Below are 72,089 nucleotides of genomic sequence, written 5' to 3' on the forward strand. Positions count from 1 at the left end.
CCTGCCTCTGGAGTCCCCCAGTCCTCTCAGCCCTGCAGCCACCCAGGGCCAGCCCAGGGTGCAAACAAGCCTCAGATGGCAGCTTCCCAGCCACATGAGCCACCCAAGGTTCAGGTAACTAGAGCCTGGTGAGGCTTGCACTGCCATTAGTGCCAGCAGCAGAGGAGTGATGAGGTGCTGCCTTCCCCTGATCGCCAGGTCATCTCCTGCCCCTGAGGACTCCAGGACTGTGAGAAGGGGCAGGCTGGGCTGAGGGACTCTCCCTCCAGTACATGAATTTTCATGCACCGGCCCTCTAGTTTACCTATAAGAATGTGTGTGTATGTGTGTTTTTGGTAGATTAAATATAGGGTGACATTCATCCACCACATAAGCATTTTCTGTTATTTGGAAAATCAGAAGAAGTAATCAATTTATTAGTGTCGTAATATAAAAGAGTATCTAAAAGTTTAATTTAAAGGTATCTTGTCACATATTCATCATCCTTTATGGGTTATCTAAACAAGGTATAATCTCTTTATAATATTCCTTCCATATAAAATATTATTTCCTAGAGGAACACCTTTGTATAACTTATATTGCATTTTGAGTTAACTGTGTTACTTGTTTACTAGCATATTACTGTAAAAATTGCAAGGCTGTTATCAAAATTACTAACTTAAAATGATTTCTAGTGCTTTTGTGTAGTGTTTAATACAAAAGTGACATTCCTGGATATTAAATGAATTAAATGTATATGCATAAGGTGTGAAATTTTCTAAGATTTTGTTTTCAAGACTAGAGATCACTGTAAATTCATAACAAATGGCCGTTCATTTGAAAATTTGGTAGGAAAATAAATGGGTTTTGTGTGTGCGTGTGTTACTATATATTTTCCTACATATATAACAGTTGACTGACTTTAATATCTGTACAAATCAAATACCCACCTGTTACAACATTTTAGATATAAAGTTCACTTTAAACTGATAATTTCAGTTTTATGTGGAACTTCATCCTTACAGGCAGGTGAAATAAATGCATCAAATGGTGTATAAAACCTTAAATTGGGTAGCAGAATTCTTTTGGCAGTTAGAGTAATGACCCCACATATTGCTACAGTTCAAAAACTTGAATAGTTTATCTCTTCCTGAGGACATATATAATGCAAATGCTTGGAAAATCACAATGATGTGCTCCTGCTCAAGCTTAATAAATGAAAATAGTCAGATTTTAATTGGTATATAAATTTCCCAAATGGAAAAATCTATATTTGCAGCTCAGTTTTCTCAGAGGAAGGCTGTCATCTCCTTATAGAAACTATTTTGTCTTGGAAGAGAAATATGTAATCATATGTATCATAAATTTTATTTTTAAATTTTATTTTTAAATTTATTTTCACAGAACATATACTTTAACAAGTGGGGAAAGGTGTGAAATTCCAGGTATATTGTCTTAAAATAGTGCTAGCAGGATTTCCTGAAGTATGTATATAGTGTGTAAGAAACACAGAGAAAATTGGAGGACATGGGGAAGTCTTCTGGTGGAAAAGCTCAAATTTAGAGAAGTTCAAATTTAAACATGTTGATTGGACATTTATAGATAGATTGTGTATTTCACTATATACAAAGCCGAAGTGCCATAATGATCCCCATAGAGATTTGCATGGAGGATATTTTAGGCACAAGAGAGAGTAATCACTAAAATAATTGGATGTGGACTGCTGTGTGTATATAGTAACCACATATGCAAATTTCCAGTAATCAAGTTTGGGATAGAGTAGTGAAAATCTCAGGAAGATGATATACGAAATTCTGAAGGCCATATAGAGGGAGCTGAGGTTTTCAAATCATCAGGTACAAGGGGCCAGTCAGAGGTTTGCTCAGTAAGCAAACATTACCACAGAGAAAGTGGACAAGACAGAGAGAGCCAACAGGTAAATGTATACCTTAATGAGTATAAAACAAAACAAAACAAAACAAAACAAAACAAAACAAAACACAAACAAACAAATAAAACAATATCCCTCAAACTCTTCTGGACTCATATGTAGCTAACTAGAGGACCAGTTCACAAAATTAGTGCACTGGAGGGTTATCCCTCAGCTCAGCCTTCATCCTCTCCAATCTGGGACCCCTTGGGGGATGTCTGACTGCCAGTTAAACCAGCAGTCATACATTCCTTACACAATCTGGTACTACTAGCCCCTAACCACTCGCCTGCCTGCCAGCCTGCCTGATTTCCCCTAACTATTTCTGCCTGCCAGCTTGATTACCCCCTAACCACTCCCCTGCTGGCCTGATTAACATTTAACTACTCCCCTGCTGTCACAATCACACTCAACTGCCTTCCTCTGCTAGCTTGATTGCCCCCAACTGCCCTCCCTTGCAGGCCTGATCACCCCCAACTGCTCTCCCCTGCAGGCCTGATGGCCCCCACTGCCTTTCTCTGCTGGCCAGTTAGCCCCCAATTGCTCTCCCCTGCTGGTATGATTGCCCCCAACTGACCTCCTCTGCTGGCCTGATCACCCACAACCACCCTTCCCTGCTGGCCATCTTATGGCAACCATCTTGTGGTGGCCATCTTGTGATGACGTGGGGCAAGAGGGCCACCTAGGCTTTTATTAGTATAGAATCTTTCACATGTAGAATAAACACTTATTAACTTAGTTTTCTTCACTGTTAGTTGATAACTGGTCTGGGAATCTGTAACCATTTAAATAAGGTTAGCTTTAGGGTCAAACAAAGTTCTCAGATGAAAGAGGATCTATTGTTGAATTTCATTTCCATTTCCTGATTGTTTGCCTTTCTTAGTGACACAGGCTCAGAATGAATTGTAATGTCACAGAGATCCTGCATATCTCTAGTGTTTCCTTTCATAATGCTGCTAATTATTTTCTCATTTAAACAACAAATACGTGGCAGGACAATTTTATTTATCATAACAGGAAATAATACCTTTGATCAGATGCTGGAAAAAGTGCTGAAGGAATGCAGGTGGATATTTGAGGGGCTTCTATGATTTATTCCAAATGAGAAACCAGTTCTTTGCTTCTTCTAAAATCCTGCTGCTTTGAATAACCTGTGTAAAAAGATAGCAAATAAAAGGATTTGGTTTCATATTAGAAATGCCATCTCCTGAAAACCTTCAAAGAATGTGCAATTATAACATTTCTTTATCAGATAAGAATACAGTCACCCAATGTGAAGCCTCTAAACCCAAGATTACAGTGATTACTCTGAAAATATCACTCCACTTTAAAGACACAATTGAAAGAAATGTGCAATGAAAGTGATTTTAGTACTTCTTAGTTACAGTTAAACAATTTTAAAAATCTCATAGAAAGTTATAGTGCAAATAAGTAGATTGACAATTTTCTCATTCATTAGTAATAATGTAAGTCAGAGCATCTAATTCTTGAGATATTTTCTTTCTTCCTTTTCCTCCCTTCCTCTGTCCCTTCTTTTTTTCTTCCTAAACTATTTGTGAATTGGTAGTCTCTCATATAATTTTTAAAAATTTATTTCAGAGATTAAAGTGGGGAAGAGAGAGAGAGAGAGAGAGAGAGAGAGAGAGAGAGAGAGAGAGAGAGAGAGGAAAGAAGGAGAGAGAAAGGAGAGAAACATCAATGAGAGATAATCATTGATTGGCTGACTCCTACTCCTGTATGCCCACTACTGGGATCAAGCCTCCTCAACTTGGGCATGTGACCTTGAGCGGAATGGAACTCCAGACCCTTCAATCTGTGACTGACTGAGCCAAACCAGCTAGAGCTCATATAATTTTTAAACATGAAAATACAGAGCAAGCCCCTTCAGCACTTCCCAGTGGTGTCTCCTACTTGAATAAGTCAGGCTTTGGCTGGCAATGGCTTCCTAGCTCATCTCCAGCTACTGCACTCTGCTCACTGAACTTAGGCACATTGCTTGTCTCTCTGCTTTGAGAACACTCCAGGTATACCTGTCTTTCATTTCACCACTCATTTTGACACCTTCCTCCTTGCAATCCATCTTTTCAAGATGGGTCGCCTACTTGTCCTTAGGTTTCAGCATAACGGTTATCCCCTGGGAAAGGCCAACTCAAAACATGCTTAATCATGCCTTATGATCCCATTTTGTTTATGGCATAACACTTACTCATCTAAAACTATCCAATTTTTAATTGGTAGTATCTCCTAAACTCCAACAGTATTATCAGCATGTGACAAAAACAATGGCCTACATAGTAGGTGCACAGTAAATATTTCTTGAAAAAAAAAAAAGAAGAAGAGTAGTTTATTAAGCACCACTGTGTGACAAGCACTGATTTTGGTGCCAAGGTGCAGTGGTAAGCAATTAGTAACTATTATGCAGCACACAGAGCAGTTGAATAAAAATCATGGTGGAGGAATTGCAATGAATAAAAAGTATATCACACAGAACAGGCAAATTTGTGTGTGAGTATGTTTTAACTGAAGACTGGCCCTCCTTAAACTAATAGATACTGGCCATCTGTCAGAAAAGAGAGAAAATAAATATTCATAATCATTAAAGAAGATAAAAATGTTTAGGTATCTAACACTATTAACATATATTAAACAATGAGTTTGTTGATTTAAAAATATAGTTATGTACTAAAGGAAAAAACAACCCAGGAATTTGTATTCTTTACTAGTTATCTATATTAAAATATTATTTTAAATAATACATTATTTAAACTCAATGCCTATTAATATATTTATCTTTATTATAGCTGTGTAAATTTATCTAGTAGTTGCCACTGCTTTCTTTATGTGTTCCATTGTGTGTGTGTTTGTGTGTATGTGTGTTAGTTAACAGTAACCTCAATTGGGAAGGAAATAGTTAGCTTCCACAGAATGATTGTTCTGGCATGGAAAATATCTCAAACAAATACTAGGTGTACCAGTTAATAATAGCAGATTTTGTAATAAAAGAAAACATGATTATTTCAAGAGAAACATCAAAAGTGTTTTATTCAAAATAATGTCCATCGCTAGCTACACATTTCTTCATCTTTTAGGTAATTTGTTGATACTGTCCCAATAGAACTTCTCTTGTTTTTTGAGGCAAACCATTCAGAGCTCCAATTTTCCACTTCTTCGTATGTTTTGAAGTGCTGCTCAGAAAATGCATGGTCCATCAATCAGAACAAGTGGTAATCTGAAGGGGCAAGGTCTGGTGAATATGGCAGGTGGATTAATACTTCCCAGACAAGATCTTTTAAGGTGTCATTACCTGGTTTTGAAGTGTGTGATTGTGTGTCATCATGAAGCAAAATTACTTTGCTATGACTTCTGGAACATTCTGGTTGTTTCACGATCAAAGTGTGGTTCAAATTTATTATTTGTTGTTGGTAGCAATCAGTATTTAAAATAAATTCACTTTTCATTGCCAGTCACAATTTGATGCAAAAAAAAACCTTTCTTTTGTGCCATTGTAGCAACATTTTACTGATGACTTTTCATTTTTCCACTTGTCTTTCATTTAGTTGATGTGGCATGAATTTTCCTTCCTTTAAAATCTTTCTCATTGCTTGTATACAATTGGAAATTGTTTTCTGAACAATATTTAATCTTTCTGCAAGTTGTTTTTGAGTTTGACACACATCTTCATCCAATAATGTTTGGTCTTCAAACTTTTTCTGCTGACCTGAGGTTGTCTTTCACATCAAAATCATCACTCAAGGAATGGCAAATAGTGAGTTAATCTTTGATATTTTAAATTACTGATTAATTGTGACCTGGATGATCCTGGAGAGACTTCTCCCTCCTGAATTGAAGTGTGACTTATATGTTTTTGTGTGTTTCTTGGTGTCTTTCCTCATAGTTATGAAGGAAATCAATACTATCTTTATTTGGACTTTGAGTTGAGATTGGCAGACACTGTTGAATTTCTTACTCTAGTCCCTACATGGCAACCAGGTTTGTGGCTGGGTATGTGAACTTTTCCCCTCTATAAACATGGAAGCACACATGTGGGACATCCTTGAATGCCCTCTCAGGATTGGTGTAGGGACTGATGTCATGTCCTTTTTGTAATACCACTGTAGGCTGCCCTGGTTGACAAACTTGAACCACTGTAATATGAAGAAGAATCCATGTGATATATACCAGCAACTATGAGCTTGAAAATATCAACAGCAGATGGCCTGGGTGCCTGTTCCTAATGCCTTGTTAGGTAGAGACTTCAAGTTCTTTGGATTCATGGATATCCTTACATACTTAGATAATTCAAGGGGAAGAAGATATTTCAAGAGGGAGAATCTGACTTTATATTCATAAACAGGGGGATAAATGAATGTTTCTTTGCAAATATTTTTCTGTAGAGCAATTTACAATGTCAGTGGTTATTAGGACATAGTTATATTTCTTCTAATTCATTTCTTAAAGGTATGGTTTCCTCTCTACAGCAGGCACTGTCCTAAATGTTGGGTGCATATAATCAAGAAGAACAAGTTCCATGTTTTCCTGAAGGACATAGAGTCTTACATCTCAGTCAGCCAAACACCAAACCCAAAAACAACACCAAACTAAACACCTAATAGTTAAAATGGAAATATGCAGATGCATTGAGTCTAAATTAGGAAACACCCCTGACCCATTTTCTCCATGCAGCAGGTGTTCTGTCTAATGTCTTCTTTAAACTAGTAAATTGGTATATTAAATACTTTAAAATTATATAGATTATATTTATTCAGCTAGATGGTTGCAGCTTTCTCCACTCAATTAGATAATTCATATCAAAATTTTTTAAATCTGTAAAGATGAAATATACTTAGTAACATTTGTTAAATAAATTGTATAATATAATTGCATTTATAATTATAAGTATGTAAATACATATTTATTGAATTTATTGGGGTATTATATTCATATGTCTATAACTATATATGGGCTCAGGCTTAGACTTATTTCCTAGATTTTTAGGCAGTACCAGTGTTTTATAACTGTAGTGTAGAGCATTGTTCTCATCATCTCAATTGTTAAAATGTATTCAATTCATATGAAGACCAATGCCTGTCAAAAAGTCCTCTTCCAATGTAAAACTTTAGACAATAAAAAAGAAGTCCTCTTTCACAGGGTTATATATTTGGAGACAAGCTGACTCTGTCTGTAACAGTTAGTGCTGGCAAAGCAAACTGCTATGTTGATACAGCATGGGATTGTGTTTTTTGTCATGTGAGTAGAAACCTGTGATTTTTTTATACTTTTACACACACACACACACACACACACAGGATGGGATAAAAATAGGTTTACAGTTATATGGAAAACAGAGTTTATTATTGTTTTAATATTTACTAATTATAGTATTTTCCATATGAACAACTGTAAATCTACTTTTGCCCCATCCTGTACATATAATATTATTTATATTATAACTATATATAACATTTGGCAAGCAAACACTATGATCTCTGTGTTTCTAGGCCAAATGTGTATGATACAGTTTATTACTAACCTCTTTATTCCAGGTGATGTGTTTATTTACATATACAATTATTCTACTGTAGTTTAACCCCCTGAGGAGATTTGAGCTCATTTAATTTTGTATATTACATGCTGCTGATAAAGTGCTTTGCATTTAATACTGACAAAGCAAAATGTAATTGTAATGAATGTACCAAGGATCCACTATAATTGAATTCATTATATGAAATATGATCATCCAATATATTTAAGTCATTTATGATTTCTATGTGTTTATTTATAAGACTTTTCATGCCTGTAGTATTTTATAAAATAATTAAATTTAAATATTTTAATGTCATTTATTCTCCGTTATTCAAAAGAACACATTTTTTTTCCATTTGGAGTATCTGAGGGTGAAGGGGAAGTCAGTCCAGTGATAGATATCATGAAGTCTGTGTATACATAAGGAAGAGATTCTGATTGTTTTCCAGAATTTGACAGAATTTGAGTATCTGAGAGTAAAAGCAGTCTCTTCAGAATCTAGGTCACAGGGTGCTCATGCGCTGAGACTAGTATTTTCTTCATAAAAAAATTCTAGTAAAATTTGACCCATGAGAAAGTTTGTCGAACTGAAAACATTGTTGGTGTTTTTTTTTAAATCACAATGACCCTAGTTAAATAACTGTTTGATTGCACAGTAAAAGAAAATATTTTATTTGTTTAGACATGTGGGAGAATGGAAGTTTTAATGGTTTGCTGGTGTGATTGCTTTTGTAACACCTGAAATAAATCAATGGGCCAGTAAAAGAGGTAGAATTTAATTAGATTGGAAATATTATCACATTCTAATATGAAGTAAAAATCTGAAAACAGGGCCTTAAAGAAATTGCAGAGCATGAAACATTCAGAAAGCCTAATTAGCTATTCCATGGCTGAGTTGCAACAGTGAAGAAATCAGAACAGATATATATGTGAGTGGGGTAAAGATTTTCCCAGTGTCTGTAATAAAAAGCATTATAGGAAGTGAATAACAGTAATAATAGAATTTCATCAGGGCTTTGTTATGCAAAAAGGTCATAAGGAGGTCTGTTATTAAATATAGACCTTATGTAAAGACACTTAAACAAGAGGAATGCAAGTAGAAGCAGGATTTTTATCAACTGGCTAGCAAATGTACAGTTAGTCTGCCAGAAAAGTTGTTTATAAACAGAAATATTATTTGGTTTCATTGATTCTATCCCTACTCCATCCTTAAGGTCATTATAGGCATGCTATGTTTAATTTTGCTGAGGCTGTTTGGAAAATGAACTACAGCTCTGGAAGCCAAAAGTGTTGTTGTGAATTATTGACCTCCTGAGGAAACAAACCAGCGATTCTGTACAGCCATCATTCTAGAAGGCAGACCAAATCAGGAGAGAGGTTACTTTAGTTAATCCTAATTGATATTTCTCAACTTGATAAGAGCAGATCGTTTTAACACTGTTACTGACCCACTTTATGTCATAACATAAATAAATAAAATGCCCCATGCATGCTGTTTGACTCCTTAAAATCTGATCATTATATCTATGGGAGTTTAAATGAAAAGTGAGTTAGGGTAGAGGTAAGAGGGAAAGACAACTCACAGTTCAAATTAAGGTTCTGATCTTAGCTCTTACATGGAAAAAATCTTTTACTCAGACCAATTGATTTATGTATCTTTTATAATGGTATATTACTTAACTGGCTAAGCACAAACCCATGGTCTAACGGCTTCTAGAAACACATTTATTTCTTGCTCATGTTATCAGAGACTTTGAGGCAACTGCTGTTCTGCATGGCTCTGCTGTGCTTGGAACCAAATGTTTTTGTGGAATGTGGAGTAAGTGAAGGAGCTGTCCTGTATTTAGGATATGGCCAAAAAATGTCACACCACCAAGGCCAAAATCAGAGTCGGGCAATGAGCTTTTCTGACAGGACAATGGGATAGATCCAGTGGGTGATGTAAATCCTATATTAAGGAAGGATCAGTCATGGTGATCTTTCTTTTTTTGTCACAAATATTTGCTTGTTCTTCACTCAGTATAAACTGAAATCCACCACCATGATTCCCCAAAAATGTCATGCCAAGATGACGTAACACTTGAATTTCAGGATCCTGTCATCTAATTTATATTGTTATGAGGCTTTAAAAAATATCTGGAATGAGCAAGGAAACTTTTCTTATTGGAGCTTCCCTTAGAGGTGCTCAAAGGGGCCACTGCATTGGATCTTGCTGGTTTGAGGAACATGTTCTAACATCTTTCCTCTAAGGACAGATCCTGTAGGGCTTATAATTGCCTGGAACCTATGCTCTTTCTTCCATTCCAGTTATGGGACCATTGCATTCTTTATAAAATGGCCATAGGCATGCTCTCAGATCACACATGTCCCACCCCTGGTCCATCCTACTTAGATCTGCTGTCCACCAACATGTCCCTCCCTATGCTTAATGGCTGGCCAAATGGCAACTGTGTGTGGGAAGAAGAACAGCATACAGATTGTTGGTTGCAATGACCACATATGTGCACCCAAGAATTTACCTTGTACAGCACAGATCTGGAGTTGGAAAGAAGGAATAAAGAGAGCAAAGGGAACTCTCCTGCATCAGCTCTCTCTCTCTCTCTCTCTCTCTCTCTCTCTCTCTCTCTCTATATATATATATATATATATATATATATATATATATATATATATGTGTGTGTGTGTGTGTGTGTGTGTGTGTGTGTGTGTGTGTGTTTGTATGTATATATATGCATATGTATATATATATATAAAATGATTTCTTTCAAGCTTACATGGGGAACTGATTTTATAAAAAGCAACCTATAGACAATGCCATAACATCCCTGGTATGTTTAAAGTGCTATATGTAAAAAGGACAGTTGCTCATAATGACATTAATGAAACATTAAAAGATATACTGAAAGTTTATGCTAATCTTTCTATCAAACATTATGCATTTAGTATAATCATTTAAATTTATATGCATATAACACATAAAGAACTTTTTGTTCTCTGTCTCTGTCATGCATAGTTTAGGAGCAGACCTGTCTACTAGGCATTGAACATACAGCAGTCAAAGGAATAGGACAACTTAAATAATCCCTTGACATGAGAACTGAAAACTAGGAGGCACATACTAGCCACTGGTCTAGGGCAAATCTGAAATTTCACTGGGAAAGGTGGCAAAGTTTATCTAACATTGATGGTTAATCTTCAGTGTCAACTTGACTGGGTTAAGGGACATCCAGGGAGCTGGTAAAAACATATTGCTGGGTGTGTCTATGAGGAGTCTAAAACAAACCCCATAATTTTAATTGATGATGCTTATTAATACTAAGTAGCATGAAATGAGAGATGTGTGGATAATGTAAAACATTGCATAAGTTATTTAAAGTAAATATAAAATTATTCCAATCAGGAAATGTTAATTATATTGTCTATTCTATTAAAGATACACTGATATTATAAATACTTAAATGAAAGCCATTATGTATATTTAATCTTTGAACTTATTTTCTAAGAGTAAATATAAACAGAATAGAACTTGAAAGAAAGAACCGATCATTAGTAAGAAGAAAACCTACTGAAAATCCAATTTGGCAGGATTTTAATGTCTATTTTCAGAAAGCACAGGTAAACTAGGAAGTGTATGGGAGTGAAAGCAATTTTCATTCTTAGATCTAGAAGTTCAAGGAGCAGTCTCACTATACAGAGAAGAAAACATTGAGCAGAAAATTCTTCTTGAGGATTCTGTTGACTGCAGTTTTTTGAGTTCACATTTATAAATATTTATCCACCTCTTTTAATCCCTGCAGTTTCTGAAATTCTTGACTATTTTCTGTCATGGAAATTCACAGTCCGTGCTGTACCTCTGTGTCTTCGTAGCTTCTGTGCTTTAAATAAAACAAGAGAGCTGACGGTCTCTGGGTGCTCAGGCACAGTCCTGAAGGAAGAAGAAATGGGGCAATGATTCTTTTCTCTCTGTTATACTTCACAACCCCCTAATGGATTATTACTGTTAGGGCGATAGTACCAGCCAGTCACAGTGCTTTCTAAGCCACATTTGTTAATAAATGGTACAAATCGGCCATGGGAAGTTCCATAGTTTTATAAATCAAAGTGATGTGTCAAGAGAAAAGAAATGAGTTTATTTTAAAATTTGTTAGCTTTATTAAACCATATTTTATTCACTCTATTTCTTAATATATTGAATGATACTTGAGTACCCACTTATAGAATTCTCTCCAACTGGACAGTCTTATCAATTTTTTGTCATTTATTTAACAAACATGGTGCATCTGCCAAGGGCCAGTTGCTATGATGGGCAGTGCATCTAAAATTTAGGAGGAAAAGTACAGTTATTAAACTTTTAGCATTTGTGAATTTAGAGTGACTTTATAGAAATAAATCCTAATCAAAATGTAACATTGAACATGATCTCATTTGTAGCACAAGATTCCATATCTATAGGAATTGCTTAATGATCTATAGGTAAAGATAATTTGAAAGTAGTATTTAATTTTTGGAGGAAAATCAGTTTCGTAGGGAGGAAAGAGTTCTTATTCATCTGTGCATTATTTTGTGTATTTGAAATATTTTCTTATCTATGTATTAATAATCCATGAAATAAACTGCTTAATAATGCAAATTAGAACAAAAAAAAATAAGATGCCATGACAGCAGCCATACAGGTTCCTCTTGAGATTTATTTAGTTAGAGAGGTTCCTTAGAGAAAAAGCCAGCTGTGTGGAAGATGACATTTTAAACATGGTTAGCGGGTAGGAAAGAGACAGAATATGATGAATATGTTATAGGAGGCCAGGAAAGAAGGCCAGAAAAGAGAAGGCTGTTCATATAGCCACAAGACCTTGGCCTGGAGGACAGAGGGCAATGAGAGCAGGTGAGGAGACATATCCAATGTGTAATTGTATAATATACCAAATGTACAATATATACCACTACGTGTACATTACAAATAAAGAAACTATAGTCCAATGATCTTCATGAAATTAGATGAAAAAATCTTTAATAGAAGAATATTTTTAAATAAAATTCAGCAATATCTAAAAATATATATCAATAATATACTGTTGTCTGACCATCTGACTGGTTGCTATGATGTGCACTGACCACCAGGGGTCAGATGCTCAATGCAGGAGCTGCCTAGCTGCAGTGACTTGGCAGCAGCAGTTCTCAGGTGACACACCCTGAAACCATAGAGGAGAGAGCCCGATTCCTCACAGGATTGCGTGATTCTACCTTATGCCATGGATTATGTTGTTGCTGGGCACTGTCACCCTGAATCTGGCTTACTGCACACTTGCATTTGCGTTCCACACCCTGTATGATAGCAGCTTTGCAGAGTGCTCTCTTGCACTTTGGGACCTCTCAGGGGATGTTGGAGAGCCAGTTTTGGCCTGATTCCCACAGGCCAGGACAAGAGGGACTACTCCACTCACTCTGCAGATGCCCTTCAAGCCACGGTGCCTTCCCAGGTGCTGCCAACTGGGGAGGGATGGAAGGTTAGCTCCAGAGCACAGTCGGCCCATCTCCCCCAGTCCTGCCCCACCAGCCATCTTCAATGTGAATGAATCCGTGCACCAGGTCACTAGTATAAATATAATCATACATCAGAGTTAATCGGGGTATAACATTAGAATGCAAGGCTGGTTCAATATTTGACAGTAAATCCCTGTAATACACCACATTAATAGGCTGAAGGGGAAAATCACATTATTACATAATTAATGAAGGAGAGACATTTGAAAAATTCAACACATAAATTGGATTAAAACTCTATGAAGGAAGAATACTTTTTCAGTGGAATAAGTTAGTGCCTGCAGACAAGTCTACAGTTAACATTATTCATAATGTGAAAGACTGAATGTGAATAGTGCGTAAAACCCACCTTTTACTTTCTAAACAGTGACTTCTTTTTTTTTTTTTTAATATATTTTATTGATTTTTTACAGAGAGGAAGGGAGAGGGAGAGAGAGTTAGAAACATCGGTGAGAGAGAAACATTGACCAGCTGCCTCTTGCACACCCCCTACCGGGGATGTGCCCGCAACCAAGGTACATGCCCTTGACCGGAATCGAACCCGGGACCTTTCAGTCCGCAGACTGACGCTCTACCGCTGAGCCACACCGGTTTCGGCTAAACAGTGACTTCTTTAAAAAATATTTGACATTTATAAACTACTAGGAAATCATAGCTTCAATTACTTTTGGACCTTTTGAGGAGTAATATAAAATTCATAATAATGATAGCCTTGGTTTGAGAACTGATCAAACATTTAGGAAACAAGGCAATGCTTTCTGAAGGTCCAGTTCCTCTTTCTTATTACACTGTCTGCCCAGTTGGCACACTATCCCCAGGTTCCATATGCATCTTTCAGTACTGTTGATAAATAAGGATAAAGGGAGAAAATTTGTTCTGACAAATGATGAGGTGTACTGTATTACCAATCCATTGTCATAAGAGTAGCATTGGCATGAGTACAGACAAATAGATAGATGTACAGATTGAGTAAAACTCAGAGAGGAAACATAAATATTTGTAAATGTAATATACAATGCATTTAGTACCAAAAATCAGTGGGGGAAAGGCAGAATGTTAGGTGTCAAAGTATGGAAATGATTCCCTGTCTACTCCCAGCTACAGGGGTGGATTCTCCATGTGCTTAAATTCAAAATATAAAAGACAAAATTATATGTTTAATAGAAATAATAAGAAAATATATTTGTGTACTAAATGAAGGAGATAGCATCTTACATAAAACTTTTCAATCACAAAGCACATGGCAAAAAAAGACTTCAACAGTAGTTTCTTTAGCATCCTGCATTCAATATGACTCTCTATTTTTTTCATTTTGCATGTTAAATACATTCTCTGACAGTTATGATTGGATGCATGAGATTATTATAATTTATGAAATGCTCCTTCTTTTTAATTCATGTCGTTACCTTCTGTCCTACATGCTAGGGTTATTTATCTTGGGAGAAAATATAGAAATACTGACGAGACCCAGCACTTAAAGAATAAACACCCCACTCTGCTTGCTGAAGCTTTTATGTCACCACCCTGGAGGAGCATGAAGTGAGACTGCACTGAGGTCACACTTTCTCAGAGATGCAACTTCTAAAACGGGAGTGAGAAAGAGAAAGCAACCTGGTTCTACTTCCTGCTGCATCATCGTGAATGACAGATGGCCATTCATACCATCATGTTCTGTAGCCCTTTCCAGATTTACAGTTCATTGCCAGTTAAATTCTATTTAAATCAACATTTATTTATCTATTCAACATTAATGTATCTACTCAACTGTGGCTTATGACTCCTCTTTGCTCTGCCTTTGCCCTACCTTGGCAGTAGAATTTGATCACCAGCATAATGTGGGAGCTAGCTGTGTGTTAATGCAAATGTTTCTCAACATTTTAGGATTATTTAATAGTAAATTAGTTCTGCCTGTGCTTTGGCACACTGACCATATATTCTGATAGATTTAATTGACTAAAATTTCCTTTCAATATAATGAGTATGTTATTCTCCTGTCTCCAAGGATTGCATTCTTTTCATCAGGACAAAAATTATTACTCTTGGAGAATTATCCTACTATTACCATAAAAACTACTATTTTCTCAGTATAAACAACATCTATAGAAAGTCTGATATGGAATTTATTTATAGATAAATACTATATATATATATATATATATGTATATATATATATATATATATGCCCCCTCTTACCTAAATTTTGAGGGCTGTAAAATTTATTGTTATGTAAATATAAATTTGAAATACAAGTAAAAATATTTTATTAACTTATCTTGAATTTACTTATTTTACAAAAGGCTTACATTTGTTATAAGAAATTAGAACAATAAAAAATATACATAAAATTACAAAATCCAGCTCTCTAGGGGTAAAAACACATTAATAGACACACATATCGTTTTAGTTTTGTAATATATACATTTATTCCTTATATACATGTTTTACTAAAATAAATGCATAATACATATTGTCATATAAATAATTTTTTTAAAATTCAACAATATAACATTTTCAATTTTCCATGCCAGGCATAGAAATTTAACCCATTAAGTAAAATAGGCTTATAATTATTCCATGGTAGACTTCCTTCTCACTTATAAACAATTATAGATATTCTTTACTGAGCCTGGATTCCTCAAAACCTCATAAGTTGAGGCTGATTGTAGACTTTTCTTCAAAAGGTTCTTTTTTGATGAATTGCAACCCAATGACACTGAAGAAGGATGCTTCAGCTGCAGTGGTAGCTGTCTTCTTTAACTCACAGTTGATGAATGGAGCTGATACCCTGGACGTCCCTATGAGAATGGTATAACCTCAAGGAGGATAGCCATTAGTCTTTGCTTCTGTGGCTGTTTTTTTTTCTCTTATTAAAAATTTCAAAATTATCCAGTCACTGAAACATTACTTAAACAGAATATGTTTAACTCAAACAAGATGTAGATAAATGTATGATTTGTTCTTTCTAAATTCCTATCAGTGAACATTATATATTTGACATAAATGAAAAATCAAGAATAAGAATTAATAATGTCCTATGTAATAATCTACTTCTCTTTCTAAAAGTCAATGAGCGCCTTATTTGTATTTCATGAGATCATAACAGAATCAGTAGAATTTGCAATATAACCAAAGACCATTTCTCATTTCTACCCTTATATAAAGAGGAGTAATCAAATTCTTTTGACTGCTGACTGTTTTTATATTTCCCTGTTTTGGGGATATTTTTACATCACCACTGTTTTGTACTGAACTATGCCACCTTCATTTCCTTGCACTCTTTTCAAACTCACTGCTTTGTGATGGGAAATGTTATTAAAGTATATGTGTTACTTGAGTGTAAAGGCCTTACTAAACTACAACAATATGAGCAACAATTTATGACTATCACATACATAATTGCTGTGACTATTGTTGTGGCAGTGCATGAATAAAGCAAAATCAAAAACCAAATAAACAAAAAAAGTGTTAAGCTTGACATTGATAGGAGAGCTTTAGGAACACTGGTTAAGGGAAGAAGCTAAAAGAGCTGAACAGAAGTATCAGGGAAAAATAAGGAAATCCAAGACTCAACCTTTACCAGTTTGGTCAAATTCTAGTCCTATTTGTGTCATCTCTTCCTACTTCAAGAACAGAGATGTTTTGTGCTAGAGAATAGCAAGGTTGTCACCAAGAACCTGCACACATCTCAGGTTTAGATGACTATATTCCCCCTTTTTTTCCTGCCTTTATTTTTTAAATTGTATTCATCGGGGTGACATTGATTAATATAATTATACAGGTTTCAGGTATACAATTCTATAATATATCATCTGTATATTATACTATGGGTTCACCACCCAAAGTCAAGTCTCCTATCACCATTTATCCCCACTTTACCTTCTTTTTCCTTCCTAACCCCCTTCCCTCTGACAATGACCATATTGTTGTCTGTGTCCAGGAGTTTTTCCCCCCTGCTTAATCCCTTCATTCATCTCACCTAGTTTTCACCCATCCTCCCCCTGACAGCTGTCAATCTGTTCTCTGTATCCATGAGTATGACTCCACTTTGTTAGTTTATTTTGTTAATTAGATTTCACATTTAAGTAAAATCTTATGGTACTTGTCTTTCTCTGATTGGCTTATTTTACTTAGCATAATACTCTTCAGGTCCATCCATGCTGGTGTATATTTACATGATGGAATACTACTCAGCTATAAAACAGGTGATGGCTATATCCTTTGAGGCAGGAAAAAAGGAATTATCTTTGTTATGGCATTTCACTAAGTATTTTGACATGTGGACAGATTTTAGAAAGAAATACTTAATAGCAGAAGGATGAAAAGAATAATAATTATAATGAAGTTGCAGTAGTAGTAGTATTAGTAATAATAGTAGTAGTAATTTTTTTTATGAGGAGGTGGGGATGCTCTGGCAGGTTGGTTGAGTGTTGTCCCATACATCAAAAGGCCACCCGTTCAATTCCTGGTCAGGGCACATGCTGGGCTTGTCAGCTTGAGACCCATTTGGGAGCTTACAGGAGGAGTACTCTCTAGCATCCATGTTTCCCGCCCTCCCTCCTTCCATCTTGGCTTTCTCTCTAAAATCAATTAAAACGTATTTTAAAATAAGAAGATGGGGTAAAAAAATACATAAAACTACACATAGGACATTATACAGGCCTCAAAATAATTTGATATTGTGCGGTTAACAATACAGAGAGTTCTATCAAAGACATTGGCTGCTTTTGTTCCTTTTAGGGCATGTTAGGGAGTTGAAATTGTGAGGGAGGTAGATCCAGAATTGGCCTGCAGGGGGCCTCAGCTACCACTTTGTGAAGCTGCCCTGGTTCAGGTGACCTGACTTATATTAGTATCTGGGGTCTCCTCTTCCAGCTCCCAAAAGGCTGATACAGTCCAAGAAAGCAAAAATTGTAATGATTTGAAGGATTTCAGAACAAGCCACCTTAAATGTGCACGCTGGCATATTGACTTTTTTGAATTAAAGGCACTTGTAAAACAACAAATACAGGAAAAATGCCCTGACCCTCCTTCTTTTCTTAAAAGCTGGAGATGAAATTTCTACACTAAAGATGTCCTCCCTACACCAGAGCAAAGCCACATTGTTCTCATCAGGAAGTTGAGAGACTGAGAGGATTATGTATAAACAGTCCCCGTTAAAACAATTCAATCTTCTTCTAGCCTCCCCACAGAGTGTAGTCACTTTTTCACAATCACCTGTCCTTGCTAAACCTAACATGAAAGCAAGTAGGTCTCACTGTTTCTTGGTCCATTCCTTCCTTCCTGGACTCCAGGGTCACATAAAACTCATATTGAAAAAGTTAGAATGCTTTTTCCTTGTTTATTTGTCCTATGCCAATTTAATTCTTAGACCCAGTTAAAAAGGACCCTAAGAAGGGAAAGTAAAAGTTTGTCTGGATTGCTAGAAATGCTCTAGGCATGCAACATCTGTCCTCACACCTGTCCTGGGATGCTGAGAACTGCAACAGGTTTACCGTATTTTTCGGACCATAAGACGCACCGGACCATAAGACGCACCAGTTTTTAGAGAAGGGAAATGAAGAAAAAAAGATTCTGAAACAAATAGTGTCCTAAAATATTTTATGTGCATTAAAACCCAACATCACAGTCATAAACACATGTAATCAACCCTGTAAAGTAAACAGCAGCATTTAGAACCATTTTAGAGCCGGGCAAGCACACAGAGACCACACAGAGCCAGGCAAGTAAAAAAACTTTTTTTTTTACAGTATATGTGTAGGCTATATTTGGACCATAAGACGCAGGGACTTTTCCCCCCCACTTCTGGGGGGAAAAAAGTGCGTCTTATGGTCCGAAAAATACTGTAAATATAAGATGCAAGGGGACTTCAGGCTCTCAGAAGGTTCACACTATTGAACTGAACTAAAACAGACAGATGAATCATTTTTGGAGGGACTCTACAGACACATTTATTTAAAACAAACAAAAAAACCCACTATATTTTTTATTGATTTCAGTGAGGAAAGGAAAGGGAGAAAGAGAGAAAGATAAACATCATTGATGAGAGAGAATCATTGATTGGCTGCATCCTGCACCTTCCCTACTGGGATTGAGTCCAAAACCCGGTCATGTGCCCTGACCAGGAATCAAACTGTGACCTCCTGGTTCATAGTTGACATTCAACCACTGAAACATGCCAGCCAGGCTGTAGATACATTTCTTGATGTTGCTTATGGAGGTGAGGACTTGGGATGTCCCAGGTGTGGCTCTTGAAAGGCTCAGCCTACAACCAGGTGAGAAGCAATGGTGAATAGACTCCTGATGGGAAAGGAAAACTATTGACTATTGGACTATTTCTGGCTTTCCAGGACCCAGAACATTTGGATGAAGAAACAGAGAGAAGGTTGACAGGGATGGAGGGGAGTCTGGAGTCAGTGAGCTTGAGGGTGGGTGTCAAACACTGATGGCTGTCCCTGAGGTGATAATACCCCAGACAGTAGTGACTGTAGCTATCAAGGAGAATTGTGACTTAAAAAACAAACAAACAAACAAACAAAAAACCACAAATAAACAACAACAACTTTATTGTTGAAAGTGTTACACATGTTCCTAATTTTTGTCCACTGATCCCTTCTAGCCCATTCAAAAAAAGTGGTGACTTTTTAATGTAGCCTGAGTGAAGGTGAAAGGAGGGGGAGGCAGAGACACAGTAAATATGTCTCTGTAAAACTCTGCCAAGCAATCATCAGGTGGCGGAAGGGAGAGAAACAAAGAGAAAATAGAGGATGACAGAAAAATTAGAAAAAATACATAAAGAACACAGATCTCTGACAGAGACACACATAAAAGAACATATTCTGCATAGTTGAGTGGCTCAGTTGGTTAGAGCATTGTCCTGTACACCAAAAGGATTCATGTTCAATTCCAATCATGGCACATACCTAGGTTGTGGGTTGGGGCACATATTGGAGACAACTGATCAATGATTCATTCTATCTTTCTCTCTCTCACACAAACACATACAAATTCTTTCTCAAATCAATTAAAAAATAGAATATATTCTGGTGATTGCCCCTGCATACTTTGTATTTGATTCGCTGATGTGGGTTTTTGGGGCAGGCTGAATTGGAGCAGCTGAGATGTCCATGGAAAGCCCTGGAAAATGAAGCTGCCTCACCTGTACCTGTTCAGAGTCACACATGTGCCAACAAGTCCCAGAAGGAGAAAAGGAAAGGGAATTTGAGTTTTACTCACTTGTCTCTGGATCTTGTTTCTCATTGGCTTTACCAATAAATTCATGTATATTAATTTTTATTGCTGCTATAAGTTAACTTGGTAACTTAAAGAGCACACATTTATTAACTTAGTTTCATCATTCAGAAGTCATACCTGGGCTGGTTGGTAGGACTGGTTCCTTTCTGAAATCTCTAGGGTAAGTCTGTTTCCTTGTCTTTTTCAACTTCTCCAGGACTCTGACAATCCTTCACACAGGGAACCTTCTTTCACTCAAAGCCAGCAAGGGTGCATTTTCCTGATTGTCCTTTCATAGTGACATTTCCCTGTGACTTATTCTTATCAGGAATTGGTTCTTTAAATTCAGTTAAATTGGCCCCACTAGGATAATTCAGACTAATGTCCTCATCTCAGCATCCTTAACCTTAATCACATTTGCAATGCCTTTTATAATACAATATAATATATTTACTGTTTCCTAAGATTAGGATTGGACCTTCTTTGGCAGGAGTGGTGGGTATTACTCTGCCTACTACACTTTGTAATAAGAACTTTTTCTATCCACTTGTTAAATTGAAGAGGAGAAAATGATGTTATTACATACGGTTCTACCTTCAAAATGTCTTGATGCATGAAAAACTACATGCATTAGAACACTCAAAAACCTTCAAGAAAACTGGAATCACAGAACACAATAATAGGATCAAGAGTAAATGGCCTTTGTAGTCACAAATACATATTCCACGCACAATTAAGTGAATAAATTTCTTCTCTGAGTCTATCAGATACGCAGCCCAGAAATGGAAGTCAACGGTGACTTTCATTTCCATAAATTTCATAAAATTGATTGATTCTTCTTGCATTGAGAATATTTCTAGGTGAGCAGTCACCATGTTCAATGTGCTCATTCTTTCCATCCTTATCAGACAATTAAGCCTCAGTGAAGAATTTAAAACTAAAACTAAAACCATCCCCTTTACTTTGTCCTTATTCTCTAATCAGCATGTTTAGATATATAGAATGCACAATTTTCTTGGTAGCCTAGCATCTGTTTGTCTTGTTTTCATAAAAATAATGACTGGTGGACAAGTACATTTAAAGAGTTCATTAAGGCAATGAGCATCTTTACAACAGGGTGTCTGTGACTAAGATGTCCCTGCCATGCAGTGGAGGTGACAAATTCTTTATTAAAATATCTATTGTAATAGCAGCAGCAAACTGTGCCTCTTAATGGCTTTAGCAAAGCTCATGATTTGGGTATAAATCTTAAAGTGATATCAAGAACCTGAGACTGAGAAATCATGTGAAATTGACATTATAGTTCTCCATTTGGATTGATCACAACTTGTGTGTGCATATAGGTGTGCCTGTGTTTTTGACAAAATAAATGAATTAGCCAAATTAATTTTTAAAAAATAACAAAACTTCCTTTGTTCATTAACAATTTAAGGATGCGTATTTTTGGCAAACATTACTACAATACATCTGTAGTTGCCGTAGCATTTTTAGTTCCTTTATTGGCCGAAGAGTTCTATAAAATAGGAAGATGGTGTGGATGATATTTTGAGCATGTGTATCTGAGGAATATGAAAATAAATTTGAATCTAAGTAATTAAGAAAATGCTGTTTAAAAATAAAATCAGAATGTGTTTTTTCTTTATGATTCAAATTCATTTGTATGGTTTTTATGGAAATAAAAAATAACTCATCTTTATTCTTATAACTTGGGAAACAGTGACCTTCATTACCCTGTCCAACAATAATATATATTGAGACTAAAGATACTGGTATATACCCTTACTAATATCTAATTGAAAAATCCCCTTGTTCATCCCATGAGGCTAATTATTTTGGATTAAGATCAGTCCATTTTCTCTGGAAATTTCTCCTTGTGACTTCCTGTATTTGGAAAGTTATAGTAATAAAAATAACAGAAAGCAATTTTCAGTCAAGGTTTGAATTTGTTGAAACTATGGCTATTAAAAGAAAATCTGAGAAGTAAAAAAAAGTATTTAGGAAAAACTAGAAAGATAATACTTTATTCGTCAAATATCTCTATAGGTAATAACTTACCTTTCACACTTTCAGGAAAGTTATGATTGAATTTTCAATTCAAAACCTTTTACACAGTCCTGGCTTGTGTGGCTTGGTTGGTTTTGTGTTGTCCCGTGCACTGAGAGGTTATTTGTTGCTTCTCAGTCAGAGCACATGCCCAGGTTGCGGGCTTGATCCTGGAGTAGGGGCAGCTTCTCAGCATAATATACCACGTATATCCACAGTATTGCAAAAGGAGTCATTCAGAGACTGAGCTTTAAAAACATTCAGTTCTATCATCCAGCATGGTCTCATTCTTCACTTGGTACATGACCATGAAAAATTATTTATTTTCCTAGAGTCTCAATATATTTCTCTGTGGAAATATATGTAATCATGCCTGTCTCTTACATATATGGTGATTAAATAAACTATGCATGAAAATGCCCAGAAAATAGGCAGTCAAAAAGTCACTCAGTTTCAATATTGAATTTCATTAAAAAAGCAATGAGATACTGCCACACTCTTAACCACAATACCTTAAATCTGAACACTGACAAATTATGGGGAGATATAAAGAAGTAAAAACTATCATTCATTGCTGGTGGGAATGTAAAATAGTGCCACCACTTGGGAAGGCAATTTGAATTTCTTACAAAACTAAGCATACTCTTTCTAATGATCTAGCAGTAATATTTCTTGGTATTTACCCAAAGGAGTTAAAAAAGTTATATCCACAGAAAAATCTGCACATTGATATTTATAGCAGCTCTATTCATAATTATCAAAACTTGGAAAAATCCAAAATGTCCTCCAATAGGTGAATGGATGAATATTGCTATACCTAGGTACATCTTGGCAAATATTCTTAGATTTTACCTCAAGTTTCAGGAAAACCAGAGAGTTTTTCATCATCCATGAGATCAAATGAAAGGATTTCTTCCACTTTGGCTCAACAACAAGGACCATATGAAATATTTAAATTAGATAATAGAGCATAAAACCCTGGTTTGTCCAGTTCTTTTTGTTCTTTCCTATGGATGTGGCTAACATAGGTGAGAACAGCTCCCTCCATCTATAGGCCCCATATCACCAACCTCTTAAGGAAACTGCTTGATATAGCAAAGATACAGACATACAGAGACAGACACAATGAAGAACACACAAATAGCTAATTTACTTGATGATTTACTGAATACAAGTATGTGGAATAAATATTCTATTAAAGGAAAATATTAACACACTTATGTTAACCATATAGAGGATATTTAAAACTATTCTGTCGTTATCAATCATTGGACTCAGAATAAAAGGAAAACTATAGCAATATTCATTGTGTGTTTTGGTCATTTATATACTGTATACAGATATGGCACCCCTATTTCCTTTTATTGGAAAAAAAAACACAGCACACAGACCATAAGAATATTCATATATGTTGGCTTATAATATGCAATTTTTAAGGTGGTTCTATAATAGCCAGTGATGCTATTAGTTTTGGTAAGTACCTAAATATACAAACTCAATTAGCTAATAAAAGAGAAATAAAGCAGCCTCTTGTCTCTGTTCTAATCTGAAGGCTTTTTAGAAGGTAGCTACAGTGAGATGGCAGAGCAGAAGATAGAAATTATAACGGGGCTGGTATCAGTTGCTGAGATGCACTGGTACCTGGTTCAGGTAATGTTTCGACCCAAAATGTGCAATAATTTAAAAACAAATCAATCAACCCAAAGAATTAACAGAACGATGGTTAGCTAGCAAAGTCTACTGGTGGAAGAAAACTTGGATTTCAAGTATGTTATTTCTTGGGGAAAGAAGGATAGATTAAAATAAGAACAAATCACATTTCTATCTTTTCCTCTTTATTCACTGTATCAAGGAATATCTCTTTAGAGAGAAAATATACTAACCTCTGTTTTTCACCAAAATTGCTTACTTCCTTTGACTTGAATCATGCCTACGGGAATTTAAAATAGGTTTTTCACTAATCAAATGTCCTAGAAACCATTTTCTAATAATTCATTATCAAGGGACTAATGTAACATAATTAGTTTTCAGTTGGGACATGGTTAGGGAAAGCTGAACTACCTTCATAAACTGGTAACAGGCATAGGAATAGTGAAGAACAAGGCAGTGCTCAGTTTTCTTGGCATCACTGACACTTCTCAGAATAAAAATGTCAATCACTCCCATATTTTCTACTTTTGTCTTTATAAAAATGATTCCCAATCTTTATTTCCATTCTTATTGGCACACCTTACATATTATTATATATATAACTTTTCCTGGACTTTTTGACTCAAGTGGACTATTTTATAATCAAATATGATGTGTCAGGGGGCCAGTTCTTTACTTGTATGGAAATGATAATAATAATAAATAGGATTACTAAATTTATGTGACATTTCATTATCCATATTACTATTTTTTTGCATTACCCCAAAAGGCAAAACCCACATTGATAACATGTCAATGATCATGTCATTTTCTGGCACAACTAAAAAATAAATCCCCATTCCTTTTTACATATAAGCATTCATTCAACATATGTTTACTTAGTACTATATATATGAGAAAGAACATGAAACATATCCATCCTTTATAGAGTTTATGTGAAATTTTGATATTGAATGAACTTCACAGTAGGTCTCCTTGTTTTCTTTATATATGCTCTTACACCATATTGACAGAATCCATGTCTAAGACTATCATAGAACATGCACTCTACCACAACCCAACAATCTAAATGACTGTGTTATTAACCACAAATCAAAGTTCAACAGTCATAGCTCAAAATGAACAACCCATGCTAAATCGTTTTCAATATTTCCATCAACCTTTTTGCCTATTAATATTGGTGCATTCATTATTGTTGTAAAATATTTCATCCATATGTTAGCGGTATGATACCAGTTATCCTCACTAGCCTAATCTGTTTATATATGTGAAAACTACCACCGGAGCCTTTCAGCTCAGTCCTGGATCACTTTTAAATATTCCCTTGAGACACAAAGTCTCAGTGAAGATCTAATTTTCTAATATGCCATCTCAATTGTTATTTGTATGATTGCTGCTACCAGTTTTACATTATATTTCTTCTGTATGCATGTGTCTCTTCAAACAGACTGATAGTTCAAAAGAGAGTTTTTATTATATTTTAACAAAATTTATTATGAAATATGATTTACTAAATAAGATTAAAACAGTACTTGTTTAATCAAATCATTCATTGATTGCTCAATTCTTTATTTATTGTTGCAGGTGGTAGGTTAGGTGCTAGAAGCTAGGTTCTGCTGGGGAACAAAGCAAACGATCCCCAATGATAAAGTAACACTAGAATTAATGTGTAATGTTCACAGTGCTTATTATTATTGCATGTGACTTATTGGATTTTGCTAATATGTGTTTACTTTTATCTGATACTCAAAACAAATATATATTTCAATAAAACAGAGTTTTCCTTAAAGCCTGTTATCTTATATAAATAAATATGTTACAAATCCTTTTTAAAGAAACCTAAACATGAAGATATTCCATGTATTACTAGTTATTATTGTTTGGTCTGACTCAAGATCTATCTTTATTCTTGTTCTGTATCAATCAATAATCTGCCAAAAATGAGAAAATATCAAAATGTAGGAGAAGGATATGAATTATATAGTCAGGGGAAATTCAAGTTATGACAGACAAAACAATGCAATTATGAAAAGGAAATAATTTAGCAGAAATCCAATAAAACCTCAGTAGTGATTTTTGAATTAACTTGGGAATGTTATCAGGTAGAAAAAAACATTAGTATTTAGTAGCTATATTAAAATTCATTCAGTAATAAAAAGTACATGCACTAAACAAATCAAAAAGAGAAAACTAATAACTTTGAGTCAATTAGAGTAACTAGATGAACCTGGGAAGAAAATAAGAGTCTTCCCCATCACTGAACAAATCAGTGTCATATTTTTGTTTCTAGAAAACAATTCTTCCCTTTATATTATTGTCTTTCATCTTTTCCCTTCAATTTAAAAATAATTCATACTATAGTATAATTTAACATTTCTCTTCAGTGATTTTCCTTGACATATTTATTAGATTAATTTATTACTGATAACTCAGAACATTTAAAATAAAGGGCAAAATTATATCATCACATTTGTCCCATGCCTTCTATGTGAAAAGTACTGTTCCAGTCCAGTCTTGAATGCTGCCAGCCATGGATTTTTCAGGAAGCACAGTAGGTTAGAGATGGAAAGAAAATTTAGATGCCAACGAATACATTACAGATATTGAAGAACTGAACTGAGCTGAATGAATTCCAGATGTTTCAACAATCAGTAAGGGAGTCAGTACAATTCAGATCTTCTAAATGGATACAGACCTAATGCATGCAAATTATTGTTTTAATTAACACACTAATAATTTGGCAGCAGTATGTACAATAGTTCTGAAAATTCAGAGACCAAAATAAATACATTGTTCAGTTTTCAGAATTGTTTTATTATTAGGAATATGCAGTCTCTCTGTAAATTAATTCCTCAGTAAATAAAAATTTACTTTATGGAGAATATGTAAGGTCATTAATAAAATATTTAAGACCCATGAGATGGATATTTTAATACATTTATTTCTATACAGCTACTTGTCATATTTTTCTACTTGTCTGGACTTTGAAATTCTCTTATTTCACTTTCTCTTTAATTAATCTGAAAAGGAGATAGAAAAAATACTATACTTAAAATATAGAAATACATAGCACATTCCCAATAGCTTTGAAGGAAGCTCTGGCTAACACATAAATATGTTCTTAGTTATTAGAAATTTATTTTTCCAATGTTTCACTTGATAAATAATATAACTGAATATTATAAGTTTCACAGGAAAAACTCTATGTATAGTCTCTGTAATAAAAGTCTGAAGCAAAAAGATACAGTTAACATTTAAAGGGTTCCTTGACATTGAACTTTCCCTCTTTAAAATATTATTGATAATATGTAAGCTCAATAATCCTATAATAGAAGCCCAGCCTCTCTTGTTCACTACATATTACCAGTGATTTATCAGACTGACCTTTCAACTCAAAATATTTGAATTAAGGAAATCCTACTTTCAAATGAATCCCTTAGTCATAGATTCCATTTCCAGTTTTTCCTTGTGTTATTAGTTGTGAAATATAACCACTTTTTTTTTGAGGTCATGAAAGTCAAGGCTAACAGAAGACAGAAGCTTCCAGCAGGGATGATGAGCAAATCAAATGCCTTTCTGCTCAGCAGGAGACTCCTCCTCTGGAAAAATATAATGAATCAACCATGGAATTTCCCCAACAAGCTAACAGCCACCACTGTAGTGGTTAGACCATGAAATCTCTATGCAATTAAATTCTGAATACAGGTAATTTTATAAAACATAACATAGGTGTACATTAAAATTATAAATGTAAAAATAAAATATCATAGTAATAAGAGTAAAATTGATGTTGCCTTACTTGGTAATTTGCAGTTTACTTTGAGTTTACAAGATTATATTATATATCCTGGAGGAGGTATTTATGATTAGGTTTCTTCTTTTTTCCTTAGTGCTTACTTATTCTAAAAAGAAATAAGAAGCATATATATAATTTTAATTATTCTTATAAAGCATTCTTTCTTCCATAATAAAATGTGTTCATAGTAGTTCATTAATATTCAGGTTTATGTTGAATTGTGGTGGGTTACATTATAAATAAATCAGCAATACTGACATATTACTTAAAATGAGATATTTGGGAATTTCCTATCATAAAGAAGCATTTATTTTTCCTCTATTATGCTTTCCCTTATCTTTACTCATTCTGAATATTGAATTTAATTCAAATCAAATTGGCATACTAGAAAAACTTTTTAAAATGTTAATAAAACTAGATTATCAGAAAAATTAAGCTGTATGATTATAAATTATGTTTGCCAAAGATTGGTATCTGTAAGTTTTTATAGTGTATATATTATATTTAAATAGGGACATATCAAAGGGATATAAGAGCCATTTGAAAGTTCTCCCATTATCCAAAGCTGAAGTCATTTGAGCAACAAAGTAAAGATTGTTGACAACTCAAAATATGAAATACTACTAAAGTCATGAGACCATCTATACTAATAAAAGGGTAATATGCTAATTAGATCAGATAGACATCTTCTGGATGCCCTTCTGGACAATGTCATGGTGGCAGGGGCTGAGGCAGAGGCAGTTAGGGGTAATTAGGCAGGCAGGCAGAGCTGTTAAGGGTGATTAGGCAGGCAGAGGAGTTAGGGGCAATCAGGCAGGCAAGCAGGTAACTGGTTAGGAGCCAGTGGTCCCACATTGTGAGAGGACTGCCAGTGCCCAATCCCTATGGTTAGGGGTGGTCTGGCAGGCAGGCAGGCAGAGTGGCTAGGGGTGGGATCAGGCCTAAAATGATAGTAGGACATCCCCTGAGGAGTTCCAGATGAGAGAGGGTACAGGCCAGGCTAAAGGGAACCCCCCCTGCACAAATTTTGAACACATAAATAATGGGAGAGAATGGGCAGATCTTCTGTGCAGAAGAATTCCAATGGATTTGTGTAGTAGATACTCTATTGTTAAGAAAGTGAACACACAGCAGTGTTTCAGTGTCAAAATCTCTATATCAAAGGCTAATTTCAAACAATAAAGTTCCATATGCCACAGAATACATGAAGAATGAAAAGTTTTCTAAATATTCTTCTTCTAATGTTGAGAGAACTGTTCTATTTTATATATAACTAGTTGTCCCCCAGCCTGCCCTGTGCCCTCTCACAGTGTGGGAGTCCTGTGATCAATCACCCCAAAGTGGTAGGCTCTACCTACCCATCTGGGGTTCCTTGATAGATTGCCCCAAAGAGGTAGGCCAGATCTGGGGGTTCTACTTCCGTGATGGTCATGGGGCCACAGGACTCCTGGAAGTAGCAGTGGGGAGTAGCCACCAGGACCGGTCCCTGCGCCACAGATGTGTCAAGTCCTGCCCACCTTGGTGATAGATTGTGATGGTGTGACAGTGTGATGGTGTGAGGGTGTGACGACCACCTAGGCTTTTATTAGTATGGATTAGAATTCAGGTGCATGAATTCATGCATGAGTGGGATCCCTTGGCCTGGCTAGCAACCAGGACTATCAGGCCATTTTGCCAAGCCCCGATCAGTTCCAATCTGGGTAGCCAGCCCAGGGAATAGACTGCGGTAGATTAGCAGGTCAGGGGAAGGGACCATGGCCTTGTCTGGCCAAGGTTAGCTGCGGAGTGCATTGACCAGCAGGGGGCAGTTCTCCCATTGTGTGTCTGCCCCCTGGTGGTCAGTGCACATCGTAGCAAACAGTCAACTGGTCATTTGGTTGACTGGTTGTAAGGGTTGCTTAGGCAAATGTATATATATTATATATATATATATATATTTTTTTTCCCCCTAGAGGCCCAGTGCATGAAATTCATGCATGGGATGGGGTCTCCAATCTGGGACTCCTTGGGGGATGTCCAACGGCCAGTTTAGGCAGATCTCGGGGATAGGGCCTAAATCAGCAGTTGGACATCCCTCTCAAAATATGGAATTGCTGGCTCCTAAATGCTCACATGCCTGCCTGGTCACCCTTAACTGCCTCCCCCCCCCCCCGCCCCCCACCGGCCTGGATGCCCCAAATGCCCTTCTGCCTGCCTGGTCACCCCCACATGTCCCCCTCTGCCAGTATGGTCACACCTAATTACCTCCCACTACCAGCCTGGTAGCCCCTCACTGCCCCCTCTGCCAGCCTGATTGCCTGCTGTTCGGTCATCCATCCAGTTTTTTTGGTTGTTATGAGCACTGACTTTTTATATATTAGTATATGGAAGTTTTTCTTTACTTCCATATACTAATATACAAAAATATAATTCTGTGCTGTTGGGAATATCTAGTGGTGAAAACTAATTATAATAGTAAAACATTTAACTATTAACTATTTGATATATGTGCAGAGATATTGTAAAACACAGCTTATTAAAACATTTATATGCTTTTACCTCCATCTATTTGATTAAAAGAGTCTGATTTTATGAGTGTGTGTGTGTGTGTGTGTGTGTGTGTGTGTGTGTAAGAGAGAGAGAGTCTTTCACACCTTTCTTGCATTAATTGTAGGCTGATGAGAAGGTGACAAGGTCACAATCAATAGCAATTAAGTTGACTGGATACACTCCAGGTTAAACGAAATAAGAAAAAAATAGCACAATGATATAATTTAGGAACATTCATTTTAAGTGTGAATTTGCACATGAAAAGGAGCATACATCAGTCTGAATGTATTTAAAACAATATGTTTTGTTCTCATTTCAATAAAAATATGATAGTTATGTGTGATATCTGTGAATATGTTAGGACTAAAGAAGCTCAGAAATTTTGCTCTAAAATGCCAGAACTCCACAGAACAGGATGCAGAGCATTAGCTTGTGCCATTACCATTTTTAAATACTACACACCAAATCATTAGCTGATCAGGTACGAAGGGAAAAAAATCTCCTGAAAAGAGTTTTCTCTAAATAGTTCCATAACTGTCAATAGTTACAGGAATGAGGATACTTGAAGAAAAATCCTATTCTAGATTTTCCCCAGCAAGTCTCATATTTTTCATGCTGAGAGGAGTGCTAAGAAAACTGGTCCAGCAACTCTATTACTCCAGACTAGATTTTTATTATAGTCATTCCTTGGTGGGCTCCAGGTTGAACATAAATCAAGAAAGGGGCTCAATGAGTTGGTGAGAAGAGAGATTTACCAGCAGTATTTATTGCCATCCTGGTTCTATGGAAATTATATGTGTGTAACAGGAGATTGAATAGTTCTGCAAAGGTTAGAAGACATAGATAGGTAAGTGATAGATAGTAAATTTTATAGACATTTCTTCCTATGATTCCTGACCCACCTTTGAGACTCATTTGATTTCTTCCAGATCATTTACCTTAGTGAACTTGTGTGCTTTGATTTTTGTTTGATTTTTGGGGGGATGCAAAGTAAATAAACATTAAACTGTCATAAATTCATAACTTTTCAAAATTTTTATAGCTGATTTTTTTTTTTAGATTCATAGGTCATTTCCAGGCTATACCTCCAAAGGGTTTCTGAATCTTATTTCACTTTGAAACACTGTCTATACTTTGTCTTTATTGGATTATAGTTTAGGTTTCTGTGTGAAGTTACTCTAACACAGTCATTTTAGGACCATCTTCTGAAACCCCGTTACTCTCAGATGAAAGGGCTTGGGAAACATCATGGAAGGGAAGAAACAAGTAACCAACTCCACAAATTTTTTTGAGCATTGTATTTGTTTTCTATATCTTGTGTACCAAATTAATTCAACCTTGGTAGGGTAGCGGGGGCTTGGGAGGTCGGGATTTGGAGAGGGCAATGGGAGGAAAAAGGGACATATACACTGAGTGGCGGGGAGGGACATGGGCAGTTGGCCAGCCTGCTTGCTGGTTGAACTTCTGATTGATGGGACAATTTGCATATTAGCCTTTTATTATATAGGATATAAACTGAGTGGCCAGATTATTATGTGCTCAGAGATCATAATAATCTGGCCACTCAGTGTATAATACATTTAAAAAGAAAGATTTATTAAAAAAAAAAAACAAACTTGAATTTCTTGTGCTCTAGGTCTTTGCTTATAATACAGCAGGTCTTTGAATTACATTATGTTATAATGTTGATGAGATGCCATAGGAACTTAACTCCAGTTTATGTAAATGAGCCTGTGGTAAAATTGCTTTTGTTATATGTCGTTTTGCTTTAAGTTGCAGAACCTGCTGATAATGTTGAGTGAGGACTTACTACATTAAAAACAACAACACAGAAATTTATCATAGAGTTCTGGAGGTCAGAAGTTCAAAATGGATGTTATGGAATAATTCACACTATTTCAGCTTCTAAAGGCTGTCTCCATTCCTGGTGTCCTTGTCCCTTACTTATATCACTCCAGCTCTTCTTCCATCATCACATAAAATTTTGGTGCTGACCCTTTTGTCTTTCTTTAGCAATGGCCCTTCTAATTTGATTGTGCCCACCTGAATAATCCCCTTCACAAGGTCACATCTGCTCACAGAAAAGGTTGTTTATAGATTTAAGGACTTACTGACCTTTGGGCATGTATATGGTAGAAACACATTCACTTGTATCCTATATTGTATAAGCTACTAACTCTGCAAATTGGTAAGACTACACATAAACAAAGTTACCTACTATGTCGACTTTAAAAGTCTTTGAAAATGATAAATTGAAATACATTGTACAGTAAATAATAGCAATATACTACTGAGTAAGTACTAATAAGCAATAACAGCAATTACTGCCAAGATGCAATTTTTAGGATCAGGATTTGACTATTATTCTAAATTAGAGTCAAAGAATATTTAACAGTTTTGTTGTGCTAATTATTCTAACATCTAGTGACATTTAATTGAGTGAGATGAAAAAATCTTTAAAAATTATTTGAGTACTTTGTCATTAAACCATTTCTTTATTGAAAGCCAAAAAATTTTTGATTTATTATCACTCAGTCTCTCAAGTACAAAGATGCTATAAAATATTGAATCCTGACAAAATATAGAAAAAATATGATAATACAAGGGAAAAGGTTTACTGAAATAGATTTTTTTGTTTATAGTGAAAGGAAACATACAATTTGTACTTCCCATTTTCTGTTTTGCTTTTTTTTCCTTTTTTCCAGGAGAAAATACTTAGTGTAGCAGTATAAACTACATTCTTAGAAAGGTAGAGCTCAAATTGCTAAAATGGCTTAGAGCTGTAAGTACTTTAGGGTATGCTTAAAGGAAGTAATTTGGAGTAGTTTTCCTCTCAGTTGCAAAACATTATTATTATGTAGTTGAAAAGTAAGACAGAAATGTCAAATAATTTTGAGAAGAAAAATTGCACATGGATATGAAAACTAAAACTACTTGATAAATTCCCCCAACATACAATTAATATATATTATATTGATTAATACATTCACTGCTTCAAGTCTGAAGTTAAATAAGGGGCCACTCCTGAGTAGACTCACTGCTATATACTGGTTACAAAATGTTAATGTGATTGACAAGTCTCTGGATTTCATTCAAATTGCAGTGTAGGACGAGAGACAGAAAAGTTATTAGACTTTTTTATTATGTATAGTTTTCTGTGGAGAAGTTTTCTAACTGTAAATTAACCAAAAAGGGTGATCAAGGAGAAATCAGATAGGAAGAGCCTGGGTCAGTATTCAAGGTCTTGATATGTTAAAGATTCAGAAGAAATATTATCTGTGTGGAGAGTAGAAGATAAACTGAGAGTCAGGCCCAAAGCTACTGGAAAGATGGTCATGAGGTTCTAAAATGTGTGCCAGGAAACTTATGTATTTATTTTTTTAGAATAATGGAAAGTCAGTTAAAGATTTTATAATTCATAGTTTTAGATAATCTTCTATTGCAGAAAGGATACCATAATTGGAAATAAGGGAATAGAATAGAGAAGAGCCAAGTCAAAGGTTTAGAGGAATTTAGTGGGCTAGGAAATAACCTGATAGTAAGTAGAATAAGGATGGGGAGATGTAAATAGATTTAAGTACATCTTACAATAACACAGCAAGTATTTGTGGGAGTGATTATCCCAGTCTTCCTCCAATGAGCTCTGTGATATTTTGAGCATATAGGGAAAGTAAAATACATATTTGAGGGCTGCTGTATACAAGACATAAGATGATATTGATCTCAAGATACACAGAATACCCAAGACACCCTATTGAGGGCAAATGAGGGTTAGGTAATAAATGAAGTCCCTGTCTCAGTCTATCTCACAATGGATATGTATACCCATCCATCTCACGTTAGTTCCAATGTAATGGTTCATAGAGATGTCCCAGTATGTTAACAAATACCAACAATTGCTGTTGGAATAGTCTCCTCCAGAGGCGACCCTGAAAGCCAGCACTAAGGGGAAATCCTCCTCTTGGACAGAGATCCAAGCAGTGTACCTGCTCATCATTAATTTGGATGGACAATGATAATTGGCTTGTCCAGTTGGTACAGGGCCTGAAAAAATCAGGATTAGAATTTTGTAACAGAACAGGGATTAATATAGTAGTCTGAGTTTTAAAGTTAGTGGATGTGTGTGTATGAATATATATATATAAATAGTAGTGGTAATGATCAAATTGCTATTGTATATGAAGAATCCAGTTAGATAAAATTAGAGGAATGTTGTATTATTTTCTTTAAATGCTAGAGGCCCAGGTGCCATATTTGTGTACCTGTGGGGTCCCTTGGCCTGGCTTGCAGGAATTGGGCCAAAATCAGCTCTCCAACATCCCCTGAGGGGTCCTGGGTTGTGAGAGATCACAGGCCAGGCCAAATGACCCCACCTGTGCACAATCGGGGTCAGGAGGGACCGTGGGAGGGCTCCAAGGCATGTTTGGCCTATCTCACCTAGTCCCAATCAGCAGAACTCCAGCAGCAAGCTAATGTACTGTTTGGAGTGTCTTTGCTAGTTTTCTAAAGGATGCACCCTAATGGCCAGTGTACATCATAGCAACTGGTTGAATGGTGGAAGGAAAGGGCGGACACTTAGCATATTAAACTTTTATTATATAGGATGCCAACATTTATTATATTCAGCAATTATATAATCTGATCATGTCACCTATTTTAATGAAATATTTAGGTTTCTAATATAAACATCGGAGGCTTTACATCATATTTTCCCCAAAAAAATTAAAGGTTCAGAGAATAAAATAGTTTGAAGTCAATAGGTTTAGATGGTCATTTAAGTCTACCAGGTTCTAGTATTTCTGATTCAATATTATCAGAAAATTTAACTTATAATGACTATAGGAAAAATAGTTAACAAAATGAAATAGCATAAAGAAATTATTATAAACATTTTCTAAAACATGTATTTAAACTACCTTTAAACTCCTATAAAAGATTGTCTTTAAAAAGAACAAAGTGACACAGACCATAATTTTACCCATTTGACCTGTGTGGGCTTTGAATGCCCACAGATCTTTATGTTTCCCCACCTACATTACCTGGACCAGACAAATTACACTGCCTCTACATAAAGCAAACAATCTGTTTGATTTATTAGTAGGTATATTTAATTTTCATGTGTTCTAACAAATCAGCGTATTAATACAATCAAATTAACTTTAATTATACACACAGTCTTTAGTGGCTAAACCATGATAAGATCATTAGAGACTGTATTTGAAATTTCTAGCTAAACATTTCAGCTATAAATTCAAAGACTCATGAGTCTTTGTTTTCAATAAAAAATTATATATCCTCTGTTTAATTCCAATTAAGTTGGAAAATTCAATAACAAAATATGTGTTTGTTTAATCAGTACATGAACAACAATACAGTTTTATTGCTCATAATCTTGAAATTCCAATTAGTACCTGTATTCTCCTGAACAAAATACTATAGAATATGTACCCTGAGGAAAAACTATAGTATTCTTTAGTATTTAAGATTTCAGTAAGTGTTTTGTGGATCATATTCATTGCGTAGTATATTATTCAACTTTAGTCTTACATTTCCATTTCCAGGTCATAATGGCTTTGTTGTAGTCAGGGGCAGGTGCTGATAAATGAAATGCATGCTTAAACATTTTAGTTTGACAGTAGTCACTATTAGCCTTGGAAGTAAAATTCTGATTCACAATTTATTGTTATCCATTGTAGGCATTGACTGGTAGTCATTTCTTACCATGCCAAATGGAAGATAGTGATAGCACTTTTCTTAAAACTGAAGCAATAAAAATACCAGTCCTTTGGTTAGGTAGCTGAAGATCAAGAGACCCAAATTCAAAATCTCAAGTTATATTAAAAGAAGTGAATAAGGTATCTTTAAAAAATATCCTCTTTTATTCCCATCTCATTTTTTTTTTTTATCCAGTGCACCGGAAAAATATTGGGTCATCATTTAATGACTGAATTTTGCCTTTGTCAACAAGCATTCTGATTCTGAGTATTTAATATTATTAGTTGCTTTTAGTTTTATTATATACATATATGCATGTATATGTATATATGTATAATTTTTAAAAAACATGTTTATTGATTTCAGAGAGGAAGGGAGAGGAAGAGAGACATAGAAACATCAACAGTTAGAGAGAATCATTGATTGGCTGCCTCCTGAACACCCCCCACTTGGGATTGAGCCCAGCAGGGCATATCTATCTATCTATCTATCTATCTATCTATCTATCTATCTATATTTATATACAAATAAATATTTATATATAAATATATATAAATATATATTTATATATAAATATATATTTATATATATTTATTTATTTATATTTAAAGACTCAATATATATACAATATATATTTATATATTTAAAGACATATATATATATATATATATATATATATATATATATATATATATATTAAAGACTCAATATTTCTTGCCTAGAGGCTTTCATTATTTTCTGGGCTGACATGATTTTCTATGGCACCATATATAGAATCCTATAAAATAATATGTATTACGATGCTCTTGGCAGGAAATGAATGGATAATTTCCTAAAGGAGTAATTGAAGAGCGTTTTAAAAGGAGATTATTTTAAGAGTTCGCATAAGGACAAGGGAAACATTAAAGTTTAGCTAAAGACTCAGGGACTAGTAACAGTAGAAAGCCCTGCAGTGGGGCCAGGGATCACTCGCTGGCCTTCATAGAATAATCGCTGTGGGAACTGACTCCTAACAGAATCGGAGAGAGATCAATTATCCACAAATCTAATTCCTCCTGATACTGACTCCCTTGCAATTTCCACTGACTAAAAGCCACCTGTTTTCTAGAGATAGGCAAAATAGCACTTTTACTGTTTTTGTTGAATATATTTGCCTACCTCACCAATCAACACCAACTTTCTGAATGAACATAACCAGCCTAGACCATCAATTTTCAACCTTTTTTAAATCTCAGGGCAAAAATTCACTACTAAAATTTGACCGCACACCAAAATAATATATATATATATATATATATATTCTCCAATCTGACAAGAAAATATATAGTTTTGATTAATTCATACCAGATGACTATTGTTATTTTGGCTGTTGTCATTTTTTGTTATCTGACACTCGAAGGGAAAAGAGCTCAGTGCCCTTGACTAAATAGTCAGATATTGCATGTTTAAAAATTTTTTTGGCACACTGTCACTATCTTAGCCCAGTTCCTAATAATTTTACAAAGGCAGCAATGGTTATAACATGATGAAATAATTTAAGACTGGCACTACTCATTTTGAACACCTAGGAAACACAAAATAGCCTATTTTCTTTAGATATAGAATAAAAGTGATTCATTTTCTTTGAATGTGCATTTCCTATTATTGTGTGTCAGAGACTAAATGTTCTACTCAGTGTGTTTAATCTCAAGAAACTTGAAAAAATTGGAAGCTGCTTATATAAGGACTTCGATGGGCTTAAAAAGCTGGCAAAGAACCGTTTCAAACCAGCAATTTTTCAAAATGTTCAGATTATTTTGCATAAAGTAAAATGCTATTAAACCAGGAGAATGTGCTTCTGTGGACAGAGATATATGATCCCCAAGACATCCCTGCACAGCCCAAATGTCCCAAGCAATTTTGTGTTTGAAAAATGGAGTGAGTTTTCCTTCCAGGTTTCATCCTCTCCACATCAGTGAACGGGAAAAATGAGAGAGCTTCCGTTGGCAGGCCTATTTCACACGTCTGTCATACATCCTCATAAACCTGGGTCATTTTAAGGCTGATATATTACTATTTGTGTTTGAACAAGAGAATTTAAAAAGTTCTATGATGGGTACTGAACAGAAGAATGTCAATTACCATACTTCTAGAAAATACACATTATATAAATATGTAGTCATAAAAGATGAAACCTGATATACAAATGAAGGTTCTTTGCAGTTTATAAAAACTGTTATATTTACTCAATATTCTTCTCTGCTTCCTAAAATCTTAAAATTGCTAGTTTCTGGGACACTAAATTACCTAATATTTCAAGTTCTCTGCCTTTTATGTGGGAATTTATTTAAATATTTAGAAGAGGAAAAAATAAAGTCAGCATTTAAATAATACCTCATGTTAAGTCTATATAACATAACATATGCCTGAGACAGAGCTAACAAGTGTTTGGCTATAATCAATTAGCATATTTCAGTTCAAGGTTATTTTTCTTTCTTTTATAATTTGTGTATAAAGAAGCCCATGTTTGAGTGTTGGGAAAATAAAGATGAAATGATTTAGATATGTGAATGAATCATTTTAATTATAAAGTTTACAAATAAACATTACTTTAAGAAAATGTTAAGGTATTGTATATATATTGATTTATCAAAGAAACTGAGAATATGCGTTTTCTTCAGAAAATATGTCAATGCTAGGGAATGTATCTGTAATTAAGGCAGCCACCCTGTTGATGAAAAGATGTGACTCCTTTATAGTTAAAATTAACATTATGATAGAGTTACTTATAAACTATGAATGTTTCATAAAGTATCAGCTATTTTATCCTTCAAAACAGATGAGCTGTGAAATTTCTGTTTTTACTAGTATAACTTATTTCCTAAAGCTTTATGAGTAACCGGTATACCTCGGCAAGCAAACGCTCAAACAAGAAATTCACAATCATTTACTTAGGATTGAATGACATTAAAGGTAGCATTAAAAAATTCTATGCCTTAACTGGTTTGGCTCAATGGATAGAGCATTGGCCCTGTGCACTGAAGGTTCTATGCCAGTCTAGAGCACTTTGGGCTCAATCCCTAGTAGGGGGCATGTAGGAGGCAGCCAATCAATGATTCTCTCTCATCATTGATGTGTCTATCTCTCTCTCCCTCTCTAGTCCCCTCTGAAATCAATAAAAAATTTGTCTTTAAGATAAAAAAAAAACACCTTTATGACCCATCATGATGAATATAGATTATTTTCACCTACTTAAATATAAATACTAGCAGATACAGATATATAAACACATACACTTGCATATATTACAACCCATAGATTATATATACATATGTACATATATTTATGAATTAATAAATATCACATGTTGGGATATTACACATAACTTTTCCTCCAGTGAGAAAAAAAGAGGAAAGAACAAAGGCAGTTAAAGAGGCAACCTTTGGAGATGGAAAAGAAAACAAGAGAAATATACCATTTATTTAGAAATCTGTAGAATACATGTAAATATGATATGAAATACCTTATAAATAACATATAAATAAAATGTATAAAACAATATGTATATCATTTACCTATACTTAGGGAGAATCTTCTATTGATGAAGCATAATAAATTTTTGTCCCCAGCAGCTGACACTGAGCCATTGGGGTTTGCTTGGCAGAGGTGTAGGCAGTGATATAGAGGATGACATGTTAATTGTGTCTATGAAGCCAGTTACCTCTGTGGACATTTGGAATTTAATATTAAATTCAATAACATTATTTAATTTAATAATATTTGCCTAAAAGAGTTGTCTGAACTATTTGACTCAAGGGCAAGGAGGCTGAGGTACTTGTTACACATCAACTTGTTAGTGCTGTGTTTGTCCTCTTAAAAATGAGCTTGGAAGTGTTCCTTCCTTTGACTTTTTTGGAATAGTTTGAGGAGGATAGGCATTGATTCTTCTTTGAATATTTGATAAAACTCTCCTGTGAAGCCTTCCAATCTTGATTTTTTATTTGCTGGGAGGTTTTTTTTTAAAAAAAATTTATTTTATTATTTATTTACTTTTAATACTGCTTCAATTTCATTAGTTGTTATTGGTCTATTCAGATTTTCTGATACTTCCTGATTCAGTTTTGGAAGATTATATATTTCTAGGAATTTGTCTTTTTCACCCAGATTTTCCAATTTGTTGGCATATGGTTGTTTGTAATATTTTCTTACAATCCTTTATATTTCTGTGGTGGCAGTTATTACTTCATCTCTTTTGTCTCTGGTTTTAGTTATTCAGGCCCTCTCTCTTTATTTCTTGTTGAGTCTGGTAAAGTTACTGTTTGAGTACAGTTCCCAGTGTATGTCAGTCTGCTAGCATTTGGGCCTGTGGTGTTCCTGGGCATAGCAGTTAACATGATGGTCATAGAAACAGGGAGAGTGACAACTGAAGTCTGTGGAACATACTGCGAAGTCCAAGGGAAATGAAGGCCCCAACATCTGTAAATGTTCATATATACATTTACATATATTTTAAAGCCAACTACCTCTGTTCACATTTACATGGAAATCATAAATAGATTTACATCTGGACTTTGACTAATCATGTCAAGAGTAAATGTCTGATATGAATAATTTTTTAGAGTAATAAAACAAAACATTTGTAATAACATGATACACAATGCTGTGCACCATTGAAATGTTAAAAGTACTGGGATTCATTTTGAAAAATAATGGCTACCTAAGCACAATGTCCTTTTTTCCCAAAGCATATGATGCCCTGTGGAGTTTCAGTGCACAAATATTCATTTTAGAACATTTACCACAAAAGGGCAAGATCCTTTAGAAGAATATATGCACACTTTATCTGTCACTTCTGAGTATTATTAATGAGTAATAAATGGTATTTTAAATTTGTTCTTTTAAGGATAAAAAAGTCAGATGTATAATCTCTAAAATTGTACTTTCTCATTCTCTTTGAGTTTCATGGAAACCTGAGCAGCGTGATTAAAGAAGGAAAATAATTATTTGACATCCTTTATATAGTAATTTTTCTATTTTTACTTAAGAGAAAACAGAAAAATATCAAACCTCTTGTTGTAGGTTTATAAAAAGAATTCCTTAGTTTGGAGGGATAATTCACACAGAGGAAAATGCCTGTTTTTCTTTTTTATTAATTTTCATTAACCAAGCAAGTTTCTTTCTCAAAATAATAGCTAGTGTATTGACAAGTCATTTGATTCAATACCTTCCCAAGCCACCTATTTATAAATTCTTATAAATAAATCACTTTCAGGATATAATATTTTCAAATTTTATTTTATAATATTATTGGCAGTTCTTGATAGTAAATCTTTGAATGAATATACACCATATTGAGAATATTAAATGTTGATATTTTTATATTGCCTGGAGAAATCACAATGCATGCATACATGTTTTCAAATCTTTAAAAATATAGAAATTCATATAATAGGTTATGATTTCTAAAATAAAAGATACTTATAGGCTAAAATTAAAGTTCAAATGCAGAAATCTTGGCCATTGAAATTGGGACTCAAACTTTTTTTGTTATTATATGTTTATTTCTAGTCTGCAGTTGCAAGATTTTTTTAAAGAAAAGAAATGGGGAAATATAGTTATAAAGAACCATTGAACAGACTGTCAAACTATAGTGGGAAGGCAAGAGAGATTGGGGAGGCGCTGTAAGAGATCAACCGAAGGACTTGTATGCATGCATGTAAACATAACCAATGGATACAAGACACGGTGGGGGGAAGGGGGAAGGGGAAGGCATATGAGGTGGGGGGGGGGTAGGAGAGACTAGGGGGAGGTCAAGGGGGGAAAAAGGAGACATGTACTACTATTTGTAATGCTTCAAACAATTAAAAAAATTTGAAAAAGTGTAAGAAATCTATTATGATGATGAAAAATGTTATTTCAAGCCCAGCAAGCATGGCTCAATGGTTGAATATTAACTTATAAACCAGCAGGTCATGGTTCGATTCCTGGTCAGTGTACATGCCTGAGGTATGGCTAGATCGCCAGTGTGGGATATGCTGGAGGCAGCCAATCAATGATTCTTTCTCATCATTGATGTTTCTCTCTCTCTCTCTCTCTCTCTCTCTCTCTCTCTCTCTCTCTCTCTTTCTCTCTCTCTCTCTCTCTCTCTCCCTCCCTCCCTCCCTTTCCCTTCCTCTCTGAAATAAACAAAAATATATTTTTAAAATTTCAAAAAAAATCAAAGGAATAAATATGCAATAAACATTAATTTGGAAGGGGTATGATCATGTAAAATTGTTTCTTTATCACTCAATTTTCTGCCATAACTTGATAACACTTTTATAACATAAACATAGTAGAATTACTTTAAATATGTGAAAATGTCAAAATTTTATAAAAGAGAAAATACTATTTCTTGATATTATTTCTTATTGATAGGATCTAAAATCTCTATTTCTTAACTATATGAATAGGTTTTAAGAAAAATCAAATATAATTACATTTTTATTATTTTTCTTTAAGTTTGAAGGAAATTAACAAAAACATAATTCTATTTGCCTGTCACACTGGTCTTTCTTCCCCTAAATTGTTGGCAGAGTGACAGTAATGGTGAGCGTTCCTGAGTACCAATGAGTATTGATGATGGAAGAAATTGTAAATTACCAACTTAGAGATGATTACCCCTCAGTTAAGACCTTAGGACTTGGTTATCTCATATTTTCTCTTATTTTTCAAATTGATTTTGAATAGAGAGAGAGAGAGCGAGAGTGATTTGTGTTCCATTTACTTATGCATTCATTCATTGATTCTTCTATGTGTCCTGAACAGATATCTAAAACACAACCTTGGTATATTAGCATGATGCTCTAGCCAACTGAGTTACCTGATCAGGGTTTCAATGAATGTTCATTTGGTGTAAATGAAATTAACAAAGAAGTTAAGCTTTTTTTTAATCTACACCAAATTTTGTTTTTTAGGCAGTGGTCTACTAAGATAAATTTTGTATTAGTTTATGATGGATTTTGTAATGAATTACCACACATTTAGTGGCTACAGCAGCAGAAACTTATTATCTTATAGTTCTGGAGGCGAAAATTCTGACAGGGCATCGCTGAGCTAACCTCAAAGTATCAGCAGAACTGTTCCTCTTGAGGAATACCATTCCTTGTTCTTTATAATGTCTAGAAGCCGCCTGCATTCCTACTAGACCCCTAACTTGTTGCTCCCCCTTTAAGGCAACAGTGTAGCTTCTTCAAATATCAATATATCTGATTATGATCTCTGATTTCATAATCATAGATCTTCCTTCTTACAACCCCCGTGATTACATTAGGGTTACCAGATACCCAGGATAATTTCCCAAACTGAAGACCCTTAAACTTCATCATGGTGGCAAAGTCCCTTTGCCCAGGGAAGGTAACATAGTTCAGGAATTCAGACACATATATTTCAGGGAAGGCATTGGTTAGCCTACCCCCATCTTTCACTGGTGCACACGGCTTCTTTCTGAAGGAAAAGAAAAAGGACCAAATACATACTGCTTTGGTATGCTTTGTGTTTTTTTTTATATGTTTTTGAGATGTCAATTCATTTATTAATTACTGGTCTTGCCATGATTTATTTATATTTTTTACACATATATGCATAAGAAATTAATTTTCTATTATATGTAGGATTCAAAGCCCATCAAATTGGGAATGTAGAAATCATTAAAAGGTGGTTATTTGCAATCTTATGAAATTACTTCTCAACAGCATTTTATTTTAGATGGAATATTCATTTTCATTAATTCCTTATTAGAACTCCAGAAAAATGATTCTTTTTCTCACTTTCATTAAAGTGCCAATTTTATCAGATCTATTTTTCTAGGTTTATCAATAATGAAGAGAGATTATGCACATATTCTCCTTAGATGGATATGTTGGATTATCTCTGGTAGGTGTCTCCGGGTAAAGTGACACAATTAATTAAAGCATACTAATATTTATGAAACTATTGCACTTAACATGACAGCAAATTATGGGGTATAGGCATTTTGTAATAATAGTTATTTTGTTTTCAATGGACTGTGGCAACAATTTAATTAAATCGATGTGTATTTTGAAGTTAATCCATATGTAGGAGTAGAATTCTTTTTTTGGGGGGGGGCTGAAAACTTTTTAATTTTCAATGTGTTTCAACAATGTACACAAGTAGAACTCTATAAATATATCCCTTATAAGAATCATATAACTATCAAAACCTTCTGAAAAACATAAACCACAAACACATTTTAAAGAAATTCTCATTTTTAACAACTACAAAAGCAATTAATAGCAATAAAGTTATTTGGTTTAAAAATGAAGGGCAGTGTAATGTAAATCCAAATACTGAATCGTTTTTGAGGATGCAGTCTTGAGTTTCTTAATACAACTGAACACTTCCAAAAGTAGTAAGACATACTATGTACAATTAACCTAGAGCTCCAAAGAAATTCTTTAGGTAACAAGGACAGTAGAATGGCTGTATGTGCACTGGGGAAACATGTAATTTCAAATACAACTTTTCCTCTCGAGGGCATGGTGACATATCAATCACATTTTTATTGTATGTAATTTTACTGCAGAAGATATAATAGCTCCATTTTTGTGCACAATTTTTCTTTTCATGGAAATAGGACATAAATTTCATTCTTTATAAGTTGTTGTTGAATGACTTGAAGGACAAGTATATGAGATACAAATCTCTCCCACCTTATTAATTTTGAAGTTTGCTTCATCAGGATGGTACACTGGAAGAGTAAGATGTATACCCTGTCCTTTGAATTCTCCGACATTTTCCATGCAATGGTCTTGTAATAGAACATTAGAATTTATCTTAGATATCATGAAAACATTTTAAGGTTATTTTTTATCACACACACTTTTAGGTTATCATTCTAGTATGCAAACTTTTCTTACATTTAAATTTCTTTTTGTAATACAATGGGCAGATGAATGTCAAATTTGTTCATCAAATTTCGATAGTAATGTTCAAAGCATATCAATCTTCAGTTATGATTATTTAAAATAACTTTTTATCTATCAAGTGATTCATTGTAACCAGTGAAGGTTAATAAAAATGTATGCACCCCTATGTTCATAGCAGCACAATCTACAATAGCCAGAATTTGGAAACAGCCTAAGTGTCCGTCAGCAGATGATTGGATCCAAAAACTTTGGTACATCTACACAATGGAATACTATGCGGCCATAAAAAATAAGGAATTCTCATCATTTGCAGCAAACTGGATGGAACTGGAGAACATCATGCTGAGTGAAATAAGCCAATCAATGAAAGAGAAACACCACATGACCTCACTCATTTGTGGATAACAAAGAGCATTATAAACTGATGAACCAAAAGATAGATATAGAGACAGTATATCAACAAGTAGACTGTCAAATTACAGCGGGGAGGGGAGGAAGATCTGGGGGAGATAATAGATCAACCGAAGGACTTTTATACATGCATATAAGTATAACCAATGGACACAAAACTCTGGGGAGGGAGGGGATGTGTGGGAGGGAGGGTGGGGGGCAAAAAAAAAATCAATAAAATATATTAAAAAATAAATAAAAATAAAAAAAAAGAAAAATTAACCAAAAAAAAAAAAAAAATGTTGAACTCACTTCAAATTTAGTGAATGCATACAAAGATATATGAACATAACACTGTATATCCTGAGATGAGTTGCTTGTATATTACTCTGCAATATGTGTTGTGTTGCTTGAGTATTATATTTACAAAATTTAAACACAACAACATGTAAATATTTTTTTCTTAAAGTGATGAAGGTCTTAAATGAATAAGTCACTGTTTCAAAAAAATGTTAACTATTTCTATGTTATAGAAAGTATTCAGTCCAATAAATCAAATGGAAATCTTGTGTGCACTTATATATACACAAACAGATATCATAGATACTCAAGAACTCTCTGAGTTTTCATTAATTCTTGGGATGTGAAATAAATTTGGAGATGTCCATTATTAATATGTTTTGAAAATTAAAAGTAAGTTCTACTAAAGCAGATTGGAAGAGATTATTATCATAAAAACAAAAACTTTATTGAGCCCTAACTGGTTTGGCTCAGTGGATAGAGCATCGGCCTGCAGACTGAAAGGTCCCGGATTCAATTCTGGTCAAGGGCATGTACCTTGGTTGTGGGCACAGCCCCAGTAGGGGGTGTTCAGGAGGCAGCTGATCAATGTTTCTCTCTCATCAATGTTTCTAACTCTATCCTTCTCCCTTCCTCTCTGTAAAAAAAAAAAAAATCAATAAAATATATTTTAAAACAAAACACAACTTGATTGATATTAAGGAAAAAAATCACAGAAAATTAACCTGACTATTTCCTGTCTAGTTGTCAAACTGCAAACACAGGTAAGGCAAAATGACAATGGATGAATTTGATGAGTGTATCAATTTGCTCATCAGAACACAGTCTAGGCAGAGAAGTGGAAGGGTTAGAAGTGGAGTGGACGGACAGACAGGAATGACAGAGAGCAGCCTGCAGACCACACATTCTGGTGAACCATGAAGGATTAAAGGTGCGTGAGTGCAGGGTAAATGGAAAGTGATGCAAACTTCTTACTTATACAACTAGTAGTCTGCACTTAGTCTGAAATATGAAATGCCATTTATCTGACCTTTTATATAATATAAAAAATGTCAGGGGAGGAATGCTTATTTTCAGAGTTAAAAAAAAAAGTAATGATCTAATAAGGTATAGCATTTTCAAAATAATTGTAAGATACAGGTATTTTTGGTATTTCTTTTCTGTCTAGATGGAAGTCTGATTTTTTTAGTTCTAGTTTTTATGTTGGAAATACCATCATATAAAGAAATTAGAAATATTTTCTTGGTTCCTTTTTATTATTCAGTTTGGGTAATTTAGAACATTTTTGCTCTTTATATTTACTAAACTAGTGGCCTGGTGCACAAAATTCATGCAGGGGGTGAGGGGTGGGGAGGGGGGCGGTGTCCCTCAGTCCAATCTGCACCCTCTCCAATCTGGAACCTCTCCGTGGACATCCTCATTACAATCTGGAACTGCTGGCTCCTAACCACTCACCTATCTGCCTGCCTGATTGCCCCTAACTGCTTCTACCTGCCAGCCTGATCATTCCTAACTGCTCCCTTTCTGGCCTGATTGCCCCCAACTGCCCTCGTCTGCTGGCCTGATTGTCCCCAAGGCTTTTATTAGTATAGATAATATACACATTCAAATATACAGATGTATCAGGCCAGCAGGGAAGGCCTGTTATGCAAGAGTAGGTCTTCCTTCCCCTGGCTGCCAGGGGGGACTCTTCTCACAGCACTGGCTTAGTCTGGAAGGATGCACAGTCTAATTAGCATATTATACTTTTATTATTATCTTACATAATAGACTGTACCTCTGCTCTGCCCACAGCCAATCAGTGTGAATATGCAAATTAACCCAACAAAGATGATTGGCGAATTTGCATATGCAGGCACGGAGTGGGGGTGGGGTGGCAGAGGGAGCTATGGGAGTTGTGCTCTCCAGAGAAGCAAGGACTTGCTGGACCCAAACAGACTGGGAGCGGGGACATTCTGGTTCCCAGGCGGCCCAGGAGGGGGAACTTGCTGGCTCCCGGGCAGCTGGGAGTGAAGTCAGGGATAGGAAGGCCTATTCTTGCATGAATATCATGCAATGGGCCTCTAGTAGATTAATAAAATCTCAGGACATTTGCTTGAAATTTCTTGAAGCAAACAATTGAAATAAATTGCAAAGTTCTGAAAATCCCAGAACATCCCAACTCTGATGGCACTACATTGCTAGGTCAAAGTCCTTGCCCTACCCAAACTGCAGTTTCCATTCTGCATTACCTGTACCCCTTCCTCACCTTTGCTTGTTTCAGAATGGCAGCTTGCCAGTACTTGTCAAGGTCTCCTAGAAAATGCCTAAACTGGAGTGGCATCCACTTTACTTTGAAGAGGCACACATACCATTTTGTCTCATTTCCAGCTCCTTCTTTCACCATCTAGTATATTTTGGATGGTCGTCCACTGCCACATGCTCAGTTTTCGGAGCTGAACAGAAGCTTTCTTCCCAGACAATTGTGGATTCAGACCCTGAGTGTACTTCTTCTTATCTGGAAATAAAGATTAAAAAAAGCATACATCTATTTTATAACATCCTAACAATAGGAATAAAGTGTCTAATGTCTGAATGATGTTTAAAGGTGACGGATCAGTACAATAGCAAAGAGCTTATCCTTTTTGGACGAGTCTCGTTTTCAGGGAGTCAGGCCCTTTAAGGGAGCTTTACCCTAGTGTCCTATGCGAATCATCCAGCCTATCCTGGGACAGGAGGCAGTGGCCCTCTAATCCAGAACTGACAGCCATGCACCATTGGAGCCACTAATCTGCATCCTGGAAGGAGTGGGCCTGCAGCACGTGAGCGAGTGAGTAAAAGCTGTGCACCGCCCGCAGGAGGTAGGCATAACTGAATCCTGTTGTTCCTCACCTCTCTCTCCTTGGAATTCCTCCAGAGGAGGCAGGCAAGCTGTATGTGGCTGTGCTGCTCCTCTTTGCACATCTGATCCCCAAATAGGGGCTCCCCATTCCCCACCGCCCATGCCCCTACATGGGCTGGGCACTCCATCAGCACACATTGGCTTGCTGCAGCATCAAGACTGGTGTAGCATCCTCATCCTGCGTCCATCCTTACCCATCACCTTCAAGGACAGGGCAGGACTGGAGGATTCCTGCAGGGCTGGCACTCATGCTGCCTGCTCTCAGCAACCACCCTCCAGGACTGGAGGACTCTGGCAGAGTGCCCATTCATGCTGCCCACTCTCTCTGGGGTCACCCAGAACACCAAGCCTTCCCGTCAGCTCTCCTGCTGTCCAGCCAGGCTTGTGGCTCCAGCTAGCACCTCCATCTTTGTCGGATCACTTTGCATATTCCCTTCTTATTGGCTGTGCACGCCACCATCTTTATGGTGAAGTGATGGTCAATTTGCACATCACTCTTTTATTAGCTAGGATACTAGAGGCCCGGTGCATGAAATTAGTGCATTGTGTGGGAACCCTCAGCCTGGCCTGCACCCTCTCTTAGTCTGGGAGCCATGGGGGGATGTCTGATGGCTTAGGCATGCTAATCCGTCAGTCAGTCATCCTTACCATTGCCACAGAGGCAGGGGAGGCTCCCAACACTGCCGCTGAGTTTGCCAGCCATGAGCCTGGCTTCTGGCTGAGCAGCAGTCCCTCTGTGGGAACACACTGACCACCAGGGGGCAGCTCCTGCTTTGAGTGTCTGCCCCCTGGTGGTGAGTGCTCATGATAGTGACCGCTCATTCCACCATTTGGTCATTTGCATATCAGCCTTTTATTTTATAGGATACACTGTAGATGAGGCCCCCTAAAACTATAAGAAATGCAAAAAAAAAAACCAAAAAAATCACTCTTAACTCATTCACGAATTGCCCCCCTGTGGGGCATGTGCTGCACCTAGGGAACCACTGGGCTTGACACTTTTCCTCTCTCAGCTTCATTTCTGAATACATACGCATATATACCATGGGAATTGTAATCTCTTCTCCACCTACCTCACTGAGTTGTCATGAGGTAATAAACCTAGAAATGTTTCATCAAGTTAGTGATGTCTAAATTGGAAGGGACTGTTATTTTTAAGCCCATGGGTACCCTCTCAGGAAGCATGTGCTGATTGGAGGAGTAGAGCATGATTATTTCCCGGGATGTGAAGTTTTGCAGAGGGTTCCACAGGCCTTGGAGTGGTGGGGGTGGGGGTGGGGCTTTGGCCAGAATCCCTGTAGCAGTGGTCATCCCTGGAGGTGCTGGCTGGGGCAGGGGTGCAAGGGAGGGTCTAGGGGGGGCAGCGAGGCTGAAGGGGGAGTAATTGTCAAACATCCCCAGTTGGCGCCATTCTATAAATTGTATGTGGCATATTTGCAGGTATACATGCTGAGGGTAGGGCTCCAATCTCCTGGAGCAGGGCGGGGGCCAGGCCAGGGTGTGGGGGCTAGGAAGACAGTTTTAACTGTGGCTCCCAGTGAGGTTTAGTACACTTCAGTTGCAGAGATGGAGCCACTGCTGTCAGGTGGGAGGGTGGGGGAGGGAGCTCAGGCCTGCCTCTACCCAGGTCTGGAGTTGTAGAAAGGAGAGGTGTGCCTGGCCCAGTGGAGAGGGCCCAGCAGTGGCAGGCCATGGGCCCCAGTGCATTGGGGGTACTGTCCTTGCCAGCATGCTATTGTTGTGGGCATCCCTGGGGGGGGGGTGGAGGGGGGAAAAGATCAGGAGTCTAAGGTGTGGGCTGCAGCTACCCCGGAGGCTGGGTCTTCTCTGGGTCTGGTCAGCCTCACCATCTCCTTGGACATCCTTGCAGGGTGTTCATGCAGGGGGATTGGAAGAACTCACTATGGCCACTTCCTCTTCCTTCTTTGCAGTCAGGGCTCCTGTCAGGCACTCTCCTCAGATCCCCAGGAACTTGACTCCAGCCTCCCTGTACCTCTGAGACTCCCTGTCGCCCCCACCCCACTTGGCCTTCCTGACTCCCTGCTTGTCAGGAGGCTGCTGGTGGCGCCTTGCTGTGGGCAGTGTGGTCCTGGGGCTGGGGGTGTGGTTGTGGGGAGCAGGCTCAGTAAAGTTTAGTAAACCCTGGGTCCGCATTGGGATTTGGCTGCTGGGCTGTGGGGGAGTCGGCCTGGGTGGGATGAAATTGTGGGAGACCCAGAGTCCCACCCCATGACCCCACAGTCCCGCCCACCCTGCTGAACAGTCCTGATGTGATAGCATCCTGGATAATTTGCATATTACTCTACTATTATACAGGATTAGTTATATGAACACATGATAAGCACAATTTATCCATAATTGTATTACCATGTTAACTAGAGATATGGACTTCTTTTATAAAAAGCTGTTAACACTTAGTACATTAGATATTGTAAGTGTGTGAAACAGTTGCCAACTGTGTTGGTGCAGAAGTGATTTTGTCCTTATAAACTTTCTTACAGAACACGATACAAAAGCAACTGTAAATTATCTAGTGAAAATGTTTTGTCTCCTGATTACAACACTCTGGTTGTCCTATTTAATACATACAGTATAATAACTACACAGGGGTAGGCAAAAGTGGGTTTATAGCTGTGAGTAAATGAATCAGTTTATTTTTGTATTATTTATCAACTATTGTGTTATTTGTTTTACAACTGTAAGCCTACTTTTGTGCACACCTATATATTCAAAACAGAAGAAAAATTAAAGTCTTGGCGAGTACCCATGTTTGAAATGTGCTAATGTGATAGAGCATGCCAGTTTTTCACTTGCCTTTTACCAAGTGTTAACAGAAAATATTCTTTAAGTTCTCTTAGCTCATCTAATTGCAAGCGATGATTGTGGTCTCATTTAATGTTCACCAGTGGTAGGAATGCAGATGGGTGAAGCCACTGTGGAAACCAGTATAGAGTTTCCAAACACAATTAAAAATGGAACTGCCTTTTCACCCAGTGACTCTACTTCTAGGAGAGTGGGGGATCATAGGAGCATAAGGTGCCTTACTGTAGGAGATGGAGGGGGAGGGGGAATTTTGCCCTAAGTAACTTTGGAAAAAAACCCTGAAATACTGATTCAAAAGAATATGTGCATCTCTGTGTTCATTACAGCATTATTTACAATAGCCAAGATATGGAAACAGCAAGTGCCTACCAGTAGATGAGTGGATAAATATGCTGTGGTACATTTCCACAATGGAATACTACTCAGTTATAAAAAAATAAATAGGAAATCTTACCTTTTGTGGATGGACCTAGTGGGTATTATGCTAAGTGAAATATATCAGTCAGAGAAAACAAATACTTATTATTTCACTTTTATGTTGAATCTAATGAACAAAATAAACAAATAAACTCATAGTCACAGAAAACAGACTGATAGCCGTTAGAGGGGAGAGAGGTTGGGGGGCTGGATGAAAAAGGTGAAGGTATTAAGCAAAAAAAAGAAAAAAAAGAAAAAGAAGAAAGAAAGAAAGAAAGAAAGAAAGAAAGAAAGAAAGAAAGAAAGAAAGAAAGAAAAACTCATCAACAATGACAACAGTATGGTAATGACCAGAAGGAAAGGGGGTGAGGGCAGGTAGAAGAGGGTAAATGAGGAATACATGATGATGGACAGAAATTTGATTTTGGCTGGTGAACATACAATGTAGAGATGATGTATTATAAAACTGTACACCTGAAATCTACATAATTTATTATCTAATGTCACCATAATAAATTCAATAATTTTTTAAATTAATAAAATTTAGCCCTATCAGCATGGCTCACTGGTTGAGCATCCAGCTATAAACCAGGAGGACATGGTTTAATTCCTGGACCATGTTGTAGGCTCTATCTCCAGTGGGTGGCATGCAGGAGGCAGCCAATTAATTATTTTCATCATTGATGTTTTTATCTCTCTCTTCCTCTCCCTTTCTTTTTGAAGTCAACAAAATACATATTTAATAAAATAAATAATAAAATTAATTAAAATATAAATTAGAACTATAGAAACATATACTTAATACACTATGTTAATTATGTATAGCATTTTAGTAGATTATGCGACAAAATGCTCTTTTATAAAGAAAACGTTTAAAATTTAATACATATATGTAGATCATATGTACATAACTATATGTGGAATAAAATATGATAAACATGACATATATAATCTAATACTGCGTTTTTAAAAATAATCATATATAGATATTGATAGAAATTCAGGTAAGAGGGAGAACAAAAAAATATATAGATATAGATGAGGTAGAGACCAAGAGTATATCTATACACATTCTCAAAGATTATCCAGACCATATTTTGAGGAAGGTGAGCTGATTTAAGAAATTCCATGGGCTAAAAGTGAGATTTGTTTCATTTTTGCTAACTCAATAATACATTAAACTCTAAAAAGTGACAGATCTTGATAATGAAATAAGACTCTATTGTTGTAGCAAGTAGCAAAAAGTACATATTGTTACATCACGAAAACACTCCTTAAGTTACTGGATTCTGTTATTTTAAACAGTGGTGTTTACTGTATATTTTTCTGGAACCGGACTTATATTTGCTTTCAAAACCACAAAAAAAAGTAGATCAATACTGGTAATAAATCTTTAAATGCTTTTTAACCTTACAAGCTCTTTATATGCTGAAGGATAATCAATAAGCATGGCAGAAAAACGGTGTGTGATTCATCTTTTAAGGCAGTATTATTCCATGACATAATGCCAATAACTCTGAATGTAAATGCCAAGATCAATTTTGCTTTTGAAAAATTATTTGAACAAATAGAGCATTATGAGATATTGCTTTTATTTATAAATATATTGCATTTATTTTAATAAATATAATACTTGATTTTAACTGTGATATTTTAGGAGAAACATAACATTATTCCACTGCAAGGTTCTTCTCTTGAGATAATAATTATCAAGATGCAGTCATGAAACTGATATCAATTCAAATGTGGATTTCTCACTTACATAGAATATGGCAATTCATACCAAATTAGGACTAGTGTAACTGATTCAATTTTTAAAGGATCCTTTATTTTTCAGTCTCAAGAGAAAACATAAAGACAGTCAATGAAGATTTATAAGTATTTTTTCTCAATGCACAGACATTTTATATCACTTTAAGAACTTTGTAAAAATTATTTTTATAGTTCTATTTATTCTCCTTATGATATGAAAGACATAACAGAAAATCTCCCAATGAATGGTTACACTGAGGCAAATAACAATTTGTGTGATTTTAGCTTCCTAATATAGCAATAATTTGGATAATAAAGTTAAAATTTCACATTCACGTTTGTTATTATTTCCCAATAGGTAAGTTTCATGCATTTACTAAATGCATAAAACTTTACAGCATGAAAAACAAATCTAATAGTATGCAAATACAACTATTTAGGAGCTATAAATATATTAAAGTGCCTTACTGTATGAGGTGGGGGGAATTGTTGCCCTAAGTAACTTTAGAAACGGGTGAATTTTGTAAGATTAAAGGCAAAATGCATCATACAAAAGCACAGTACTCAATAGGTAATGTTTCCTGTAGGAATGTGTGTTAATTCTGGATCCATACACATGTTTACTGGATTTGAAAAATCAGTAAGTGACTGACAGAAGATGATAATGTGGGGACCTCATAACCAGGAGGTTAAGGCATGTAAAGGAAATAAGGTTAGGATGATACAGATGGTGTAGGGTTAGATATGGTGACATCAGTATGAATTCATGCTACTTAATATAAATGAAAACTCTGCATGTCACAGTATTAGATCTATTCCACTAATAACTGCTTCTATGAATGGCATGTAAAATAAACTGACAAAAATATATGGAAGAAAAAATTCACTTCTGTATACAAACTACAGATAATTTCAGTATAGTAGGCCAAAAAGTAAAAATAATACAGACATGCAAGAATAAAAAGAAACACATTTACAAGTGTGTATTTTGGAAGAAAATATACCTATGGGTGGAAAAAATGAAAATACTTTTCTGTAACTTTCAGAAGAATACAATACAATATATGCACATGTTCATATAATTATTTACTGAGTTCAGATGTACTCAGATAATAACTGTTATAAAACATTATTTAAAAATTTAGTCTTAGACTTCTGAGAGGATAGACAAAATAAGGAATTTATTAAGGGAGAGTCAAAAAATCTTAAAGGATCAAGAATTATTAATACTTAAAATTAGTTGAAGTAGTTCTGTTAGCTGAAATATGCCATAATGCAAATGGTAAACAATTCTTAGAAAAGTCAATAATAAATTATGTAAAACTAGAGGCTCAGTGTACAAAATTCATGCACAGGGGCGAGAGGGGGGTTGAGGGTTGTTCCTAAGCCCAGCCTGCACCCTCTCCAATTTGGGACCAAGGGATCAGGTCTAAATGGGCAGTCAGACATCCCTCTCACAATTCAGGACTGCTGGCTCCCAACTGCTCACCTGCCTGCCTCTCTGATTGCCCATAATTGCTTCTGTCTGCCAGCCTGATCACCCTCTAACCACTCCTATGCCAGCCTGATTAATGTCTAACTGCTCCCCTGCCAGCCTGTTTGCCCCCAACTTCCCTCCTCTGCTGGCCTGGATACCCCTAACTGCCCTCCCCTGCAGGGTTGATCCCTCCAACTGCCCTCCCTTGCATGCCTGGTCCCTCTCAACTGCCCTCCCCTGATGGCCATCTTGTGCTGGCCATCTTGTGTCCACATGGGGGCAGAATCTTTGACCACATGGGGGCACCCATCTTGATCTTCTGTGTTGGAGTGATGGTCAATCTGCATATCACTCTTTTATTAGATAGGATAGAGGCTTGGTTCATGGGTGGAGGCCAGCTGGTTTGTCCTGAGGGGTGTTCTGGATCAGGTTGGGGGTTCCCTTGGGGCATAGGGCAGCCTGGGCGAGGGGCTTGTGGTGGTTTGCAGGCTAGCCATGCCCCCTGGCGACCCAAGCTGAGGCCCTGGTATCTAAAATTTATCTTCTACAATTGAAACTTTGTAGCCTGGAGCAGAGCCAAGCCTCCCTCCTGCTCTCTGTAGCCATCATACTTGCTCTGATTGGCTGGTTGGCGAGGCTTGTTGGTATACTGAAGGTATGGTCAATTTGCACATTACGCTTTCATTAGGTAGGATAGTTGATTAATATCATTCTATTCTTTTAACTAGAGTTACTCTTGTTCTTTTAGCCATAATGTAATGAATTGGGGGTCAAAAAATGTGTTTATCTTCTCAGTTTATATATTAGCAGTTAATAGTGCCTTTTATCATTTGTGACGTAGAGATAAATTGATTCTAAAAATTTGTATTTTTATCATAGCATTATATGATTTTATGTATGTATGTATATAGACATATATCTAGAAAAGTGTCTATAAACATTAAGTAAGAATGTGATATCTAGGTTGCAATATTTCTGTTAAAGTTTATTGAATGTATTATTCAAATTTGCCTTTCAAATTGTTATAGTACAAATACATTAGTTATATAATTACAAAGGAAATGTGACTGAGTATTAGACAGCTCTTGGATTATAGGTAGCTATAAACAGAGACGTTCAATTATCAAAATACTCTATTAAATGTGAGCAGTCATGACAGAAAATAATATATTGAGTAATTCTTACCTGAAATGTTTTATGAAGATCTATGCTTAAGTCAGTTTTCCTAAAAACAAATTTGATCCTTTAAGAATTCTAAGAAGTACTTTTACTGTGTGTGTGTGTGTGTGTGTGTGTATGTGCATTCTATTAATAACAAATTACATCATAATATGAAAATTTTGTAGTAATTCCCTGAGAAAAACCCATTGTTACATGTAGTACAACTTTGACATATATCTGATTATTATATATTCAAATTATTTAGCTGGATAGCTGGAAAGTTGAATATTATATATCATATCTATTAACAAAGGTTGATATATATATTTGGCACAGCAAGTTTCCAAATGAACAAAGACTAAAGTTTGAAAAATCAATACAATATTCTTGTTACAATGTGGCAAGTACTTATTGATTTTAGACATTTCTACTTTTTTCCTGGAGCTCCATGCTCTCTACATTTTTCATTTTTATATTACACTGTACTGGCTCGATGCCACCCTGGTTTTCTCAAGTCATGTCCTTTGCTTTTCCTTTTTGTTAGTATTTTGGTGATACTTTAATCAATCCCCCTTTGCAACATTTAGCCTTTCCCAAACTGGAAAGAATCAGGTAAAATATTACTCTATACCCTGTTACTTACCCTCATTTTTATTTTTTATGAACAACTTCTGTATAAAATTGAATGTGATTCCCCTCCTTCCTTAGGAAGTGATGTGGAAATTGGCACATTTATAACAAGGATCTTTAAGGACCTGACAGTTCCCTTTTGTTACATAGGAAATATATTTGCTAGTCTCAGAGAATGGACAGCTTCGTGTGGAAATTAGGAAACAGAGAAATGTCCATAAAAATACGTACTGTGATAATTGCCACAAAAAAAAAAAAAGATGGAAAACTACAACAAATAATGGTTTAAAATTAAAGAAGGACTTTCTATCACATACTTTTTTTTTTTTACTACTGAAGAGTGATAATACACTGAAGTGACTTCTGTGGCATGCCTCCATTACTCATCCCTCTTTAAAAGATTGGTCATTTATCCCAGGAGATATTGATGATCGCCCACACAGAGAGTAGCCATTCTCTTCAGGGTCACTGCGCTGAGGGCTCTCTGTCTGAACCACCTTCAAGGCTCTTCTTGATGACCAAGCCCTGCAGTGGTCCTGTGTGACCAGCTGGGCATCTTTGAGACTTCCACAGGAGATTGGAGCCTCACTTTAAGTATGACTGTGCCTATTGAGGAGTGAAGGAGCTTTTGACTCATTATATTGTTCAACATGAAATTATATTTTCAGGCAGTCTGATTTTGACCAAAATCTTGTGTCAAGTTATAAAAGCTGCTTTGGTTCTGAAATGCTGGGTACATTGAGTAAATCTTATCATTAGGGGCATGCACTTTCTTTGCTAAGTGTATCCCTCTATCCTTCCATGCAACTGGTTAATACATTTTTTTTCTGCTATTTCTCCTTATTTCCTGTTTAATGGAAATATGTTGGTTCTGATTGTCTCGGATGTTATCATGAATTAGAATGGTTTCTAGCATCATTTTTGTAACTCTTCATCTACCCTACTCCAGGGTCAATTTAAGAAGGGTTATAATCCCACACCCTGAACCATGCAGGGGTCCTCAAACTTTTTAAAGTGGGGGCCAGATCACGGTCCCTCAGAGAGCTGGAGGGCCGGACTATATGAACTACTAATTCCTACTGTAACACCTCAGCTGCGCTCACTGCCCAAAAAACCTGGCGGGCAGGATCAGACTCCTCTGCGGGCCGCATGTGGCCCGCGGGCCGTAGTTTGAAGACCCCTGAATTTTCTTTCAGGTACCTGATATTCTCAGAAGATACTATCTTTCCATACCAATTTTGTTATGGTTGTTGCTGTTGTGTTCTCTGCTTTGAGTAAGGAGATCTGTTAGAATTAGTTATTTGAATGATACATAAAGAACAAATAGAATTCCCATAGGAGAAAATTATTGGGGTCTTTGAAATTGCAGGATATACCAGATATCATGAAAAAATAGGTAAAATATGCAAACAGATATTTAGAAGTTAATTTTGTTTTTAAATGAGTGACCTTGTCTCGTTCCTGATCTAACAGAAAAGGTTTAATTCTTTTTCCATTGAAGGTGATGAAACTATAAAACTAGAAGTAAATATAAGGGAGATACTTACAGACCTTGATCTTGGCAATATATGCATTTATTTTTATGTCAGTTATACCTCAATAAAGCTGTTTAATATATAAATATGGTGAGAGTGTGAATAATTAATATATGAAATGGAGGTGAGAAGTACATAGTCAAGGCTATGAAAAGGAACTGAAAATGAGTACAATGGTTTGGAATAAGATAAGAAGGAAGAAATAAATGAGAAAAGTATTATCAAGATTTGATTTTAGGTGGTAGGTACACAGTGCAATACACAGATCTTATAACATAGAAAGCCATACCCAAAACCTATATGATCATATTAATCAATGTCACTCCAATGAATTTAATAAAAAAGGGAAAATGCAAAAATATTAGATTCTAGATAATAACAATGGATTAGGTATGTGGGATAGTGCAAAAGGACTAAACAAAACATTGATATAAGTTGTATTTTTAAACATATTTTTATTGATTTCAGAAAGGAAGGAGGAGGGAGAGAGATAGAAAGATCAATGATGAGAGTGAATCATTGATCAACTAGCTCCTGCACATCTGTACTGAGTATCAAGCTGGCAACCCAGGCATATGCCCTGACTGGGAATCAAACCCAGGATCCTTCTGCAGACTGATGCTCTACCCACTGAGCAAAACTAGCTAGGGCAATATGAGGTATTTAATTTAAGTATCTGAGGATATTGTGAACTTTCATAACTGGGCAGGGGAATAGTAATTTGGATATAGACATATAAATGATTCTATAGTGTTTTCATTTATTTTGACTAAAACCGAATTTACTAAGAAATATTTCTCTTAGAACTTATTGTCCCAGACTTTGAGACTTCAAGGTTACAAAGGAACCTTCTTACCACGTAAGCCCAGACATTATAGGGACCAAGAGTTCTCAACAGTGGAAGAAAGCCATTCTCTGATAAAGGTGCCCCCCAAAAATCTGTCTCATAGAGGCATCTTTGTGAAAAGCAGCAAGGACATGCTATCCTATAAAATAAGAAGCAGGAAATGCAGGTTCCTACAGTAACTTCTTGCTAAGTATTGAATAGATAGAGAGAAAACCATCCAATAATCACAAGTGCATTTTGGTTCAGTGACAGCCTGAGATATATTCAGCATTGTAAAATCCATGAAGGCCCTGCCTTTTTCTACACATTTGTGTGCATCAGAACATGGATCTCATCCATCACATTGCATTGTTATTGTTTTATAGTGTCCTTCATACACTGTTAATGCAGTATGGGAAATTTCCTGTCCATTCATCAAGTTGTATTAGCATTGTATTTTCCTATTATTGCATTAAAGCTAATATAATACAGTTCTTACTATATCATCGAAGTCTATACTGAACAGTAACATTAATATCAGGAGATTTTCAGGTGTGTTTCCATGCAGTTTGTGAATCTTTCATGTGCCAAAATGTAATAAGAAGCTTGGAAATGTCTGTTGAGACTGCAAGATTATTCGTGAAGCAACATTATGAATGTGTTATTTTTAGAATTCTGAAGGCCTTCCCATAAAAACATGTCCCACATGAGCCAGGAAACCTACTTTAAGCATTAACAATCACTTTCATATAAAGGGCAATGATTTCGTTTTATGGGAAAAGTAGGGCGCCATTTACAGTCTCAGGGTGTGTTTGGGTTTAGTCACTATTGACCATATAGAGTAGATTACACAAACATCAATTAGTTAAGTGTATGTTCAGTTAATACTAAAAACTGTTATTGCTAAAAACTTATAGCTCTAATAGTCTGAGATACTGTTGGAGCTATAAAAAAGATAGTTTGTAATATCAAGGAGTCTATAATAATTTTATGTGAAAGGATACCTGCGTAACCACCAAAATAATAGATCAAATAATTCATACTATAAAATTCAAAAGACACTGTCTTTCAGATGAGAAACAGAAAGGTACATGGGAGAACATTCTGGATAGAAAAAGCAGGAGGAACGCCGAGACCGGTTTGGCTCAATGGATAGAGCGTCGGCTTGGGGACTGAAGGGTCCCAGGTTCGATTCTGGTCAAGGGCATGTACCTTGGTTGCGGGCATATCCCCAGTAGGGGGTGTGCAAGAGGCAGCTGATAGATGACTCTCCCTCATCGATGTTTCTAACTCCCTATCTCTCTCCCTTCCTCTCTGTACAAAATCAATAAAATATAGTTTAAAAAAAAAAAAAAGAAAAAGCAAGAGGAAGAATTAGGACTGGTTTGGGATTTTTTAGTTATGTAAAGAGAAAACCTTCTAAAGAAGACTCAGATTGTTATAAATGGGCACCATAAGGGAATAAATAGTAAATAAAGACCCAGAATATATTTCTGAAAGTGATCCCATAGAAATCTGTGATGCTATGTAAAGATTTTTTTATGATATAACATGGATATATTATAATTTCTGGATGATAAATGCATCAGTGGATAGGGATGGAGGTATAAAGCTTTTGGAACAGAACAATTGACAAGATTCCAGCCTTGGCTAAATAAGTGGACAGGGAGAGAGATGGAAGTAATTTCAGAGAAGTTACCAAGGAGTGATATATTTGAGTTAGGAGACACTTTAAAAATTAACTATTTTGAATTTCTTGTTTACATATAGGGCAATATTGGCAGAATTTGAGGCTATTTGTATATTGCCAATGGAAATTAGAAAACATTAATGGTAAAACAGTATTGTACACACAAATGAGGTCAGGGAAAAAAATGAGTGTTAAGAGGTGGGAGCATGCACTGTCCTTTGAAATATTGTCTCTGAGTTATCCATGGCTGACCAGATGAAAATGAATCTATATGGTAAATTATAATTGTTAACATTGATTTCAGTTCCAGTGACAACTAGAGTCTTAAGTTAGAATCAAATCCCTAGAAAGAGAATATTGAAACAAATCAGAGCAAAAGATCAAGGACACTTTCCAGGCATTTCTGGTTTAGTGATGTTTGCTTTTGTGAAAGAGAATGCAAAAGAAAAGACAACACTCCACAAATTATGGTTTAACATGTAGAGTTCACATAGATTTTCTAAGGTAGCTGCCTAAAGTACAATGTCCAATTTCAATATCATCAAGCCACAAAGCTCCTGTGGCAGAGAAAAATCACCATATTTTATTTTCACCAGTTTCAATATCGACCCAACATGAAAAGAAAGAAAAGAAATCCCTATTTATAGCCCCCATGACTTTTGGTGGGGAAGATTTTATTGCATTTTTGACACTTATTTAGATCAAGACTTTATATGAAATAGGGTTGGGCTTTTTCTCCCCTCCTTCATGGTCCACTGGGTAGAATGCCATTTCTAATGTCAGGAAACATGATGTATTTAATCAGCTCTGCTTTCTGAAGAACACGTTCAGTCAAATAGTGGGAGAATTGCATCTGGTTGAATGCATTGAGGAGTAGATGGTTTTCTGCACAGCTGATCAGACAGAACTCTCACAGGATGGCTGAAGTGCTTACAGGAGACATTCATCTGTATAGACATTACTGTGGAAGCTGAGGGCTAAAGATTTAAACATATATATATATATGTTTAAATATATCATATTTATATGCTTGCAAATTTGCACTTTGTTCTGTTAAAAGAATAGGCCTCTATATTTTTAAACTTCACACTTGAGTAAGTCATCATGGACATATTTTGTACTAGAGGCCCAGTGCACTAGTGGGGTCACTTGGCCTGGCCTGCGGGATCAGACCGAAACTGGCTCTCTGACATTCTCTGAGGGGTCCCAGATTGGGAGAAAGCACAGGCCAGGCTGAGGGATCCCACTGGTGAACTATTGGGGCTGTGGAGGGATGTGGAAGGTTGGCCAGCTGGAAAGAGACCACAGGAGGGCTTCAGGGCATGCCCAGCCCATCTCGCTCAGTCCCAATTGGCCAGACTCCAGCAGCAAGCTAACCTACCAGTCAGAGCTTCTGACCCTGGTGGTCAGTTCATGTCATAGTGACTGGTCAACTGGTCAACTCTCCAACTCTGGTGGCCAGTGTACATCATTGCGAGCGGTTGAGCAGCCTTAGGATATCATTAGCATATTACACTTTGATTGGTGAATGGATGACCGGACACTTAGCATATTAAGCTTTTATTATATAAAATTAGTTTCAGGTTTACAGCATAGTGGTTAGATAATCATGTACTTTACAGAGTAGTCCACCTGATGCTTCCAGTACCCACCTGACCCCACACATAGTTATTACAAATTATTTACTTCTCTGTGACTGTTTTGTAACTGTCAATATCTACTTTTCAATCCCTTCACCTTTTCGCCCAGCCCCCAAATCCTTCCTTCTGGCAACTGTCAGTCAGTTCTCTGTATCTATGAGGCTGTTTCTGTTTGTTCTTTAGAGCCCATTTGTAAGGGAAGTCACATGGTATTTATCTTTCTCTAACTTATTTTACCATATATGATAATTCAGTTTTGTTTACAAATCCCAAGCTAATTTAATTTTGGTAATTTTCTTTGTTAAAATGATAGAAATATGAAGAATTATGAGTCATATAATACATTTTGTGACTGTCTTTGGCATTGATTATGAGTTAATTACATGTGTTTTTATGTGCTTTTGGAGTGTCTATTTTATTAGAAATTCTGTGTACAACTTTTTCTATCTGACATTTTTCTCTTTTTAAATATATTTTAATAAGCTTTTCATATCTATTCCATATTAGATGCACTTTAATTGGGAATGTAATTAATATCACTGACTTGTACACTTAAAAACGAGTCAAGTGGTAATTTTTATATTCATAGTATATAATTTACAATGATAAAATATGCTAAATAATTTTAAAGTAATCCATCAGAAAGGATCTATGCACCCCTCTATGTTCATAGCAGCACAATTTAAAATTGCTAAGATTTGGAAACAACTTAAGTATCCATCAGAAGATAAGTGGATTAAAAAACTGTGTTACATATACACAATGGAATACTATGTCTCTATTAAAAATAAGGAACTTTTACCATTTGCAACAGAATGGATGAAACTGGAGAGCATTATATTAAGGAAAATAGCCAGTTGGAGAAAGATAAATATCACATGATCTCACTCATATGTGGGATATAATTATCAACACAATATGATGAACAAAAATAGATCCAGAGACAAATGGTAGGAGAGGGGAGGTTAGAGAGTAACCAAAGGACTTGTATGCATGCACATTAGCATAACCAATGGACATAGACACTGGGGCAATGGAGGCTTGCCTGGGGTAGGAATGGCTGGGGGTGGGGGTGGGTCAATTGGGGAAAAAGAAGACATATTAAAACTTTAGACAATAAAAATAAAATAAATGGAAACAATATTTTTTTTCTTAAATAATTGCTCTGGAATCATTTTTTTTCTGCACATTTCTGCTACATAAATGTCAGTCAACAGATTTAATATTTGTTTAAAAAGATAATTTATACCATTAATGTTGCTTTTCTTTCTTGAGATGGCTGTGAAGAGATGTCACTTTGCTGTCAACACACTGAGATCTAACTGTGCTGCTGTCACCCTCACCCCACCAGAGTGACCCCTTAGAGCCCCTGGGTAGTATTTTTGGACAAGATTAAATACATGTTGAATCCCTAACATGCACTTTCCTAAGCCAAGTAGCCACAGGATTTCAGAGCTTTCGTCAGACAGGCAAGGTTGATTTCAATGAACTTACCAGCTGAGTAGCAGTTAAAAACTGAAGTTGCTTGATATGTATTTGTCACACATTTTTAGCATTCAGAATGTAAGGCATGTGTAAAAAGATTGTCATAGTTCTGTTTTTAGTAACATGGTCGCCTCATGCAGTCTAGAGTGATTTAAAATTAGTTGAACCCTGAGGACAGTGTTTATTTTTATTTGATTGTGAATTAGAAAAGATGTGGGAAAAACTATCCAATATGTCACTGAAGAAAATGGTCTAAGAAAGAAAAGAAAAAACACACACAAACAAACAGAAGTTACTAAAGGATTTGTACTCTTTCAGCTGCTTTATTGGTTCAGATCCTTTGGAAAGAAGTGACACCAGCTGGAATCCTCCCAGACTGTACATTTAAAGGCCTTTCTCTGGATCAGTGCAAAAACCTCACTTGTGAAGATAATATATTTGATAACTCAAGTTGATTACATTTTTTCTCATTACGTTTCATAGCCCCTCTCTCAAGTGCTGGTAAGCACAGTCCATCGTAGTAGAGAGGAGTGCAGTATCTTTGGAAATACTTTAGCTGTGCCGGACAATAGACAGCAAAGAGGCCTGTTTCCTCCTGTTCTCCAGAGACTCCGGATAAACTGGCGGTAATTCCCTGGGTTATTGTCTGATACCCAGGCTTACTGTGTTATAACTACAGCTTCTTCATCCCAGATTCATTATACTCAGGTGTTCGCAGACAGAAACATTCACCAAATCTTAGGCAAAAATGTAGCTTTTGTGAACTTAGCTATTTTTTTTTTATCTTTATGTTTTGTATATTGAATACATTGAGAAGAATACAGGTTAGAACATTTCTTTTTTTTAAATATATATATATATATATATATATATATATATATATATATATATATATATATATATTGATTTTTTTTACAGAGAGGAAGGGAAATGGATAGAGAGCTAGAAACATCAATGAGAGAGAATCATTGACCAGCTGCCTCTTGCACACCCCCTACTGGGGATGTGCCGCAAGTCCTTGACCAGAATTGAACCTGGGACCTTTCAGTCCGAAGACTGATGCTCTATCCACTGAGCAAAACTGGTTTCGGCTAGAATATTTCTTTTTTAATATATACCAGTAATTGCTGTTGGGCCCCAAAGATGCCTCTAGTGACTAGAGTCTAGTCCTCTGTAACACTCCGATACTGCTATATGGTTTTATAGTTAATTATTATTCTCTTCATACCTGAATTGGGATTATATACTACTATTCAACATCTTTTTCAGACTTCTGATATCTAGCAACCTAGCTCACGATTTTATTACCTACACAAAAAAAGATTTGGAAAATAAATTAAGAACAATTTCTTTTCAGACTTGATCTTCATGCATTAAAAAACATTTCAGAGTACATTAGAATTTCTAATCTCTCATTCTATTACCTTAAAAATTGGGAATTTTAAGTAGAAGTCTAGCATTTGAATTAAATGGATATAGTGAGTGTATTCTAAAAACCCAATGATACTTAGCCTAAACCTCAAACAATTTGAAATGAATGAATGAGAATTTTCAACATGAATAATTATTAAACAATTTGAAATTATGGAACTTAAGGGTAGTGTTAAGTATTTGTTTCACATCTGTTATCAGACCTAATATAGAGCTGAAAATATATATATATATGAAAAGACCGTGTTTGGGTGATTTACTCTAGACCAAATTTCCTGATTCATAGGCAGTGTGTCTATGAATCAGGAAATTTGTTTTTTTCTTATCCCTGTAATGAAACTGAGAGTTTATATGGATTTTACAAATGTCAGGCTGGATTCCTGTAAAAGGGTCAGTGTTTTTTAAACAATTCATCACTATCCTTCAACAAAGCCAACAACCAAAAGACATGGTTATGTTAAATAGGATGGTTATTTTAGCAATTGGTCAAAGTACATGAATGATGGGTAACTCTGAGGTTACCATACAGCAGCCTAAAGTATGTCCTAAAAAAGACAGTTGATACATGTAATAACTCTAAAAGTGAACTACTCAAAGCTGCTCATTTTTTCACGTATAATACAATGGAGAGTAGTTCTGTCAAATATGTGCACGCAAGTAAAACTGGACCATGTGATTTCATTGTCCCAGATAAACACACATCCAAGTTTCAAGTAAAATTATTTAAAACTGAATAGGAGCAATAACAAAAAAATATATTAAATGATCATTTTCAATGATAATTATGAGTACATTACAAACTTTACCGTAATACATAGGCCAAGCGTGACTCAGTACATTGTATATATAGGTGCAAAATAAAAAAATTTTTACTTAGCTCAGGAATCAAGAGGGTGACTTTTAATTTGATGCAGCTGTGCATTCAGTGAACACCCCACATCACTGAACTGTTAATGCTACCTTTTATCCTTTATTATTTTCTTTATGAGCTAAGGGATTGTTCATTCCGATTCTTCTAATCCTCATAATGCCTGTGCCATTATTACAAATCCTTGCTGTTCGAATAGCATCCAATTTCTCATAAATCTCATGAGTATTAAAGAAATCTTGTTAAATAAAAATGGAGGTATCACATCTTGTCTGGAATTTCATTTGCAATTCAATAGTTTAAGTGTTAACATAAAGAGAGGGCTCAGTAAAAACTCACAGTGGTGCCTTTTTTTTTCTCTCTATCTGCAGGCATGATACATTTAGAAGCCTATCTTTTATTCAGTATGCAACATTCAGAATAGTATTACTTATGAGTCCTTTCTTTATTATGGGTAAGACTGAATAAACTGGCAGATGGAGAAAGATGGAGAGGGACTAATAGGGTTGCCGTTCTAAGATATGTACAAATCTGTAATCAGTGCAATAGTAAAATGTGGAATAGTTTTAGAATAAAGGTAGTTAAAATATTGTAGTTATCATCTTGAGGTAATGTATTCCTTTGGTACCCAAGCGAAGAACTTAGAATATTCCTACACATGTTTTTTAGATTTAGTTTTCTGGGTGAAATTTTCTCAACCTTATAAAAGGTATTACTATAAAATAAGTAATTTTTGTGCCTCAACATTTCACACGTTGAAGTTCTATCCCACCAATGGCATACTCTTTTGGAAGCTGACCCTTTGGGAGGTGATTAAGATATGAGAATGAAGCCTTCATGAACGGGATTGGTGCCTTTGTTACCTTAGAAAAGATGCTCAGGAGAGCTCTCTCACCCCTCTGCCACGTGAGGCAGTGTGTCTATGAATCAGGAAATGGGCTTTCACCAGACACCAAATCAGATCTTGGACTTCCCAGCCTCCAGAACTATAAGAAATAAATGTTTCTTATTTAAGTCATCCGTTTTCTGATAGCTTGTTATAGCAGCCCAAATAGACTAAAATTCGTAACAAAAATTGGTACTATTGTAAAAGTGAGGTGCCTCTGTAACAAATACCTAAATGTGAAGTTGGCTTTGGAACTGGACATTGGGCAAAGGAAGGATGACTTTTGAGATACTTGTTAGAAGAATGTTAAATTGTCATGATCAGACTATGCTAGTAAAGGGTGATTCTGATGAGAGATCAGAAAGAAAGGGGAACACTAGAGAAAGCCTATTTCTTCTTAAAAACAACAACAACAACAACAACAAAAATCACCTAAATATTGATAGGTAAAGGCCTTTCTGATCCGGTCCCACGTGGAAATGAGGAACATCTTACTAAACCTGGGGAAAAGGCAACCCATGTTATAAAGTGGCAAAGAACCTGGCTGGATTGTCTTCATGCTCTTATGTTTTATGGAAGGTAGAACTTGTGAGTTATGAAATTGGATTTTTATAGTGCAAGAGAATTCTAGAAAAGTGTTGAAAGTGAGGCTTGTCTCCTCCTGATTACTTATAGTAAAATATAAGAAGAGAAAAATTACTGAAATATGGAATTGCAATGAAAAACAAGAGTAGAACTTAAAGATTTGGAAAAATGTCAGCCTATCAATGTTTTTTTTAAAAAAAAGAAAAAAAATGACAACATTAAGGGTACGGCCAAATAACCATTTGAAAGGATAATATCATGAATCAACCAACTCAACAGTAGTCAGGTGCCAGTCTTCAAAACCCTGAAAGCTGACCAGGAAGGTGACTCAGAGGTCATTGGAGTTGTCACTCCACTTCAGGTCCAGAGAGTATAGGCCTGGGAGGCATGACTGCCTCCTTCTGTTTCAAAGGGCTATAGGTCTCTGGCAGGGAGCCATGGCATGCTAGACTACCACAGGTAGCTGTAGTGAGGGCAGCACCCAACTGAGCCAAAAACATTGCATTGCCACCAAACCAAAGAGAATTATTCTTAAGCTTTAATTTTTAATGTTGTCTATCCTGTTGAGTGCAGACATATTTGGGACATGCTACCCTTTCTTCTTCCCTTTTTCTCTCTTTTGTAATGGATATGTCTATCCTATACCTGTCCTGCCACTGTCTTTTGAAAGCAATATAGCTTGTTTGCTTCTAAGGTTCGCAGAAAGAGAGTAATTTGCCGAAAGATGAATCCTACCTTGAGTCTTAGCAATATCTGATTTAGATGACAATTAGAAGAGACTTTAGATTAGACTTTAGACTCTTGGGGCAGATATAACACTAAAAACATAAGCAACAAATGAAAAAAAAAATAGATCCTTAATCAAAGTTTAAAAATGAGTTTTTCATAGGCACCCTAAAGAAAGAGAAAAACAACCAATAGAATCAGAGAACATATCAGCACATCATATATTTATTATCTTACCATTCTGAAGGTTAGAAGTCCAAACTGTCTTCACTGGGCTAGAATCATGGTTTCAGCAGGCTGTATTTTAACTGGAATTTCTAGTAATTAGCCAGAATATCTGATTCTCTACATTTTCAATCTTATAGAGGCTGCTTACATTCCTTGATGGTAATCCTCTTCCAATCACCAATTGCATCATTTCAACCTTTCTGAACAAAAATATGAAGTTTTATGTTTGTTTGTTTTTTAATAGTCAGTGTATATAGAAGCTCATAGATAGGAGAGGAGTTGTTTAGTGCTACTAGAAATAGAGAATTTTGATTCTGACCCCTAAAGGAGTATTCCTTTTGGGGGGTGGTGGCCTAGGCAGTGGTTGGAAAACTCATTAGTCAACAGAGCCAAATATCAACAGTACAACGATTGAAATTTCTTTTGAGAGCCAAATTTTTTAAACTTAAACTTTTTCTAACTCCATTTCTTCAAAATAGACTCAAACAGGCCATTGTATTTTGTGGAAGAGCCACACTCAAGGGGCCAAAGAGCCACATGTGGCTCTCGAGCCGCAGTTTGCTGACTATGGGCCTAGGTTGTTTGTCATGACTGAGTGTGAGAGGATAAAATGGAGACTCTAACATTGAGGGAAATAAGTAGGACCCATAGGACAGGGAAAGGGGCTCCTTTGAGAGCAAAGTGGAAAAACTTGAACATGACCCTTATTCCCTTCTCTAGTCTCAGGATCCTTCTGCCTTGCATTGTTTCTGAAAAGTCATTAGCTGCAAAAGAATTATAGTATAATATCTAGTATTCAAATCCTAGCATTTCAGAAGTGCAGGAAGCAGCCAATCAATGATTCTCTTTCATCATTGATATCTCTATCTCTTTCTTCCTTTCCCTTCCTCTCTGAAATCAATATAAATATTTAAAAATTATTTAAAAAATGGGTCAGCCACTATGGAAAACAGTATAGAGTTTCATAAAAATAAAAATAAAATTAAAAATAGGGTTACCGTGTGGAAACCAGTTAGGCTCAGTGGATAGAGCGTCGGCCTTCAGACTGAAAGGTCCAAGGTTTGATTCCAGTCAAAGGTGTGTACTTTGGTTGTAGGCACATCCCCAGTAGGGGGTGTGCAAGAGGCAGCTGATCAATGATTATCTCTCATCGATGTTTCTAATTCTTTGTCCCTGTCTCTTCCTCTCTGTAAAAAATCAATAAAATATATATATATATATATATATATATATATATATATATATATATATATATATATATATATTTTAAGTAGGGTTACCAAGTGATTCAGCAATCATACCTGGGTGTCCTATATAATAAAGAGGTAATATGCAAATTGACCATCATACCCTCACACAAGATGGCTGCCCCCATGTATTTACAAGATGGCTGCCACAAGATGGCTGATAGGAGAGGGCAATTGTGGGTGATCAGGCCAGGAGGGGAGGCCAGTTAGGGATGACCAGGATAGCAGGGGAAGGCAGTTGGGGCCAACCAGGCCAGCAGGGGAGGGCAGTTGGGGGTGACCTGGCCTGCAGGGGAGGGATGGCTGTTGCTGAGGGGCAGGATTGCTGGGGAGGGTAGTTAGGGGCAACCAGGCTGGCAGGGGAGACCAGTTGGGGTGATCAGGCTGGCAGGGGAGCAGTTAGGCATTGGTCAGGCTGGCAGGGAAGTGGTTAGGAGATGATCAGGCTGGTAGTCAGAAGTAGTTAGGGGCAATCAAGCAGGCAGGCATGTGAGCTGTTGGGAGCCAGCAGTCCCAGATTGTGAGAGGGATGTCCGACTGCTGGTTAAGGGATCAGGCCTAAACAAGCAGTTGCACATCCCTCCAGGGATCCCAGATTGGAGAGGTGCAGGCTGGACTGAAGCACCCCTTCCCAGTGCACAAATCTCGTGCAGGATTTTAGTGTATATATAAATCAGAATCTTAAAGAGATCTTGCAATATTATTCACAGCAATCAAGATCAGGAAATCATCTGAAAGCCTATACAGAGATGAGTGTTTTTTTTTTATTTATTTTTTTTTTTTTTTATAGATTGTCTACAGTAGTTCCCCCTTATCCACCACCAAGGCCCCTCCTACCACTACAACCAACATCTCTCTTCCCTACTTTGCCTTGTCTTAGAGAAGTGTTCTACTTCTGATGCAAACCTGTAGCTACTTTCACTAAGATCTTTGAGTACATTGCATAATTTGAGTCTGACACAGAGAAATATTGATGTGAGAGAAACACATCTATTGGTTGTGTCAGGCACATCCCCAGATCAGGGCCTGGGTCAGGATTAAGTAAGTCTTCAACTAGGGTACTTGCCCTGGGCCACAGGCCAATGCTTTATTGACTGAGCCAAACTGGCCAGGGTGATAATTCTAATTTATATTAACTAACACAGTTCTATTTTTTTTTCCATTTTAACTTATGATTACAACTATATTTTCCTTTGGTACAGCTTTCTCTGTGAAGTGAAATTCACATTACAATTAATGATCAACTATGTCCTTCTTAGTACCTGGGAAGAATTGGCTGGAGTCATCCTTCTCCCTCACTCTGGGCTACATATACATATTAGATGCTATCATTTGAATGTGCCCCTGGAGCCACAAATATCAGAAGTGGGCATGAGCGGAGATGTAAAAGATATATGCTTTACCTATAGTAGCCGTCCAGTAATTATGTGTTTAATCAGATTTAGTTGCAGCAGTTCTGACATATCTTCCTGGGATATTAGAATGTGATAATATTATAGCATGGTGAAAGTAGGCTGCACAATCTCATTACTGGGTGCTGAAGGAAAGTTCTCTATCTTAATGTGACCAAGCTAGATTTGTCTATGGGCCCAGTCATTGAATTAATTGGGTGGGAACTCTTTGGTTTGGAGAAGATAAATGAGGTTAGCTGTTATGTAAAAAAAATGAGGAAAGTAAAGCAGTTTGTTGCACCTTGGTAAAGAGCTTATCTATGAGATGAAATTTAGTTCTGATTTAAAAACAAATGTCAAAGTAACAGGGTTTCAACAGAAAGAAGTTGGCTAGTCAAAGCTACAACAAGAAGAGGAAGCTTTGGCAGTCCAGTTGAGATTCTGAGAAAGGAAAAATAACTCCTTGGACTCATATAGTGCTTTTGGGGCATACAAAATGTAGGGCATGCAATGATTAAATATTAATGCCCTTTAGCTGATGTTTCTAGGAGAATACTTAATTATAAAAGAAGTGTTATTGTGTTGCACAGTTGGAGAGAGGCAGTGAGACAAAAATATTTGGCAGGAATTAGGATGCTGATCATTTGTACAGGGTAATGAGTGGACCTTAACTGAATAAGCAAAATACTTTATGCATATTTTTCAAGTATATTACTTTGAGTAGTACCAAAAAACACTATTTGAAATAACACATACATTTCCATTATGGAATGGCAACAGTTGTGTGAACATCAAATCCAGCTCTAACTATAGCAATATGCTTAAGACTTTTGAGTTAAAATACAAAAGATTTTTGGAACACAGTAAATCCTAATCCT

Source organism: Pipistrellus hanaki, assembly GCF_964339955.1.
Source record: "Pipistrellus hanaki genome assembly, chromosome: 6".
In the NCBI taxonomy this organism is placed as follows: domain Eukaryota; kingdom Metazoa; phylum Chordata; class Mammalia; order Chiroptera; family Vespertilionidae; genus Pipistrellus; species Pipistrellus hanaki.